Below are 67,773 nucleotides of genomic sequence, written 5' to 3'. Positions count from 1 at the left end.
AAAACGTTTGACAGGGATGAAATGAGGATGTTTGTAAAGCTAAACTCTCTTTGAGGGAAAAAGTATTCACCATTGAACTGACGATTTCTCATAGTAGGAGACACATTGCTTTTCAGCAAAACAGGGTCATTCATTACAATCAGGGAACCTCCTAGGAGAGCCAGACACTGACATCCAAAATTAAATATCTCTACTTTGCAAGTGGAGCAGTTTCCAGGGATCCAAACTCTTGTTAGTTGTAAATAGCAAATTTGGACTGAAAAACACAAAAACACAGGAATGACCTACTGATCAGACAGTGGAAGCTTTGAATTTAACTTCAGGAATTCTGTTTGGCTTGAGTTTCATTGATTAAAGATTTAACTCGTTCAATTTTTTTCGAGATAGTTTCTTGAAGTGACAGGAAATGAAACAAAGATTTGCTGTTAAGCAGTGAAGCACATTTTGTACATTCATGCCTCATTACTCACACAGTTAAACGGTGGAATGCACTCCGATGTGAGTGTTAGTTTCCTGCCAGATCGCATTACGTAGTGGGTGATGTTGAGCCATTTGTGACTAGAGAGTGAGTCATGTAACCTGCTCTCAATCACAGCCGCTGCAGTATCACTGTGTCGGATGGCTGGAGCAGACAGGGGAGGAGACCAGGGAATAATGCCGTTGAGAGAACAATGTGTGGTATGTCTCCAAACCTGTGTTGATGCTCAGTATGTTGTCAATTTTTGTGAAACACAAACACATGTTAACTAGTGTGAGCCTCAGTGAAGTTGTATCTCAGCTTAGTCCAGATCCAGTTTAGGATCTGGATCTGGATTTGGATCCAATTGCACAGAGTAGTGGAGCCCTTTGAGTTGTCCATGCCTGGGTTTTCATTTTTTAACTTGTCTATTACAGCGTGGAAGAGTTAGAAAGGTGAATTCTTTCAATGTGTACTGCAGTAGATCAAAATTGAAATTTACTGATGAAAATTCATTTTGACTCCATACTTGCACATGAACACATCTTCCCAAAAATCAGTTTGCATAAAAACACTAATTGCACAAAACGGTTTGATTTATTAACAAGAGATATTTCTTTTTGTGCAGAGCTGACCCATTTCAATATTTTATTATTATTATTATTATTATTGTTTTTTTAAAAAAGAACAGCTCGTGGGTCGAGTGAGACAATGCACAAAAAATTAAATGTATAGGTGCTCATCCCCTCTACCGCTACTCAACCAATTTCTCCAGATTTTCCCTTCATATTCTTCATAATCTCTTCAATTAAAATGCATAATGCTATTTCAGGCGTCCATCTAGAGGAAAGAGGCGGTGCATGCATTTGATGATAGTGTTAAAGTCAATTCAATGGGTTATCTTTGGTTCTGTGGTGATGGTAAAACAAAGAGCCATTTCTTGTGTGGAGTGGTCCATATTTATTGGACAGGTTCTTTTGGTAAATCAGTCTTTTTTGTTTTCATAATATCCTTAATGGCTTTAAGTAACATGGGAATTATAAGAAAAGGATGCATTGGCTGAGACAAAATCACACTTTTGTACCTCCGGCGTCCTGAAAATGTTGGTTTTTTTCGATCGATCGATCTATCTATCTATCTATCTATCTATCTATCTATCTATCTATCTATCTATCTATCTATCTATCTATCTATCTATCTATCTATCTATCTATCTATCTATCTATCTATCTATCTATCTATCTATCTATCTATCTATCTATCTATCTATCTATCTATCTATCTATCTATCTATCTATCTATCTATCTTTTTGTTTGTGATTATATCTCATCAGGTTTCCGAAATGTGTACTTAAAAAGGTATGAAAGTTAAAATTTGACCTTGACCTAGTTTTTCCTAGATTGTGATCTAATATTCTTCCCCTTGCCTCCCCCAATATAACGCCTTTTGTTTCGTCTTTCTATCTTATCCGGTTCCTGAGATATGTGCAAAAAATGTACAAAAGTTTAAATTTGACCTCAACTTGGTTTTCTCAAGGTCAAGGTCATCATCTCATTTTCATTAGAGACTGCAACATCCCGCAACACCCCTGAATTCAAAATTTTATCCTGACCTACTTTCATAGATCAGGGTCATTTGATAAAAGACCCATGATCCAACTGGTGCATTCTATTTGTCATGAAGTTCAGAGATGTGTACCTAAAAAGGTATAAAAGTGACAATGTGACCTTGACCTAGTTTTTCAAGGTCAAGGTTGTGATGTAATTTTCATCCCCTTGCCTCCCTGAATATAATGGCTTTTGTTTTGTTTTTCTACCTTAAAAAAATGCTGGTTGAGCTATAACTTAAGTAATAAGAGACGTAAATACCTTGTATTACACTTTCATTTCATGTCATACACAGTGCACAGGATTGAAAAAGACACGCAAGACCTACGAGGGTTGAAGTCTTTGCACGGTTTGGGTAAAATTGCAATCAGAGCTTCTAGTAATCTTCTTGTTAGAAAGGTTCTGTCAATATTGACCAAAATGCCTTTAAAGATCCATCCATCCATCCATCCATCCATCTTCCATCGCTTATCTGGAATCGGGTCGTGGGGGCAGCAGCTTCAACAGGGAGCCCCAAACTTCCCTTTCCCGGGTCACATCCAAGAGAAATTTAAAAAAGGCAGGATTTTCCTGAATCGACTCTTTTAACACTTCTTCCTTTACAATACTGCCCCCCAGTGTCTTCTTCATGCAGTCTGACAATGGAGGGAAAAAATTTCTCCAGAAAATGATTTGCGTTCCCACAGTTACAATTCTGTGATGATTAATGGTAACTTGATGAATCTCAGTGGTAACTGATCATCTATTTGGATCATAAATGTTGCCAAGGTCGTCTCCTTCCTCTTTAATCTGCAGGCTAAAAGCTCCTCTGGTGGTTTGTCTGCTTGTTCATCATATATATAATGTGTGTGCGTATGTGTGTGTGTGTGTGTGTGTATATATATATATATATATATATATATATATATATATATATATATATATATATATAAAATATATACTCCATATAGTATATATACCTTTACAGTATATATACAGTAAATATACAGTATACATTATATATACTGTGTGTGTGTGTGTTTATGTGTGAGAGAGAGAAAGAGAGCAAAACTCAGTACAAGAAATTCACATCTAATGGACGCGTTACGAGATACAGAGACAGCAAGCACAGAGGGAACAAAGGGCATTGGAAGTCAGTCATAAAATCCTGAAGTATATCCTGAAGATCCCGAGCGCCAAACTGACTAAAACCAGTTCAGTTCCAGTTGATTGATTCTGGTCATCCTGGAGTTCATCAACATATTTTTAAGTTTGAGTTTGATTATTGTGTTTCCTTTTCATTCTGAGTTGTTGTTCGTGTCCTGTGCTTTCCATTCCCTGTGTTGATTTCTTATCTATTTGCTTCCCCAGGTTTAGTCTATGATTCCTGCTCACATCATTCTGTCTCCTTCTGCCCTCATGGACTCGCCCTAAATGTCAGTTTATTGCTGTGTCTTCCATTTGTACTTTTTTGTCTTGCTTTTTACGTCCACTGTTTTCACTTGTCTCTGATGTCTCTGATGTCTCTGATGTCTCCTCGCCTCCGTGTCACCTGTTTACCATTGTCTCATCTTCCAGTGTATTTACCCTTTTTAATATGACTTTTGTGGTTGTTTCATGTAATGTCTTGTGACACATTCCAGCCCTTCTTCATTATGATATTCATCTTAGCAGTTTTTAAGCCACTCACAATAGATAATAACATTTGTTTCATTTATCTGTATGGGAAAGGTTTCTTGAATGACGCTGGTTCACTTGCTGCATGTGAAAAACCGTGTGCAATTCTTTGTAAACTAGTAACATCTAGTGGCAGCAGTTGAAAGCTACAATAGGTTCTCCACTCTTCTGTGACATGTGTGTAAATACGGAACACATGCAACCAACATGTTTCATTGTGAAACATGCATGCACTATAAGTGACTCTGAGCTCTTGAAGAACTAAATACTTTCAAAGACTTTTTTTCAATTTGCGTTCTCACAGCTGATGGGAACTGAAATTGGTTCAGAAGGCCAACAGAGTCACTTCCAAGTCATAAACAAAAAATAAAAATTCAGCAGAAACCACTTTCAGCTGTTGGCTGTGAACAATGGAGGTTGACGGTGCTTCATTTTTTCTGTCAACAGACACTTACATCACCAACGACTCCCCTTGTGCTAAGAGAGTATCTAATCTGAACGGACTTCTAAGAAATACAAATATACTTAGATGTTGTGGTGCAGATACAGCTAGAAAGCCCTCAGGTAACTCATACCTCTGTCTTGTCACCACAGCCTGAACAGACAACATGTTTCATCAAAGCGGCCCCCTAATGCTGAAGAACAGAATGCATGGATCCACGCCTTTCATCTGGATCTACTCTAACATTCAGTAGTTCCTTCGTAAATGCATCATATATTTTATTTGTAATATTATCGGAATCTTCACACATACTCAACAGTAAACGTTGCTTAGAGATTATTGTTGGCTTATTAATGGATAATAATCATTGAGTTGAGGCTTTTTTGAGTTATTCCTTAGCTGAAAATAGTCATTATGTTACAGAAGCCGAGACATGCTGTTCACTCTTAGACGAATGAGTCTCTCTTTCCAATATGTCTGGGAGCCTGTGGAGAAGGAAATGGTTTGGGAGGAGACCACACACATTAACCTCGTTTCACTTTTTGCACATTGGCACTGCATGCCATTATTGTGAATAAGATTAAAATATACTTCTTCTTTTTTTAGAACCAATTTTTCATCTTTTCTGGAGCGAATTTATCCAATTTGTTTTCGAAGAGGTAAAAGTTTCATTTTCCTGTAAGTGAAAAATAATTCTCTCTAAATCAGCCTCAGCAACCAAAGCAGACAATGTCAAAAGCAGACTTGATCATGTAGAACGGTGATCTCCCACATAAGTGGCAATGCAAAACTATGAGTATATAATCAAGCTTTAACAACAAGCATGTATATGTCATGCATATCAATAATGACTAAAAACTCAGTAGAAATCAGAAAAAGTTTTTCTTGACTTGTTTCAGAAAAGGATGTAAGTATATAAGTTCTAACTAGTAATGGCTCAATTCCATGTTGATGCAGTTCTGGTTTCTGCTGATTCATTGTGTTGCTAAGATTTCTGGAGGAGAGCCATTGTTAATGTTAACAGAACTTTTCCTATTGAGAAATGCCGACGTGTCTGCTGTGAAGCGGATCAGTCTGAACAGAGAGTCATTTATTCAGTTAACTGCTCACTCCAGCTGGTCAACACATTCTCTGCTCAGACTAACAGGTTCCATTATTTCTTAACTGAGGTGAAATGTGAGTGGGTGGAGTCGGGAATAAACTTAAATGTTTTATTAGCTTCAGATATTTCCTGCAATGTCTGTAGCAATATTACCAAGTTATTTTCATTTGGTTGGCACAGTAAAATGAACAGTTGCTGTTAACATTAAAGTTGTTACATAAATCAGTGACTATTTATAGTATATACTGCACATTTATATATTTGCAGACTTGGAACAGCAAAGGCTTTATCATTATAAGTTAAAAAAAAAATCAAATGTACGTAAAGTTTAAGAGATTCTCCCTACAAATTAACTGCATAATTTTTCAAGGCCAATTCAAACACCAAAACATGGACCGGAAATGAAAAAAATAGGACCCAAACGAATATACTCATCTCTGTATGCATACAACATGTCAAAGACAGAATTTTTTGACACAGAAGTTGTGCATCCAAAATATGTTGTTACCATGGAAATGAAAGAGAGTGTAGATGTGTTTTGCACATATATGATACAATTTGAAGTTGTGCCCTGGAGAAATACTTCACAGTAAATACAAAGCATCCCCCCCCCCCCAAAAGTCATTTCTCTAGCACATGCTAATTGTATTTCATGAAAAAAATGCAGTCTTGAATTATTTGTTATTTGTTTGGGTAAAAGAAACAAATACTAAATAATACATAAGTGAATAATAGAGTCAGTCTTTTTACCTGAATCCTGGTAGTATGTAGAGGGTATTGAAACAATATTTAGACATAAACTGGTAAAATATAGTGAGGTAAACATAGTTTAATTTAATGCAGAGGAATTGAAGGCAGACAGAATCACTATTTTATATTATTATATATGTGTATTATATTGTTAAAATTTTAATGGCCATTTTGGCAAAAGATTTGCTTTTTTGTCCTCCCAACCTCCTTCCAACAATACTTGATAAAATAATAAAACAAGTATCGTAATGCTGCTTTATATATCCAGTTTTGCATGTCTGTTCAAATGGAAACTCTCTAAGATCACCCTCAGTCATACATTTATCCAGAATTTATGAGAGAGGCAGCTTAAGAGCTATTTGAAGTCTCATTTTCCTTCTCGGTTAACCAAAAGCACTGATTTACCGTAACACTAAGTTTACTTGTTGCCAGGACTGTGGATGCAGCTAACTCCAGTGCCAGACAACAAAGACGATATGTCACAGATAATGTAATTGCGTCAATATTTCGCAGCGCCTTTCAAAACCCTAATTTCTGGTCTTTGCAGCAGCTTCATGCAGAAAGCATGGGAAGCTTTTGGTTTTGGCTGGTGAATGCAGCAGTTTTCCCAGATTTGTCCGCCCTGAGTCTCTCCTTTGCATCCTGGAGGGAATAAAAGCTGCCAGTCAGCGGAAAGAAGCTTTTGAGGTTTTGCTTTTATTTGAAAGAAAAGTGATTCAAAGACTGGACCTCAATCCTGTTGCTGTATGAGTGTGTTAAGGATTCAAGCTGGGTCTGAATAAGGTGAGACGCAACACTAGTGAAGTGGAACCTCAAAAGAATACCTGGTGGAACATTTTTTTGCTTTTTTCTTCCCATTCACACTTGCAGATGTTAATGTCTTTCTCAACTTTTACATGGTAAGGGGTAGGAAGAATGCCTGAAACTGGCATTTATACTTTGTGGTAACCTGACAGCAGGTCTGGTAACTCAGTTAAATGGAACCACTGAACATGACTCAAGCAGAATAATGACAGCATGCAATTAGAATTCAGCCTCTGCAGTTCAGCTGAGTCACATTTTACCTCTCCTCCACATAAGTTAATGAATACCACCTGATGGTGGCTGCACACATCCTCCATTCCTTTGCTAGCTGAGAGCAGAGTCTAGTCCAGAGCACCTAGTGAGCAGCAGCTCAGTTTGTTCATGTGCTCTCTAGGTGCCATCTTTCTCTACATTCTCTACATTTATCTACATTACTTGTATGTTTTCTGAGCAGATATGCATAGAAATGTAATAATAAAGACTTCAGATAATCATGGCTACTCATGGGAACATCTGAATACACTTTAAATCTAAATTTGAGTGTTCCTCTCAACTCACTTGCCGAACTAAACCCAGCTACAATATAATGATAGCATCTAATTACAGGCTGGTTGTTTGAAGATTGGTGGAAAATGTAATACTAGCTTGTATGCAGGTCGGAGGCATAGCTTGCATGCATGTTTAGCTGTGTTTGATCCACTTTAGTTGCTCTCAGTGAATTCTTGACTATGATCTCAATATGTTATGAACTACAGAGGAAGGTCTGCTCAGACTTTTCCCTTTATACTTTATTTCCTTCACCCAAACCTGATTTAGTGGTTTTATGTGCATTTTAATTAATTCTGTTAAATTTAGATCACAGAAAAAAAAAGCTAAAATTCTCATTGCAGTGGTGGTGAAAAGAATAATCCCTGTACTTGAGTAAAAGCATCCAAATAGTGATATGAAAATCATCCTTTATGAGTTGTGCATTCAGATATTACTTATGTAAAAGTTCAAAAGATAAGTACATTACCAATAAAATATAAAACAGAACGAGTCTCCTGAGGACTGGCTCATTTAAATACATCAGACTATTAACGGTACAAGAAGCACTTTTATCATGTCCCTGATCGACAGTAAGTGCAGCCATTTTTCATTATGTTCAATGCTGTGAGGAAGATTACTTTGAACCATTACTTCATATTGTGGAGTAATCAAAGTAAAACAACTGCAGATTTCAGTTAAGTGAAGTAAAAGGCATAGTTTTTTTTTTTGCTTTAAGCACAAGACTTCATGAAAATCTGTTGAGATATCCAGTGTCAAAACAAGCAAACGCACAATCATAAAATCACACTGTGATGTTTGAAGGATTCCTCAAACTGGTGCTGTTGCTGTAGCTGTGGTCTGCAGGTTCTAATTGATGGTGCTACAAAGTTCATTAAAAGGTTTTGTCACTGACATGATTGTGGAGGACATACCGCCAGCTCACCCCACTTAGAAATCAGGGCTGCACCATCAGAAGAAGCAAAACCGTAAAATATTATAAAGGCGGACCATGTAGCACCTTCTGCCAACACCCCAACACAAAGTATCTGTTCAATTTCATGTCACCCTCCCTTTCCTTTGTGTTCAAGTGTGTAAAATGATCTTTCTGCTTCTCTATAACCATCTTTTTTTTATTATTATGAACTTCTTTGGTTATTATATTTTAGTATTTAGATGTAAATGTGATTTTTAATATGAGTCATTGTCTTGTCCAGAGCAGATTTAATAAACTACCAGCTTCACCAAACTTATTAATTAATAGAAGTATTGCTTTCCCCCGTGTTCAGGTGACTCTGAAGGCTGATCATCGTGAATGTAACTCCGGGGACTCTTGTATAAATAAAATATGACGTTTGATCAGTCGTCTGGGGCCCCCAAGAGTCTGGGACTGCCACTGACTGCAGCAATAACACCTGCAGCAGCATCAGCGCCTTCTCCTGTGTGTCTCCATAGCGCTGACTCAACTCAAGTGTTTTTCCTCCACATGACGCTCGTTGCATCTGTAGTGCAGGTACACCTAAAATTAAAATGATCTCTTGAATGCGGGCTTCAGAAACAGCATGCAAAAATGACCCAGTCCTCCCTACTTATACATGCGCCATCTCATTCCGATTGTGGGTGAAAAAGTGGGCAGTTCAGTTCATGATGTTGGTGTCCAGGATTTTACATCAGTCTTCACTTTCTGTCAACTCCCTCCTTTCTGTCCCAGCCTCGGAGCCGGTCGGACGGGCAGCAGCTCCCTCTCACCTGCGCAGAGCCTCCGGAGCAGGACAGACGCACTGCAGCAAGCTGAGAGAAGGCGACGGAAAAATAGTTTTCTCAGCCAAGACAGAAATCCATCCTCCATCAGCTGAGATGCCTCAGAGAATAACCCGGTAGGTTTTTATGTGTTTGGGATGTTGGTGATGAATTGTGTAATTTTTGCGGTTCACCCGCATTTTCATGATAAATGGTCAAATCCTTGAAGTTAAATTCCCTTACCAGTTAATTATCTTATTGCTGCCATCAAAGGAGGTCTTCAGCTTGTGATGAATCATTTTTACCAGAAACATTCGTTTTTAAGAACTTACGCACTTTGTTTTGTCGGGTTTAACTTTTTTGTGGAGGTTTTTTTTGCTTTTCTTGCACAGTTGAAACTCACCCGCTGGGTTTCAGAGGATTAGGTTGCGGCTCATCTCTTTCTAGATGATTGTGGGTTGATGTGTGTGTGTGTGTGTGTGTGTGTGTGTGTGTGTGTGTGTGTGTGTGTGTGTGTGTGTGTGTGTGTGTGTGTGTGTGTTTTATACAGATGATTACAAACTGGCCCACATCTTCTATTTTACCATTCCTTCCATTAAAGCATGGATGCTGCTGAATGTAAGATTGCTCTTTTGACCAGGAGATACAAGAAGCCTTTTTTTTTTGCCATCAGTGTGCACTTAAGCACACAAGATGGTGTGTGTGTGTGTGTGTGTGTGTGTGTGTGCGTGTGTGTGTGTGTGTGTGCGTGTGCGTGTGTGTCTGTAAAAGACAGAAAGTAGCAGGTAGAGGGTCTGAGGTTTGAGAGGATGTTAAAAACACAAGTGCAACATGTGTTGGTGATGTTTCTTCTAGATAAGTCCCTGCATCATTATGCAATATGAGATAATATGTTCCAGAAGGCACCTCGATGAAAATTAAAAAAAAAAAAAAATTCAAATGGTTTATGAAAAAAATTTGTACTGTAATTGCAATTGTATTACATTAAACAAACAGCACAAAGGTCTAAAAATACAGCTCTGCTTCATCTTTGCTGCTCAATTTTTAATGCAGTGGCCTCACTTTAAACTAAAGTAAATCTGTAATGGGGCTCACCTCTACGAGAGTCCGGTCCCCTCTGCTGGTGAGGAATGGTGGGAACTGAAGAGGAACTAAAATGAGGGATAATGCATTCACTGTACTCGCTCTAGTCTTCACTGAGCGGGACTGGCATCTTCTGTGTTTGGTAGAAGTATTTTATGGTGGACTGTTATTCATGCCAGTGATGAATTCTGCAGCATAAGTTTTTGCTTGCTGATTATCTCTTCCGATACAAAGTGTGGTCATGAGAAAGGTGTCATCAGCGTAGATACAATTTTGGGATTATTTTTTCTTTTAAACCTTTGGTGGTATTACAAATACAGATATAATGAGACAGTTATTTGATATAAAGAAAAACATTTTTAAAAAATCAAATTAGCTTCAAGAAACTGTAATGTTGAGGAGAGGAATCTCTGAAAATATATGTCAAGACTGAGTCGCCAAACCCATAATTTACTAAATCATTATTAACTAACTTAAATACTGAGGATGTGTTAGTTCTGTCATTTGTGGTTTCTCTACAAAACAGTACATTAACATAGTTTATTGTCTGAATTAAAGAAAAAGGGAATCAGTCTGTTGGTTTCGATAAACTGTCACTCCTGGCAGTTATGTGTGAAAATTATTTCCATTCTCTTTTTCACACATGCCTCTGTGCTACAATCTTCTACTTCCTATTTTTATGAAACAATATGAAAAGGACTTGGCCGAGTTTGCAGTGATGAATCGTTGCTGTGAATAGGTTTAAAACTTGTCCGTTCCTTCAGAAACATCTGGTAGTCTAAATATTACATTTGAAAGTCTTTGATTTGGATAAGAAGGTGTGAAATACCAATTGAATGAATAAGAAGCGTGATGGACTGACAGATTAGTCAATGAAAGTTCACCTGACACCTCCACCAGATGTGTGAAAGGAAAAGCTGCTTTTATCTCTTAAAATTTTAGATACATTTAAAAAAAAAATAAAAAAATTAGACTCTTCATTTGTGTCAAAGCAGCTCCAGCTCATCTCTGCCGTATTTGTTTGACCTGGCTAAACTGGGACTAGCAGTCGTTTTCCAGCTTGTTGATAGAAATGGGTTTTGTCTGAGCCACCCACCAGATGTAGTCAAGTTGTAGCGGGGCTCTAATACTAACATTCACCTTTGCCTGCAGCTGCTTACTGTAGTTACTGAAGAGATCAGACTTAGTTTTGCATGTAATTAGCTGCAGTGTCTAGAGCTGTAAATGCAGTGGGTGGCATTGATTTTGGCTCAACTTGTATTCATAGTTACTCTCATTAAGGAAAAGAGTGCCTCTTGACAGTAAGGCCAAAGAAAAATGTGATGTAAATAAGATGCAATATAATCAGTTGCAATTAGGATTTTCTCCCTTGTCATCAAACTGAATGCACAAAGTCATACAAACGCACACTCTCACAACCAGCGTTTAAAACAGCCTGCGCCGTCTCAATACGGCCGTTACTTCCACACAAAGCCTGCTCCAGAGCCATTCCAAGTCTCTCCATCTTTGAAATGGAAGGAGAAAGAAAAGACAAAAAATCGAGCAAGTGTGCCAGTGTCCCGTCTTTTAATTTCTTCCAAGGCCTTTGTGTGGAAGTCGGTATGAAGTGAAAGCGCAGTGTGCAGCTGTCCTCCTGGCCCCCGCTTCGCTTTCTGTGAGGCGTTTTCTTGTCAAGAATACCAATAGTGATGCCAGCCCAGTGGAGTCCTCCCAGCTGGCGGAGGAAACAGACATCAATTATTCTACCATCAAAGAAGGCCATTTAATTTGACACGAGTTAGTGAGCTGCGTTTCTGCTGACTCATGCAAAAGATGTGTTTGTTATACAGAGAATTTGACAGCTGTGTGGCTCCAACTTTGGGCATATGAATTAGTTTCTGTTCATTCAGTTTATAAGCATAAATGACCAAGAAAACATGCAAATGATTAAGTGATGGACTGATTCCTGACCAATTATTTCATATTTAGAGTCATCATAATCTGTGAATTTTAACTGGATAAATTACAAATGTTATAATATTGATATTAATAAGTCTTTTAAGAAAAGTTTATACAATACCATATATATTATAGCGGTGTTAGATCAATTCCTTGATGTTAGAACACAAAAAAAACTTTTAGTTTTAGGTGCAAGAAGTCATGATATTCTTGCAAGTTTGGATGGCAACAATAAGTTGTTCCAAATCTACATTATTCAGTGATAGAGTTGGTATTAATCACTATATTGCACTTGTGTGGTACTTGGGTAATCTAAAATATTGATTAAATAACCTGAAACGAAAACCGTCAGCACAAAACTGTGTCACATTTGTGAATTTCACAGAACGACCCTGAGGAGTAATGTGGAACTGAAAGGCTGCTCTTTGTAAAGAACGATCCTTCACAGATCCATAACGGCTTCCTCAGAAGGTCGGGTGAGGTCATTGTGAGTCTGCCTGCCATGACTGTGGGGTTAATAACAGGGCCAGACTGGTGATGGAGAGCTGGCCGCTGTGCTGAAATGCCACGTCATTAACTCCCGGAGGTGATGAATAGCTTGTGGTTAGGAGTCTGTGTTCCCAGCCTGCATTTGAAAACTAGACAAGCTGCTCTTTCATGTTTCCTAGTTGAGCTTTGAGATTTCAATGACGTATAAGATTTGTGTTTTCATTGTTTTCTTATTGAGATTGTACTTCATGTGCTAGAATGTTTTCAGGATAAAGACCATTTCTGCCAGTAGTAGCAGGTTGCCACTTATGCAATCAACTTCACCACATTTGCCAGTAAATGTTTTGACTTTAATCTATGAGATGTAAAGCTTCATTCTGTTTATTTGTTTCCTTTTAAAAATCTAAATACATCTAAAACTTCTCTCTTAGCATGATTCTAATGCTGTTTCCTATTATATCTTATAATTTTGTGAATTTCCCAGCTTGGGATCAGTAGAATATATTTTTCTGTCTGCCTGCTCGCCTGTTCGTCTGTCCGCCTACCCAGTTTACATGTCAGGTATAATTCTGGGACGGATTGCTTTTCAAATTTGTGCGGACAACCTTGCTCCTTAGTAGATTCACATTGTGTATATCTACACAATAAAACATTTGTTACTTTTGTTTTTTTTATGCATTTCAAGTACCAGTTATGTTAGAATAGAGATACAAACAATATAACTCAAAAATATAATCAATTTGTTTGAAAACCAGACAATAAAAGGCTAAATGTTAGAACACCACAGTGTAACCTCGAGCCTGTCTTTTGAATATGTTGAAACGTTCAGACTAATGGATGCTCTGATGTAACACAAATTTGTGCAGGTTTGTTAACTTTAATATTGTAACAGGTCAGCGCCATTCATCTCCAGTCAAGCTGAACCAACACATGACACAACACATGACAAATCATATTAAAGATTAAACATGCATGAAATTAAAAAACTGGAATTACTGGTTAATAGAAATGATTTGTGTTATTCTTGTGCCCTTTCTATTTCCCTATACACTTATTTTGGGACTGCTTTATTAATTGTTATCTCTGTCATAATTTATTGAAGCTTACTTTTTACTGTGTCCTCTTTCTCTCCATAGACATGTCCAAATACTTCCACTTCTCAGTGCAGTCTGCCACCTCAGTCTGGCCTTCCCCACCCAAAGGCCATCTACATTTGGTACGTCCATGTCCATTTCACAGCTATCTCTAGTATTCATTTCTAGTATTCAGTCACTATCAGTTAGAACTAAAGAAGATAAGGGTGAATTTATTAAAAATAAGTTTTGGATCCATTCTTTTAAGGATAACTTAAAGTTCTGCTCTTTCTTCTGGTCTTTTCTTCTGCAGATAATGCCCAACAGCTTCACGTGAACATCCCCCAGTCAGGTCCAATCGCCGCCCCCCTGGGCGGCTCCGTCTCCATTCCCTGCCTGGTTTCTCTCTCTTCCACTCCTACCTACTCTTCCTCCTCCCCTGTTGCGCCCCGCGTCAAGTGGTCTGTGGTGTCCAATGGGGTGGAGACACAGATCTTGGTGGCACGTGGTGAAAGGGTGAAGGTGAATGAAGCGTACAAGGATCGCGTTGCCTGGCTCAACGATACATCATCCCCTGATGATCTGTCACTGTGGTTGGGAGACTTGCGCTCCAGTGACTCGGGTCACTATCGCTGTGAGGTGCAGAAGGGCCTTGAAGATGCCAGTGACCTTGTGCAGCTCAAGGTTAAAGGTAACACAATGAAATTTTTTTTCTAAAATTTCATTAGATTTCAGAATTATTTAACCAATGTGCAGGTGCAAAAATGTTGTAACAGATATTATGAGTATATTCCTGTTCCATAACATTGATTAATTTTATCATACGGATGGGCACGTTTGACATACGCAGCACAAATAGCTCTAATTTATTTTTTACAAATATTTCACAAATATTTTTCCAAAATGTATTATACTGTATATGCATTACGTATTTTAAGGAATTTTTTGGTCTATATTTTGTAGTGTGACACGCATTTATTCCAGGAGATCATTGTACAGTCTTAATATGAATGTGCATGTGTTTGTTTAGGGGTTGTATTCCATTATAGAGATGCTTCGGGCCGCTATGCGTTCTCCTTCCATCAGGCCCAGAGGGCTTGTGAAGCCATTGGGGCGCAAGTTGCCACTCCTGACCAACTCCTGGCGGCTTATTATGACGGCTATGAGCAGTGTGATGCTGGCTGGCTGGCAGACCAGTCTGTTAGGTATCTCATCACTCAAGTTAAATATGAGGGGGTATAACTTCAAGAATTTAGAGGGCATTGTAAATAGTCTCAACCAGTTGTAAAGATTAATACAGTGCAATATTCTAAGCCTATTTCAATATTTTTATGCCCAAGTTACATTTTTGTCCCTTGAAAAGAATCAGATATTTAGAATTTATTTTTATTTTAAAGTCAAATATTCTCTGTTCCCACTGATTATTATTATTCTTTTTACAGGTATCCAATCCAAGTGCCCCGTCATGGATGTTATGGAGACATGGATGGCCAACCGGGACTGAGAAACTATGGCACAATGGATCCACATGATCAATACGATGTTTATTGTTATGTGGAACAAATGAATGGTATGAATAATGTTAGTAATCTCTACAACTAAAGCCAAAATCATGCTAGATTTTGCAGGTCAGTGACTAAGAGCAGATTAGCTAGTCTGATTTAAACAGCACTCTGTAGATTAAACCTCTCCTGACAATTCTACACATTTATTTCACTCTCCTAACCCCTGCCTCGCCCCTCACTAAGTTTCATGTAAATCAGCTCAGTGATTTTAGAATATTTGGATAAAAAGCCATCTAACAATGTCAAAGAAAACAGAAAACAATGTCTCGATCTGTCCTTTTATCTCGAGCCATGCTCCACACAAAATCCATACTCCATACTGATGCATGGAAATCAATTCAGTAGATTTTTTTGTAATCCTGTGATCCTTCTGGTGATCTCCTGATAGCCAGACAAATGTCATGTGCAGTCCAACATATAATGTATGCCCTCAAAGAAGAAGAAGTTAAAAGCTAAAATTGGTCAGTTCTATCTGTGAAGAAAATCTGCCACTTGAGATTTTTATACGCACAAAAAAAATAAAAATAAAAAGTATATATATATATATATATATATATATATATAATAAATAAATAGATAAATAAATAAATAAATAAGTAAATAAAAACTTCAGTTCAGTGCTATAAGATAAAATAAAAATATTCTTTGTTTTGTAGGGGAGGTGTTTCATGACTCTGTTCCACAGCAGTTGTCGTTTGCTGAAGCTCAGTCGTACTGCAGAGCAGCAGGAGCAGAGCTGGCTACAACTGCACAGCTATACTTGGCATGGAGTGAAGGTGTGGACTATTGCAGCCCTGGCTGGCTGTCTGATGGAAGTGTTCGCTACCCCATCACAAACCCCAGAGACCGTTGTGGAGGTCCTCTGCCAGGCGTCAAAACCATGTACCGCTTTGTTAACCAAACTGGCTTCCCGGATCCATCCAGCCTTCATGATGTTTACTGCTTCAAAGGTGAGGGTGCCTCAAAACGTTCTTGTGCATAAAACAGTTTTTAATTTGTAAAAATAGAATTTTTAATTACTTATTTGTCCCTTGCAGACGATACAAATATTCATGCCGACTCTATCATGAACCATGCGGCCACAGAAAACAAGGAAATTGGGCAGGATGTTGTTATTCTAACAGAAACAGATGAAGAACTGCAACTGAACGAACATGAAGAACATGTAGAGCTCAAAGCTCAAAGAGTGGTTGAATCATTTCCTCTGTTTCTCGGCCTTTATACAGAGGAAAGCCTGGTTGAAACACACCCAACAGCTACATCAGGCACAACAGAGTCTTCCCTCACCATTACACCTCAAGCAGACCTCCCTCAGCCACTGGATGAACTTTCACCTCATACAGAAATGACTTTTGACTCACAGCAACCCACAGAGCTGATGGACATCATCAGCACCACAGAAACCCACGAACACTTGGCGTTTCTGCCAAGTGGCAACAATAAGACAGATTCCCACTACAATAACGTGACAATTAGCCATTCTGAGCCTGAAAGCACCACAGGGTTACTCGAGTCATTACATGAACCAAATAACCAGACAGTTACAGACATAAACACACACCCATCTGAGAGGCCAGAGAATTCCCAAGAAATACGAGAAACAAACTGGAATTCTATCACACCTCCAGCCAATTACAGCGAAACAGACAGCAATCATACTCATGACAAAAGTTTCTGGGATATGGTCCCAATAACTCGTGACTCCTTGAATCATGAGAGCCAGGAGGAGACAGTAGTGGAAGATCATGTGCAGATGTTTCTGTCAACTCAGGCTTCAAATGTAGAAGAACCTGTTACAAAACCAGCACAAACTACAACATGGACGAAGTTGACTCCTGTGGATAATTTGGGAGATATTTCTGCAGGTATGTCAAATGTGATTTTGAATTTGAAGTATTTGAAGTATTCCAAACAATATGTGAAAATTACTGTAGATTCTTTTCTGTCAAGTCAAGAAGTAGATGGGAAGGTAGAAGTATAATTTTTATGCTCCAAGTCTTACTGATTCTCATCCTACTCTCAGCAAAGAAGCATTAACTTTAGTGAATGTTTTAACTACTTGAAATCTCTTTGATGCTGTTTTCCAGAGAGTGACCGTGATGCAGTCAGCTTCATCCCCACGTCAGAGGTCTCAATTTCTAACTTCACTACTCATCCCTCACCTTCTGCTTCAGCATTTAGCATTCCTGCTGAGACTCATACTGCACTACCAAATCTGGTGTCCTCGTTTGGGTCAAGCCAGTCTGACAAAGAGGACCTGAATATCTTTTCCACGGTGTCACAGTTGTGGGAGCCCTCTGTCTGGAGACAAGAAGGAAGCACAAGCTTAGAAATGGAAGAAAGTGAAGAAAATCAGCAGCACCAGATAAAGTCTGAAGACAGCCTTGTCCCTGGAGTAACTTTAGGCACCCCTGAATCTCCAGAGGAATTGAACACATCTCAGTTTCCCACTGATGCAACCACAGCCCAGTATGAAACGGCAGACTACAGAGTATACTTGGGCATTGCAACAGTTGATTATGAAGAGGCAAGTGGACATGAATCAGGTGCAACTGTGATCTCTGTAGAAGACATGACTGTTATTACAACTACTGAAGCAGACACTACATTCAACCAAATCACTGAAGAGGCAATTAAAGTTAACCTAACCCTTGAAGAAGCAGGGGGAGCTGAAGTTTCATTTTCCTTGGAAGATGGCGATAATGTTGTCCCAACCCTTGCCCTTGATGAAGAAGCTTATGCTGTCTCAACACTTGGGGTAGAAGCTAATATTACCCAAAGTATTACAGAAGAAACTAAAACTGTTGCTGGTGATAAAACCGTAAACGTTTCCCCAAGTCATGAGGAAAGAACAACCATTTCCCCTGATATTACTTTTAAAGATGATGCTAAAGGTGCAACAACTAATATTGTCCAAACAGTTGCCCAAATGAAAACAAGTATTGCCCCAAATATTGAAAAGGAAGCTGGCATTACACCGGCCCTTGAAAAAGAAGCCGGTGTTACCTTGGTCCTTGAAGAAAAAGCTGGATCTGTCTCAGCTACTGAGGAGGACTTTCACATCTTTCCTGTCAGTTCGCAAACATCGAACTGGACTTTGATGACAACCACAGCTGAACCCCTAGAGTCTGTAAATTATCTTGAGTACAGCAGAAGAATTTCCCCCATCACTTCCACATCAGCTCCCAAATCCTCCTCAAGCACAAAACCCTCTCCTGCTGCCACGGAGACAACAACTTCTCCCAGTACAACTGCAAAGCCCTGGTCTGAACGCACCTGGAGCCCGATCACCTCAATATCTACGGTTTCTCACAAGACGACCGAGCCACAGAGGGTGACAGCCTTCATACCACCAGTGGATCAAGGTCTGGTAGATGTTGAGTTTAGTGTCACCCAGCCGCCCACCCTGCTTAACCTGCCTAATGAGAGGGCAGCTGTAGGCGGTACAGGGAAAGCTTCAGGTAATGTTAAAGCCACTCTCATCAGCCTAACCGTCCTCCTCTTGCAACTCGATGCAATGACACACTAAAATAAAATCCATGGTCTGTCTTCTGCCCCAGACTGCCTTTGTTCCATTTTCCGTAAAATGTCTCCCCTCCTTTTCCAATGACTTCCCACGTTTGCCTCACCTCAAAAATCCCTCTCACCCTTCTGACTCCTCCCACTTCACCTTAAAACTCTCCTCACTTTTTCCCTTGTGACCTCACATCCCTTCTGGAGAAGTTGTCATTTGACATTTGTCAACGGTCCAGTCTTGTTTTGCATGTTATTTTCTGTCTCATCATGATTGACCACTGTGAAGTAATGGAATTTAGAGGTTTGACTTCAAACAGGGGTTTCCGTACATTTCCTACAATGATTTTCTGCCATGGTGATGGTCTTTTTGGATTTATTTGCACATAATATATCGCCTCACTGCACAGCTACTGTCACTTTCATTTTCTCCCCATAACTTGTTGTTGCACATATTTTAACATTGATTAGACAAAGGAATCCTTTTCTGAAATAGAGTTTATGATATTTAATGTTCGCATCTGTTTCAAAAATTTAACTTATCTCATTGACTGTCAGATCCATATTACTATGAACAAAGTAACATAGTGATTTAGGCCATTAGTTGGCTCTGCTGGTAGGGCACATTACTAGACACGGCTCTTCTTTGGGTGACTTATTGTAAACATTGTGACATGAGTTACAGCTTGCAGCATTTATTGCTAGCTTCTCTAATTTTGTAAAAGCACAAGAGTGTTTGTACATTAATAAGCACAAACTCTTTAAATTGTTGTTGATTTTTTTTTAATGTTTCATGAATGGATGGATTGATGTTTTATATTCTAATGTTTAATCATAATGTTACAAAATGTGTATCAGTTTTGTATATTCAGGTGTAAGAATGATAAATCACTAATCTGTTTATTTCTTGTCTCACCGTTAAATCTTTATTTTTTTCTTAATTGCACTCTATGTCTTATCGTATGATTTTTACTAAAGATCTTATCATTTTAATTTATAACAAGTCTTATTATTTGAAGTCAGGGATGGATAGAGGAATGGGTCATGTTTTGCTTCCGGAGCACAAATCAAGAAGGGTAAAATATTACTTTACAAAACTTTCTGAAGTTGTCTTTTTTTTTGGTTTATTTAGGAGCTTTTATCAGTTTAATTTCTACTGTTACAAGAGTTACTAATTAGACTGAGGCCCATTCTGTGGGATCTATCACATGTGGGTTACTGGTACATTTTTCCACAGAGATTTATGGACACATCTTCCATGAACTGGAGAGATACATTTGCTAGCCTTCTTCTCACCTCATTGACAGCTATGATAATGGACACTGTGTGTCTAATGGTTTAACTCACCAACTATGTTTTGACATTTAAGACATTATATCTCGAAATATATTAGTTTCTTTAAATAAGGTTTTAGGCAACATTATAGAACAGGCAAATTTAAAAGGGTATTGCTTATGAAGACAGTCAATGAAGCACACACAACCTTCAATATGTACATTCACAATCTCTAATGTATATAAACTTCCCAACAGATACCTTTTTTCATCAGCCAGATAATGCATGCAGAGGCCTTTTGCTATTCTTTTGCAATCAATCTTGACTAGAGCTTCTCAATCAAAGCTTAATTTGATGCGCATATATAGAGGAAAGAGATAAATGGCAATTTATTATGTTCTGCTGTGTGAATGACACAATAAAACAAGAAACTATGCAGAGTGTTTGGACAAATGAATGAGTACGTAATTGTTGTGGTTGAATTTGAAAACATAAAAAACAAAATCCTTGATTATTGTAGAGATGGCAACACAAAATAAAAGGTTACAAAGTTACACTTTTACAGTATATGATTTTCATTCCACTTTTGTGAAGCAGGATTGAGCTTCCATACATGTACTCTGACAAATGAGAGAGGTTTGTATGTCGTATAATGATAGACACCACAGGGTTCTTGTTAGCAGGATGACAGGAGAAACAAATCCATTCATTTATCCATTCTGTATAGTGTTTTGCTTCGGTTTGGAAATACGTACCGATAATGAATCTTACTTTACCAATTACAAAAGAACAGCAGCAACTCTTTTTATTCAAGAAACTAGAGTACAGTACTACACTCTAGAACAGACACTTTATTCAAAGTCAACAAATATTTCTTTGTGCATCATTACTATCGATAAAATTACTAACTTTTTGACAAAATCATACCCCAATCTTGAGTCATATGAAAAAGTAATGTAGTATGAATACATGAGGGAACATTACATTACCAATTACTTTACTGAAAACAAATGTGCATACAATTTTTTAGAGAATTAGTAGTCTGTTTGAATACAGGCTGAGACACAGATCAGATATTATCTGAAACAGATTTCATAAGTACAGGATTTTTCCAATATTTAGCACATCGACCTAAATTGTATGAGTAAAGTATAGATCCTGTTAAATAGTTATAAAGGAAACTTATTAGAGTCTCTTAGGTTTTTCTGTCTTTTTAAAGCTCTTTGGGAGCCATATAAACTAGTCACACAGAGTTATTGAGACTTGCACATTTGAAAGTTATAATATGAAGAAAGTACAAGAAGACAGAAAGAAAGGAGCGCTGCAAACAAGATATACATTTTCATGACAAAGACAGAAAACAACCTGAAGAGTTTGACCTCATGTGACCTTCTGAAGTTTGTCCTCTGCTGCCATCTACCGGATCAAATGCATCCTGATGCTTCAACATAGCATCTGGAGACATGTCTCTCTTTTTTTTTTAATTTAAAAGAAATGTGTGAAATGACTTCCATTATTACAAATACAGAGATTCATCCAATGTTTATCAGTGTATGCAGTTCACTAATACACACACATTGTTTTGAAAATCTTTTTAATGCAGCAAAGATGTTTTTTGTTTATATTCATACAGAAACAACTCTATAATAAAATATAGACTGTGGATCCTTCTTACAGGAAGTTTCCACAGCATAATAATTTTGCTGCTCCTTTTGTTTCAGACGCCTGTGTTGAGGACCCCTGCCTCAATGGTGGCACTTGCACCGACCAAGAGGGATTGATTAAATGTCTATGTTTGCCAACATATGGAGGAGAGTATTGTCAGACTGGTGAGTGCTTTTCCTTTCTTGCACTGGAAATAGCTTTTGGGTTTTCAATCAAGCTGCTAGCTCTTTTAGATAAAGAAGAATTGTCTGCAGTTGTCTGCAGTTGTCTGCAGCACTGTGAGCTCTGGAGAGGCATCCAACGTTTTTTGATTGTGTTTGTTTTCAGACATGGAGGAATGTGAACCAGGTTGGGATAAGTTCCAGGGGTTCTGTTACCGACACTTCAGCCAGCGTCTGAGCTGGGAAGTCGCAGAGCAGCACTGTCGTATGCTGGGAGCTCATCTGGTATCCATCATGACCCCTGAGGAGCAGGGTTACCTGAACAGTAGGCTTTGTGGTTTATCCCCAATGAGTGATTTATTTGTTCCTGAAAGACTGCATATAATTCCTGACTGTCCTCACCAGGCAACTACAAGGAATACCAGTGGACCGGTTTGAATGATAAGACCATCGAGGATGATTTCCGCTGGTCTGATGGCAACCCACTGGTGAGCAATCAAAACAAACACAGTTGACTGTAGGTTTTCAGTTCGAAGAAACATGAATGAAAAAAGGTTCCAAATTTGATCTCCTTGCTGTACCTTTATGATAGTTGTCTGATCCCTATAATGGTAAGGTGCTGATAGACCTTCCTGTTACTAACATCACATCTTGTTAACATCATATCAGATACGATACATGAGGAAAGAATTGTCTCGAAATATTAACCTTTTTGTTTAGAGAAATGTAATTCACTACAAAAAAGTGTCTTTTTATAAATATTTGGTTGGTTTACCCATGTCTGTTGTCTCTATGCCTTCAGCTGTATGAGAACTGGTACAGGGGGCAACCAGACAGCTATTTTCTATCTGGTGAAGATTGTGTGGTGATGGTGTGGCATGATGACGGGCGCTGGAGTGACGTACCGTGCAACTACAATCTTCCATATACCTGCAAGAAAAGCACCTGTGAGTAAAAGGAAGTGTCTTTGGTTTCAGCTCCTCTGTTTAGTCGTTTTGGGGTGATGCATTTTCATATTTCTTAAACAGTGGCGATTTAAAGTATCTTAAATTTCCAACAGCCTCATGTGGTCCGCCACCCAAAGTTCGACATGCCTCCATATTTGGAAAAGTTCGACAAAGATATGAAACCAATGCAGTTGTGCGTTATCACTGCATTCTGGGCTTCCGTCAGAGAAGATATCCTCTCATTAAGTGTCTGCCTGGAGGCAGGTGGGAGACGCCTCAGATCCTCTGCATCTCCGGTAAGAGAAAAGGTCTTTGTTGCTTCAAAACCACATGGAGTTCAATTAATGTTAGTCCCACAAAGCAGACATTCTTAATCATTCAACAATATTTTGTGTTTCTTTTCCAAAATGATATATGCTGTAATACAGGGGTGCTCAATGTGTTGAGCAACAAGTTAGTTAGTGAGTTACCTGCAATTTTTAGCCCTGTCTTAGTATAAAAATGAGTGAGGGAGCTGGACCAAGTAAGAACACAAAAAACCTGTGACCACCTGGAAAAACAGCTGTAGACGTGACGATTACGGTCATCTCGTTTACAAGAAAATGGATGGAAATAGAGGATCATAAAAACACTATTTGCAATTTGTACCCTTTATTTCCTCAATTCAAGGAGAGAGAAGAGTCTGGGAGATAAGAAATAGCAAAGCAGTGAGGCAGATCCAGAAGACTTAGAGAGAGAGCAGCACTCAGGCCACCAAACCAGAATGGTTTAGATGGAGAGAGATAGAGAGACAGAGAGAGAGGGACAGAAAGACAGGGACGATAAATCGAAATCTTTTCTGAAAGCAAATGCACTGATCCGCTGTCCCAGGACTGTGGATATCATCCATTGTCCCTCGTTTGTAGCTCTTACCTAATTTTTGGCCGCCACTCCTGGCTGAAAATCACAAATGCCTTTGGTGGCCTTTTCACACAAGTCTAACTTACGGCCTTTTGGTCTTATGTTTCCTCTTCCTTTCATTCATTCATTGATTTTCTATACCCGCGTCTTCTGACTTTCTCTTCCTATAAAAAAGAAAAGAAAAGAAAAGACAAAAGATAGTGGAAGGAACTAATGAAATAAGAATACAAGAGGAGTAATTCTCCCTTCCTTGTGCTGTGTTGTCCACTTACACCTCTTGACATACATTTATAAGAATAACATATTCTCTGACATCTTAGAAGAAAAATAAGCAAATTATGGTCTTCCAGTTTTTGCCACGACCACAGAAGTCAGATTTTATAGGGCCTGTGTGTTATGTCCAAACAACTAGCTCATGCGATTTGCTATTTACAAAGCTAACATTAATATTGGTTTAGGCTGGCATATGGCTACATGGCTTATTTATACCTAGTTTTATAAACATGCTGCCAGGTGATTTCCACACATTGGTCTGTGATCTTTGCCTTGTTGCATAATAGAATAGCTCTGTTGATGTCACAGTAAGGTTTCTGTGACATCTGCTAGGCAAATAATAAATGAAATCATAATAAGTGCAATAAAGAAATGATTGTTTAATTGCGTAATTCTCTGCAATGTCAGATTCTAGCTTACCTCATGAAGTCATGGCAACATACAAACCCCCTCAAGATCTGACTCTAGACAGTCCCTGTTAAAAACTATTCCATTACTGCATTAAACAAAATAATAAAAGGGGAGGCTGAGAGTTATAAACTGACAGGAGTGATGTACTGTCTGATATTAATAATAAACTTTATGCAAAATCTGTTATGCTGGTTCCAACCCATTGATAGCCTTCTAAACACATAAAGAACCTTGATCTAATCCTTAAATCTGTTCTAGGAGATCCCTGAAGAGATTTAAGGATTAGATCAACACTAGTGGCTTTCCCCTCCTTGTTTTAGTAAAACATCTAGCAGCCCACTCAGTAAATCAAAGCCTATAATTACCTCCACTGGGATGCCAGTTACAGCAAAAATCATTCCACTAATCAAATCTGTTTGAATGTTTTTTAAAAAGTCTATGGGATATTATAAATCATCATATGTATTTCTCATTTTTTATTTTTACCTCTGGAATCTTGAAAATTGTTTTTGTAAACCTTTCAGAAGCTGGAGCTCAACCTCAACTCTCTGAAGTGGCATCACAGACCGGCTCTGAGTTTGATGCCACTGAAGATGATCTTGAAGCCACTAAGGAGACACTGCAGTACTGGGATATCAGGTTTTAGATCCCCCCTGCTTTCTCTGTCTTTTTCTGTTAAACTTTGCTGTTGTAATATGACGAGAGGATGTAAGAAATGCTTTTGCCAATGACAAGATGAACTGCAGTCATGTCAACACAGTTTTGCTCTGAGTGCACAGATGACTTCATTTTCGAAAGAGTTCAATGTTGTTGTGCTTGATTTTCTTTTAATTTTGGTCATAATATTTTTAAGAATTTAAAAATGTTGAGAACTGCAGGATGAAAAAGATGTTGAAGTGATTGCTGATGAGTCACTTTCACGAAAACACACCATAAATTCCTGACCAATTCTGTGTGACCTACCTGAGAGGTAGTTTTTATAAAATGGTGCTAATATGTCTCAAAGAACTTTGTACGAGATATCTTTCTTCAAACAATCTAAAACGGCACAAAGTGGATCTGAACAATAGTTAACAAATACTGTACATATCTTAGTTTCCACCTGTGATTTTAAGCCACTTTTTCCTGGGAGAAACATTATGTTCTCCAGACACAGTTTTGTTCATCAGCTTTATGTTATAATAAAGTTTTGTAGAACAAAACAATGAATAAAATTTCTCTTGTTTTACCTTTATACTAAGTGTATGCCCTTTACATGACTGATACTGACCACACTAGCATTTATACTGTTTTGAAAAAAAACAAAAAAACGTAACCAACACCACTTTTACAGATCGTGTCAGATTTGTCAGTCTTTTTGAGAGTGAACATGTGAAGAAGATGAAGCTCACACAATAATACACAGTAATATTACAATAGGGGATAATGATGGAAAGTGGTTTGTTGTGAGACAAGAGGATGCAGAAGACAGGGTTAGATGAAGGCAACTGATTCGCTGTGGCGACCCCTGAAGGGAAAAGCCAAAAGGAGAAGAAGAAGATTGGAAAGTGGTTTTGCCATAAAAATGAAATAAAATCATCAATAATAATCATCATTCTAATCTGATGAATTAAGAAGTCTACGTATTTTTGATTAGCCTGAGTCACAAAATACAATCAGAAATGAGTCACATGACCTGAAGCTGTAGCTGAAGCTGCAGCTTCAGCTCATGTACACCAGAGGGGAGCACTGCCTAAGTTCTCAACATGTTTGAGCTCTGCTGCAGTGTCACGTACTGTATGAACACTGAATGTTTCATTTGAGCCCACAAAGAAAAATAAGTCGGTACGACACAAGATGATCAAAAGTATGTTTTTTTAAAATAACTTCATGACAAAATGAGGTCACTTATTGGCCATAAATAACTAGTGATAACTGAGAATCTGCTGTGTACAGTAAATGATCTTTATCAAATCGAACAATGATTGATTTACTGCATAACCTCCAAAATGTCATCCTGTCAAAAATGAAAAAAGAAAACAAACCAAAATGAGGACATGACGTGTGCTGTAAGAGACTCTCAAGTGTCTTCATTGTCAGATGACTCTCAAAGGGGCTAACGATCACTTCAAAATCTCAGATGACACTCTGAAAGCATTTTTCAGTCCCTCCAGCACCTCTCTCCAGCTCATCTTGAGGTGTGGTGTGGTGCTTTAGATTAGATGAGTTATCTCAACCAGAAAATCACTAAAGTGAGAGGCATCCTACCAATCAACTAATGCTTTTCATTCAAAGGAGCTGGAGTTCTTCTCCAATGTCATCCTCGTGCTATCTCAAATGGAAGAAGGTCATTTCTTGTATTCTTGATGTTTTTTTTTGTCATATCCACAGCTCGTGACCACAGGTGAGGGTTGGAAGCTTTTGGCCAAACCCATTTCCTCCTATATCCGTAGATCTCCTTTTTAAGCGCTTATCTCTTTGTGACTTAACTGTCTTCAGAGAGCCACAGGGGTAACGGTTACTTGTACTAGTCTAATTAGAAAATGGGATGCCACTTTTCACATCATCAGTTGATATACAGTAGTTCAGAAAATTATCACATTTACATATTGGCAAATGAATCCAGGTAACTCACTGCCACAGTAGTTGGGCAGAAAATTTCTTTTCTGCTGAAAATCAGTTCCAATGCCTGGTTTGGAAAGCACCCCTTGAATTCACAAAAGTATAAGAGCACTAGACATGCCTGCTGCTGCTGCCATTATTATTTAGTGACCTAACTTGGAGGCAGTGATGTGCAGTGAGGTTCATGGCTGGTGAGGCACTGATTTCATCATAGATTTACAAAAATATGAACCTACAGTGTAGCTTATTAACCATTGAATCAGCAACAGTGAGTCTCAGAGCAGAGTTATTTACACATACAAACTGTAACACACAATAAGCACATTTTATTAAAAAAACATTGTTATCTTATTACCTACATGTTTGTTTATGTCACATTTACTTAAAAATGAAATCCATGCGCCGCTCCTTCTGAACAAAAGCATCAAAAAAATTTCGAGTTGAGATATTTAATCCTCCATTTTTATAAGGCAAGACGAGCGGAACCCCCCCCCCCAAAAAAATGAATGGCTGCACTTGACTCGCTGACTATCGATTGTAGTTTGCTGTCACGTCTTCTGCGATCTTCCGCCGAATCCCTGGGATCACCAGCGCCCCCTACCATGAGGTAGGACAACTGCGTGCCTCACTTCATGACTTCTCCCAGCTGTTTCAGGACCGCTCAACTCAAGAAAGACGTTATGCACAGGTAGTTGTTGACAAAAACCCCCAAACAAAAACGCTGTATATATCATACAAATTATGGGAATTTAGTTCATAGAGCAAACGTGTTTGAACATTTTAATAGCGACATATAGAGAGAGCATTACAGTCTCACTGTATAGCAATGTAAAATGGAAATAATTTTATAATACGTGTCACTGGATAAGTATAACCATTTAATTTATTCCATTTTTCTTTTTTTTTTTCATGATGGCCGAACCTGCTCCTGATGGGTGGAGAACTTGCGTTCACCTCCGTGTTTCCCTGCCAGCCTCCATCTTCTTCAGACAGGGTGTACTCCAACACTTGGAGGCGACATTGAAGTCACGGCATCTTAGTCCTTTTCCTTACAGATTCCATGTCTTGTCAAGTTTTACATTTGTGTGAATGTTTTTCTGGTCCTCTTGTGTTTCACCTGTGTCTGATTGTGTATTCAGAATGTGTTTCCCTTCCTCATGTGTTAGATCACTCTTATCTCTTGTTTGAATACTCCTGTATGATCGTCCTCATTGATTATTCTCTTTGCCTATTGTCTTTGATACCTTTGCCTGATCTGACTGTGGTCCAACGAATATTTTTGCATTAAAATGAACGAACTTTGACTCTTCATCTGGTCTGAGGGGGTAACAACTGAAGAAGACATCAACTTTTCATGCGTGAGTCAATCATGACACAATTTTCATTTTGAGTGAACGACTTTTAAAAAGCTGCAATTGAGTCAATGTCACAAAAAACAGAGAGAAGGCAGGAGAGAGAGGGTGAGAGAGAGAGAGAGAGAGAAAGAGAGAGAGAGAGAGAGATAGAAAGGGAAGCCAACTTTGGCTCTCTTCCAGAAGCTTTTAGAGGATTAACAATCAAAATGGAAAATCCCTCCATCGTTTGTTCAGACTGCTGGCCTACACTTCCTCCTCCATCAGCTTCTGATTATTCATGCAACCAGAACCAAACCGAGCCCCTCTGACAATCACACTGACCTCTTCATTCAACTGACAGGGTGTCTTTCTTTGACTCCATTTTGACCTCTTTGAAAATACAGCTCTGTTCGTTTCATTCCTTGAAAGCCGATTTCCATTTTATTATTCTTTCCTTGATCTTTTCTTCCCCCGCCTTTAATGTGGTCTTTGATAAAACCTTCACCACCATAATTTTTTTCCTTATCTCTCTCGACGTTTCTGCCTTCAATAAGGTCTTCATCTTGCTGCCTTCTCCTCATTTGCTTCGGCTCCGTGTTGGTTGCTCTGCCAACAGCTTCAGGCCTGTTTTCTTTTGAGGTTTTCTGTCTAACAGAGGATCTGAAAGAAAGGAGGAGAACTTCAAACCGGCAAACTTTGAAGTCGCCAAAAAGAGGAACGTTCTGGTTTTAAAGGAAGATGTAGGCAGAGCTTGTGGGAAGCAGTTGCAATACTAATATATTCAAATTGAGGATGTTTGATTATAAGGAATGGAAGATGCAGACATGATGTGCGGATGCAGATGCTTTCATCTGAGGTCATTTCTAATGCAGTGTGTTTTCAGCTGCAGCTGCAAGAAGAACATGTCTGACAGTGCAGAAACAAAGGCTGGCAGCAGTGGAGCATTCAAACACACTGAACCGGCGGGGACTCAGATCTTATCTCTCTCCTTCACTCTATTATCTCCAAGAAGGGTTACTCGGCTTCAACCGCTGCTGCTCTGACTGGACAGGAAATTACACCGAGTTTACAACAGGCTAGAAAATGCTGATGTGATGCTGAGTGGTGCGAACAGAAAGCTTTCCAGTTTTTTCATCTCTTCCTGAGGTGTTGGGGGTTACATCAGGAATGATAACTAGTGAACCTGGTTGATCAGACACAGGATGGGGTGGATTTATGTGTTTTGTACATCGGGTTGTGTGTTAAGACTTAAAAATCAGGATCATAGCTACTTCATGCTTTTACCTTGAACTTTTTTTTTTAATGCTTTAAAAAATATCTAATTTTATTTCACTCACAATTATCTCAGACATAATCTATTAAATAAATATTTTAGTTCAGTGTCACCTTCACTGACAACCACAGAATTGTTTTTAGATGAAGGTTCCTCCTTCTTTTCCTCCTCCTCTCATATTCATCAGCTCAGTGTTTTTGCTCCTATCATTACAAGACATGCACCTTTGATGCAGACTAATATTAGGTGGACAGAATGACTAAGACACTGTGCTTTTTCCATTGCTCATGAGTGCACACATTGGAGCGGCTGTTTTTCGTAGTTCATATTTCAAAGATATATGTATCTTGAATCTACTGCAGTAAAGGTCACACATTGACTTGTAAATAAAACACATTGAATCATTGTCAGGATAAATTTTCCATGATGAAAAGATTTCTCATTAAAATAAATGAAAATGTTGTCCTAAATGATTTTATTGACTGCTTTCCAACACAGTGTCATTTGTTGCCTGGGTATGTTCAGTGGTGATGTTTTATGCTGTCCATTAAATATTGTGTTGCTGAACTGCTTGGAGGTCAGATACCAGTGTCTGCAGATGCACTGCTACGGTGAACTGTTTGATCCTGCCCTTAAAACAGTCATCGTTCAGTCAGATGCATACCCACAAGGAAGACTGGCACTTGTAACACCCCAGTGGTGCAAGGTTACTCGCTTACATCCATATTTTCCAAAACAGATTTAGATTTAGAGGCTTTCATTTTCGATTTAGAGGCTCACGCTGTCACGGGTGTTTCTCCACAACACGACTGGTGTCTCAGACTCAGCAGCAGGATGACTGGAAGGAGTAGAGGAACACAGAGTGATGATGAACATCATATAGGCATGCTTGGAGGCTTTAAAAATTAAAGTTAAGCTGCAGTTTATGTGTAGATGGCCCTGATGTGGCGACATAATTTTCACTGTTGGGGATCAGTATGGGTAATATAATATTTTCCCTTAATGGTATGTCATTTTGCTTGGCTGCATCCATCCGCTGTTAATCATCACGAGTCTTTTTATGACCTGGTCGGCCTGACTGCCATTTAGCACATCAGTCTCCCACCTCCCCCGTCGCTGTCGTCCTCCTCCTCCTTGCACATAGAGTATGCAGTTAAAGGGGTTTGTTGCTCAGGCAAAGGATTGGGGGATGGTGCACATTTATTTTAGAGAGTATCTGGTATTTCAAATTATCAATGTGCTTTCCTGGATAAGAGAATGGATCCAAAGATCCAGAGGCCTTCAGATGTTATTGAGGGAGTTTTTATTTCACTCTTCACTGGAGGGAGTCCAGGTTAAAGCCTGTTCACTACAATACACCATGATCCTGAGGACTGAATGAGCAAATCTAAAGGTTTTGTAGAGATTTGAGGAGAAAAGAGAATGTCAGTCTGGATTTGGAGCAGAAGAACAATGTTCAGACACAGAGATTAACCGACAGATAAATATTGACCAGTTGTTATATTCTCTTAATCTGTTTTGATTTGCAGGAATTATGAAATGAAACATTTTGTTCCTGAGGCAAAGCCAAAAGGAAGATGCAGATAATTACAGACGACATTTCAATTAAACTTTCAGCTTACAGTTCTTCTCTGCAGAGAATGAACTCCCCATGGGAGTTTTTAGGCAGCAATCACATATTTCTATTTTCCCCAATGGTGTATACAGTATATCGGCAAGCTGAGAAAAAGAAAGGAGTTCTGCAGAGGGTTGGGGCTGAATAAAATGGAGCTTCTTGTTTCATTTTTTTAACATTCTCTTGAGTGTTTTGCTGCAGAGGAGCTGCAGAAAGAATTTGGTCATTTCAAGGTTATTGAACACTGCAGGAGGAGATCCACTGGTGGAAGTGAACTGCCAGCTCCGCACACACAGGATGGGTGGGAGGTGGGGGTATGCTTACAAACCCAAATGGTGTGGCATGTGTCTGCATCACAGTACAGATTGTTGTTACACATAACCATGTGTGTGCTAAAATGAAATGGAAGAGTTGGCCAATCTGTGAATGGCCATCTGCTTCACTGATGGTAACCTCACACTCACACTGAGAAAGAGAGAGAAAGGCTGAAGGTGGATAATGTGATGACTAGATGTATGAATGAATAAATGAATGAATGGATTGATGGATGGATGGATGGATGGATGGATTGATGGATCAATAGATGGCTGATGGATGTATGGATGGATGGATGACTAAACATGTGAAGGGATAATTATGCAGAAAAGGCTTGAACAAGCGGACACAGTTGCTATTTTATGCAGATTTGATGGGGGTCTGGTTTTTCTAAATCTCCTTGGAAACCGCTGGACAGAATTAAATTCAATTTCACACTTGCTTTGTAAAGCATTCATCTCATAATCTATCTTAACTTGGCTTATTTTTAGGCATAACTTCTCTCCTCTACTATTCTTCTATCATGTGGGAATAGTCAATACCAATATAAGTCAATACCTTTCAAAAGTGGTTGTGCATAAAGATGAAGATCATGGTTTATCCACATCTTAAATGGACCCCCCCCCCCATCTTCTGTGTGTCAGTCATGACACTATTAAACTCAACAAGAAAACATTTTGCATTAAAATCAACCAAATTCTACCAAGACATCAGACATTTACTACCTACAGATAACAAATACACTTAAATGTTTTGAACGTATGAGTAAAATACAACAAAAATGGGTTTTTAGTGGAAAATCCACTTGAATACGGACTGTAAGTAACCTGCTGCACACTTCTGTAGCATATTTACTGGACAAACAAACCAATATTTTTCAACAAACTGGACAATATATGCCTGGCCAAGCAATGTAATTATTTGGTTAAAGTTGCTGCCGTTGCTTTCTGGTGGTCTATTCCCAACAGATAATGGATTTAGAATCCTGGTTTTTGAAGAAAGCTACCCAGGAGACAGCAGTTGAGGTGAGCTCAAGATGGTTGTGTCTGACAAGACTGTGACGTTGGGATTTAGCCTTCACTTCGCTACTTAGTAGATGAGAACAGGTTTAGAGGTGAAATACTCCTGACCAGGAGATCCTGACCAAGCATAAAGCTTCCTAACATAAAAATACTGTGACCAGTCAGTTACACACACACATACACACACACGCACGCACGCACGCACGCACACACACACACACACACACACACACAGTATATAGTATTTATCTTCATGGAATTCTTATCACTAGTTTTTACAGAACTCTGCTAAGAATCCAACAACCAGCTGGACAAGACTGAGAATATAACCTTCCTGGGAAAGGTGAGAAAAATGTTCTTTGAATGTAGCATGAAGGGGACTACAAATGTCATAAAATATTTTACAGGAGAAAATAAATTACCTCAATTATTACTTCAGCCCAGGGGTCACCTTAACCATATATTTTCATTCATTCATTCATTCATTCATTCATTCATTCATTCATTCATTCATTCATTCATTCATTCATTCATTCATTCATTCATTCATTCATTCATTCATTCATCCATTCATTCATCAATCATTCATTTTCTGCAACAGTGAAAGCATGTAACACCTGGAAACCCACAGGAAAAAAAAAACAGGACTCAAAAGCATGACCCAGACTTAATGCAGACACATTTGTCAGAACCAGGTTTCATACATGGGAAGGCAGCCAGTTGAAGGCAAAAATCCAAGAAGAAGGCAGACAACCTGGTCAAAATCAGATAGGTTACAGTTACTAAATATACACATAAGATAAAGATGGAATGCTTGGAACAAAAGACAAACTGGCATGGAGCAAAAGGGAACATGCAGACTAAATACAAAAGGGAGATGGGAACAGTGAGACACAGGTTAGAAGATCAAAAATGCAGCTGAGCATTATAAAGGCTGCCAAAGCAGATGGCTAGAATGAAAGGATGAAGGCTTTCTCCTCTTCCTCGATTAATTTTTAAAAAAAAAACAAGGAAAGCTCATTATGGACGCAACATCAACTCCATTATAGATTTAATAAATCCTTCAGCCTAACCTGGCCATCAATCATCCTTACCACTGATGCTTTATTTAAAGCAGCTTCAGAGCCTAAGGAGCAGTTTTTAAAGGTTGATTGGATTTTATTTATTAACTCCATCAGGGAAGGCTGTCAGCCTTGTGCCTAAATCTAATTGACTGTAAGGTTAGTCTGGTAATTAACAGCTTTTCTTAAAATATCTTGTTTTGGTCTTTAAGTTCAAGACCATTAACTGTAATGCTTCAATACCACTGCTTGGTGTAGCTCAGATACTGCCTCATTAATTTAAGGGTTTCCATTGCAAGCGCTGTGGATAGTCGTGACTACATTTTTCAGTGTCACCTTGGTTGAAGGTCCGGGTTGAGCTAAACGGTGAGGTTGAAAACACAGCAGATCACTGATTGGCACCAGAGATAATTTAAACACACAATTCCTCAGTAGCCAAATCACTATTAATGAAGACATTTGGTTCTCCTCACCCAGTTTGGCAAACCACAAAACCATAACATGGCCGAGTGATTGGGTGCTGATGTTCCTCTGTCTGTTAGTCATCACAGGAGTTGGAAGGAGACAGCTGGATAACTCCACTGATTATCTCCAGTGAAAGCTGGAGGAGGCTGAGAGATCAGTCATGTGTGGTTGCTTACTGCACTGTACAAATACCTCAAAAATAATTTTGACAATATTATGGAAAACAAGTGTCAAATCTACCACCTTGGGTCTCATTTCATTGTAGAAAGACATGGAGATTTTGTTAAGTTGTACATTGTGATTGTTGTTTAGTGTATCAGAGAGTTGATGCAGGAGTCTTTCCATGGAAAAAAAGACAAAAATAGTAAAAAATAGGAAAATTCATTACAGTACATCATGAAACAATATTAACAATATTAACAATATTAACCATTTTTAATGAAACCAGATGGGACACATTCCTCTTAGTGTTCATGGTGGCAGAATTAAAAGTGATTAATGAGTCAAATACATGGACTTATACATACTGTGTGTATGAAAATGTCACCCCCCCCCCTCCCAGGTTGCAGCTGGGTCTAAGTCTACAGACGGTACATCATTCCCCCACCTGCTAGATAAAGAATCTACTACGGCTGAAGGAGGGTGGAGATGGTGCTCAAATTTTAAAGGGTTGATAATAGAGGGTTCTTAAATCATTACAGATCAAGCGTTGCGCTCATTCATATATGAACTTGCAGATCACTGGACAGCTGGTGTTATTGATAAGGCATCGATTGCAAATTCAGCTCAATGCATCCAAATTAAACTACAGTGTGACTGAGATTAAATTCAAGACAGTTGGAGATGATCTCTTTGTAGTTTAGAACAGACACAACCCACTGTTAAGAATAAAGCTAATTTTTGTATTAAGCATTGTATAAAGAAGCATTGAACAGAACAACAGATTTTATTTTCCATATGACATGAAACAGGAAGTCCTTCCTGCTCTGAGTTATTAGCAATCTGCACCAAAAAGGTAATAATGTAGTTACAAGGGTGTGATGATGATGTGGGACCACCGCTGAAACATCAGCTCAAGTTCTGATTCACACTGAGATTCTTCTGCTGTCACTGCTTTTATATGTGGAGAGGAACAATAAAAAAAAAAAGAACTTTGTTTTTGAAGCTGCACATGACTGTCTTTGGCCAGCCATGGAATTTGCTTGACCTGCACAGGCATGGCAGTTTCCCCTTTGAAGATAGTCTTTGTATTAAAATCAGAAGGTGCGGCGACAACATCATTACTCAACACAGATAAAAGCTGTGTGACGAGGTTTAATCTTGTTCCTTTGGTTCCACATGAAAATACAGTCGTCTGGGCACTTTCTATGTTAAGAAAGGGAAAAGAGCTTGAGGCTCAGTGACTCAGAAAGAAATGTATCACAGACAGGAAAGTTTTTAACCATCCTGCTCTGAGATCATTTGTTCAAATTCAAACAATCTTTGTTTTGCTTCCATATAGACGTGACTTAAAACAGCTGAATGGTCAGTTTCTGTTTTTTTAATTTTTATAATTATTTGTAAGTATTTTGATTCTAAAGCTAAAGCACAATAATTAAAGTGAACTGGAGTGTTGTGCAGTGTGTTTGTGTGTGTGTTATTTTCATTCATTCATTTTCTCTAACTGCTTCATCCGCTGTCATGGGTCACGGGGAGCTGGAGCCTATCTCAGCTTTCTCAAGGCATGAGGCAGGGGAAACTCTGGGCGCGATGCCAGTGCACTGTAGAGCCACACACAGAGATGCAGACAACCACGCATGCACACACTCATATCTACGTACAATTTGGGACTGGCCAATTAACCTGAAGCACACGTTTTTGGAGTTTTTAGTTAACTTAAAATGCGCATACGCGTACACTCAAAGCTCACATAATAAAGTTCATTTAATGAATTTATCTTAACAGAAAACTTTGAAAACATCCAGAAATCAACTTTCCTGATATAATATTAAAAATCCCCAAAATACACCTTAACATTTTCTTTCTCTCCACCTCCTGTGTGGTTTGGCTGCTTTTGGAATAGTATGATTGTTTCACTTGAATCTTTTCTTTATGTATGTTGGGGATGAGAGGCTCCCTCAGTTCTGATAAAGCTCTGTCTATTAACTTACCTGAATACAAATAACATGCTGTGTGTGTATAAATATTCTGATGCAATCACAGATCTCTCGGTGAATGGTAATGAGCTGAATCGATGATATTATTCCCTATTTTCCTAACACACCATTCATATGATATGCGTGGATGCATATCTACAAGCTAGGATGAACACACATATGAATGAAATAGATTAAAAAAAAATCTACTGCAGGTTGTTTGTTTTGAATTTGACTCATACAATTTGTTTGATTTAGGAAACCAAACCAGTTTTAAAGCTAGAAAAAATCCCACCTAAATAGAACACATAATACTGAGAAAGCAAGCAACTGGACATGGTAGGTGAGCATTAAAAATCTTTTATATAGCTGTTCCAGCTGATAAACAGAATATGGATACCATTGAAATCATTCAGACTATCCTTGACTCATTAACAACACTGGAGTAATAGTGGAATTCACAGAGGCATCAGCAGATGGAAGGATGGAAGGAAATGAACTTGCAGACAAATAAGCCAAATCTGTAAAAGAATAAACTGGAATGTTCTAATTATAATGATGACGTACAAAGCAGAATCAAGTCAGACATGTCAAAGAAATGGCAATGACCTAAAACAAGTGGAAGATGGAGATTTGGACTTGTGCAGGTGTGGCATATACTGTATTTGTGAGTTAAAGACGGTTCACCTCTGAATATCCACAAGCTTTTCCTACAAGTTCAGTTGACATTATTGTATACAAAGGTGAGTATTAAAACATAGACAAAAATAAAAAGAACTTGAAAAACATTCATTGTCACTGATACCAACAGGACAGACAGACACTGAAGAGTAAACAGGAAAATAATGTTTGAAACTGAAGGTGACAACAATTTTACAACGGAACTCAACAAAAAAAGAATGGAATATGGGACTGATGATGTATACTTGTAGAGATCATGTGACTTTAGTTTGAAGCAATAAGCGTGGATAAAAACTTTGACTTTGTAATGTAAAGTTTCATTAGCTGGCTGCTCTGCTATAAATGTAATAAAGCATATTTTTGTTGGCTCCATATTATTGTGAATTGAAAGCTCAGCATTCAAATCAAAGTTGTTGGAAACACACAGGGAATGGGATGAGCTGAGGAACTCATAAATGTAAAGTTACAGTAAATGATGACTGAATGAATTTCAAATTCTTTCAAATTCTTTTATAGAACAATGAAACGTTTCATGAGAATATTCTTCAACCTAAACTAGTGGACCACATATTGGCTTTAAAATAACCCAGTCATTAAACTCCAGAAGTCTACAGAAAACTGGGTGATATATAAATAATTTTAAGTAAACCTTCACTAATTACATCTTTTCATGTAATGTTACAAACTCTGTTTTTAGCCATGAGAACAAGAGACTGGCAATGTTCTCTTTAAATCCATGGTAGGCCATGTCAGACCACAGTATTTTTCTCTGTTGTAATGGGTTTCTGTGTGAATGCAGAATGACACTCAGTCATTATCCTTATTTAGCACAAATAAGGAGAAAAGAAAAAGAAGGCTTCCAAAGTCACACTCCAAAGTCTGTATGCCCCTCTCCTAACATGTCTCCCAGTTGATGTCTTTTCAAACGTTCCTTTCAAACATTTCAAACATTATTGCTTCTATTTATTGATATTCTTTATTTTTCCATTGCTGTGAGCTTATTCTTTTTTATTGGACAATGCATTTTCTTGTACTCCGGTACTTTTTTCCTGCCACATAGACTGTGTATATACCGTATCTACAGTATTATCTATATATTTTTATCCATATACTGAATACACTCTAATTGTCTGTTAGCTTGGATTGTAATTATGTTCAATAATCTCTGTTCATTAAACCACTAAGGTGCAACCACTGAGTCATTCAGATCCTCACTTTAAGCCTGATGAATCTTGAGGAATATGGGCAATAACATCCATCCATACATCCATTTTCTTTCACTGCTTTATCCGGTATTGCGGGTGACGGGGAGCTGGAGTCTGTCCCAGCTGGCTTAGGGTATAAGGCGGGGAAAACTCTGGGAGCAACACCAGTGCACTGCAGAGCCACACAGAGACACAGACAACCACGAACGTACACACTCATACCTACGATCAATTCGGAACCGTCAATTAACTTGACGTGCATGTTTTTGGAGGTGGAACCCGGAGAGAACCCACGCAGACACAGGGAGAACATGCAAACTCCGCACAGATTGGGACGTGGACCTGGCTATTTTATGTTTTCTGTTGGGTCATGTCAAAATCCAGCATTCAACCGTCACAACACTGCAGGCTTTGAAACTATTATGTGTTTCTTTGTTCAGTGCCCATTAACTTGCTTTACTAGTATGTGTGTGTGCATGTTGTATGTGTGTGTTATGCAGCTGCTTGTCGATTCCAATATTCTATGACAGCCTGTGACCTAGTGCAGCTGTAAACGTCACTCCCTCCTGTGCTTCATTGAATTTGTGACATGTTTGTCATTGCCTTTAAACTCTCACACTGGATGTACTTGAAGAGGTCAAGGGTCAGGGTTGCCTACAGAGAAGTACCAATGCAATCTGGAGATTTAGTGTGGCCTTATCGAGCACTTCAGCAGGTACATTAGGCTTGAATGATACAAGGCTGTATCATTAACGTGTGTCTGGGTCAGCATTTTTCCAACAGAGTAGTTGTATGTTTGTTTATTGTGCAATGAAGACCTACATTGTTTTGTTTCTAACTAAGTGTCAATTGAATATATAAACATTTTAAAAATGGAGACTGATGGAATGAAGACATGAAAACATTAAAATACAGCTTGATAATATGAGTCATATGGGTGTGAAATGTTAAATATGTTTATGGATGAATCTGACAGCAGTCTTATTCCAGTGTTGCTGAATTTAACCGAGGCCTCTTGTCCTTCTATAATGTAGTGGAGTCAGTAATATTTTCTTCTATGTTAAGCTTTTGTGTCAGTTGTGATTTAAAATAATCAGGAACGTAACTCATAAGGGCGAGGGAGGTTAGGATAGTGTAAATCATTACAATAAATAAATATTGTTTCCTAATTTAGTCAGTGTATGGGGACTTTCTTTTTTTTCCAACAAATCATGTTACAATTCCTTTCATCCAGTGTGTACTGTGCTGTGTGTGTACGGGTAGGTGCGTGTGAAAATGTGGCTATCGTGCACTCATATTCTGCTGAAGAAAGCCTGTGTGATGTGCAAATTTAAGAAAATATTATTTTGTGTTATTAAAAAACTTTTATCCCGAAAAATAGGAGGGTCATGCATTTCCCTGTTTCACGTGAAGAAAACGCTAGCACTGCTGAGGAGAACCAAAAAAGAAATGGCATGCCCATGTTTTCAGGCTTGTACCTGCAGGTTGGTGATTCTCCTCTGCAGCCTCCTGCTATGCTCAGCTCTTTATTGCAGCTTTTGGCAGCCTGCCTCATTCCGTACCTATGTATCCATACAAAGCTCCACTGTTGACCATGTGTTGTTCCCAGCCTGTGTCCAGCCTGCCCTCTGCTCAGTCATTAGTTTAGTATTTTGCTGTAACTGTGTTAATGAGTTCTTTTCTCAGCACTACTCTACAAGCCTCCAATGGTAGATAAGAGGTAGGTGATCAGATAGGAGGTGGGGAAGCGAGTGGAAGTCTCATTTTATCACATAGAAGCTGGTGGTCTGGCTGACCTCTGCCACCATAAGGGATTTTCATCAGAGCAGGACATGCTCACTTTGACTTTGACAGGGTTACATAGACTGTGAGGCTTACTGTTTAAGCTTCAGTTAATCCTGCCATGGAGCTCCACTGGAATGAAGTCTGCACTGAAAAAACCCCCCCTAATTTTATCATCCTGACACAAAATAAAAGTCTGTGCAGATACACTTGTCTCTAAATATACCCAGGTACCAGGATCTAGGCTTTGCTGAAATCTCCAGAGGGTGTTTTTTGTTTTGTTTTGTTTTTTTCAGAAAAGATTTTAGATCAAACAATTTGGAGAGGGTTTTGCTTTAATATCATCACATACAGTATTATGAAGGGCCCAAAACATTGGGATAACTGCTAAAAAGTGGGCAAGTCAACTTGACTTGCTATTTAGCAATATTGACCTTCAATTCACCTTTCAAAGAAGCTGTTTGTGATGTGATGCCAAGGCTCACAATTAATGTGCTTATACTTGTTCAACTACGCCCTGACTCGTCTTACTTATACCTGATATTGGTAATAGATTTTAGTACCTGCTTCATGCTAGTTCAAAGTAAGTCAAGGAGGTCCTAAAAAGGTCACATGAACATCTACAAACCACTGGTCTAAGGGCCAACATTCAGAGTAACCTTATGTAGCACAAATCATAAATCAAAAAGGTGTCCACATTTGGACAAACAGCGAAGCTGCTTCAGTTCCTGTGACTTTATTTGTTACAGTAAACTGCTGCTGCTGTAAGGTGAACACATTTTTCAGTATGTATTGAACATTGTCAGTCTAATAACGCAAATTGGCAAGTTGGAACATGAATATGGTGACAGAAAATATTGAATTTGTGATGGGCTTTCGAGGACATGTAGATTCACCATGCCCTGTTTCGTATGGAACCTTACATGTCCCGTCTTTAGTAGAGACATGAAAAACAGAAATGAAGTCTGGGGAACAGTTTTGTGGCTGTAGTTCAACAACAGCAAACCTAAATTGGGGACAAGTCAGGAATGAATTCCATTGTCTGATGTTGGTATGGTACAGAACACCTGATTGCTCTTGCTCTCCCTTTACACTGTGCAACAAAAATGACCAGCAGAAATGTTAATATTTTCTTCACATCTTCAGCTCTGTTAACATATCTTGCACCTGCTGGTCTTTTATCCTCTCTCTCTAGTGACCTTGATTTAAGTCCTTTACTTTTTGCCATTTAGCTCTGGGTTCATTTCCAAAGAGTTCATAGCTCAGCACAGAAGAGAATAATGTGTAGCTGAAACCTTGCCTGGAATGCATTAAGTGTAGATGTTAGTCACTCCTGGGCTTTGGGCCCAGCTCTTCTGAAGTTAGGAGTTGAAAGTTTTATGAAAAAGACTGGATAAAACCAGACTCACATGGAAATTATTCATCGTAAGTCTCAGCTACCTTTTTAGCTATTTCTGAGGCTGTTGAAATATTATAATTTTGCTAGCTGTTATTTGAGGACACATGGTGATGCATATGGGACCAAATAACCTTCCTTGCCTGGGCAGGAGACCAAAAATGTTCAGGTTGTATCTCTGATGTGATAACAGTCTGTAGTGTTTTCTGTAGTTCCATTAGTTGTAGATTGATGGAAGCTCCAAACTTCCTGTTATTTAATCTCAGCTGGCTATGGACCAGTAATGACAGCTTGTTGAGACTTTCATTGTTACACAAACCAGCTGAACATGCTCCGCTATTAAAGACTGTTTCATTTTCAGCGGTTCTCTTTGTTTTATATGCCTTTTAAAATGTACAGTATTGCTTTACAAGTTAAGGTGTTGCATTTAAAATGCTCCAAAAAAAACCAACAACCCAACAATAATAAAAAGACAAGCATTTAAAGCATCAACCAACATTTAAAGACTACAGAAAAGAAGTGCAAAAACAAGGATGAAAATAGAATAAATGAACAATGAATGTAGAATAGAAACAAAACAGCATTTTGACACCATCTAACTAAATGTAACATCTCACACTTATTTGCACCTCTAAACAAAATAAACTCTTGTGTAAACTCTTGTGTATACCTGTTAACTCACTCAGAAGATTTATTTATAATGTTCATTATCCAAAAACCTCTATTACTTTGATCTAAGTCCATAAAACAATAAACATACTAACAATTATCTTCTACGTCAGCCCTGACATCATCTTCTCAATCATTTGTTCCCCACATCTCATTGCCCTTCTGTTGTTGACTTTCAAATATTTTAGTGTCTGATTTCTGATCATGAACAAATGTCATGTGACGGAGTTGACAATGTCACCTCAGTGAATTTTCTCTTATTGCCTTAAACTGGCAATGCTCTTCAATTCCATGAACTGCCTTGTGTTACAGGGGATTTAACTGGCTGTTGTTAGCCTAATGGGTAATAGTGATGACTTGCTAGTCAGCTAATTTAACAAACCATTGCAATATGAGGATATTGCCAGCCAACCCCCCCTCCCCCCACCCACCCACCCAAGCTCCAAGGGCTAATCTAGTTGGTAGACTGGCTAGTTTACCATTTGTCCAAATGTATATTTTCAAGGAACACACATGGTACAGGATAAAGAGTTTTTATTAAGCCTCAAATTCAGCAATCTGCCAATGGATGCTAAATGAGCATGCTACCATTTTAGTGTATTTCTCATGCGAATAAATGACAGGTGCAAAATTATAGCATCTCATATGGCTCATGAAAATAAATGATGCAGTATGACAACCAATTTAGATTTTTGCTATGATTAAAAAAAAGTATAAAAAGTATATTTTATATATATATATATATAAATATATATATATATATAATATATATATATATTATATATATATATTATATATATATATATATATATATATATATATATATATATATATATATATATATATATATATATATATATATATATATATATATATATATATATATATATATATATATATATATATATATATATATATATATATATATATATATATATATATATATAGCACCCTGAGGCTGTACACTAAGCGGAAAGAGGGAGGCCGAGGACTAGTGAGCATCAGGGTCACTGTCCAGGATGAGACATCAAAAATCCAAGAGTACATCAGGAAGATGGACCCAACAGATGAACTGCTCAGTGAATTCCTTAGACAGCAGAAACCTGAGGAGGAAGAGGAGGAGGAGGAGACAACATGGAGGGACAGGCCCCTACACGGCATGTACCACCGTCAGATAGAGGAAGTGGCTGATATCAAGAAGACCTACCAATGGCTGAATAAAGCTGGACTGACAGACAGCACAGAGGCACTGATCATGGCAGCACAAGAACAGGCCCTAAGTACTAGAGCAATAGAGGCCAATATCTACCACAGTAGATCTGACCCAAGGTGCAGGCTATGTGAAGAAGCCCCAGAGTCAGTCCAGCATGTGATAGCAGGGTGTAAGATGCTCGCCAGCTCAGCATACATGGAAAGGCACAACCAAGTAGCTGTGATAGTGTACAGGAACATCTGTACCCGGTATGGACTAGAAGTACCCAAATCCCAATGGGACATACCACCAAAGGTGGTTGAGAACGACAAGGCTAAGATCCTGTGGGACTTCAGCTTCCAGACCGACAAACAGCTACTGGCTAACAAACCGGACATTGTGGTGATGGACAAAGAGCAGAAGAGAGCAGTGGTGATAGATGTGGCGATTCCAGCTGACGCCAACATCAGGAAGAAGGAACACGAAAAGATTTAGAAGTACCAAGGGTTGAAAGAACAGCTGGAACAGATGTGGAAGGTCAAGGTTAATGTGGTCCCCGTGGTAGTAGGAGCACTTGGGGCAGTGACCCCCAAACTGGAAGAGTGGCTCCAGCAGATTCCTGGAACAACATCTGAAGCCTCAGTCCAGAAGAGCGCAGTCCTAGGAACAGCTAAGATACTGCGCAGAACCCTCAGACTCCCAGGCCTCTGGTAGAGGACCCGAGCTTGAGGATGACACACAGATACCACCCCACAAGGGTGAGAGGGACATTTTATATATATACACAATAACATAAAAAGAAGAATAAAAGATAATTACACACGAAAAAAGGTATAAGACTAGCCATACTTCACAGGATTAATGCAAGGCAGGATAGACTGAATGGGGTTAGTTGGCAGTGGCTCGATTGTTGCTCACTGGCACTAGATGATGAGTGACTTCCATACAGGTAATAAAATATTGGAATATCGCAGACTGTAATTCAGCCTTGACGGGGATGATTTCCCAGCACTCAAATCTGACTGTCAGTTGCTGATTAATTGCTGGCATCATGTATTCCATCCATCCACTTTCTTACAGACAAGATGATCACAATCATTTCATCCACAGCCGCTTATCAGCCTTTCGGGACACGGGTCTGCTGGAGTATATCTCAGCTGGCTATGGGTGAAAGGAAGGGAACGTCCCAGATAAGATGCCAGCTCATAGCGGGACTGCATAAAAGACAAAGATCCACACACTTACACCTACGGACAATTTGGTGTGACCAATTCACCTAAGCTGCATGTTTGCATGTTTTTGGATGTGGGAAGAAGCTGGAGAATCCAGACAGAACTGACACAGACATGGGTAGAACATACAAACTCTGCACAGAAAGGAACTGAACCCTGAATTTTCTTGCTGTGAGGCGACAGCACTGCCCACTGTGCAACTGTGCCGCCTTGTCATCATGTAACTTTTCTGAAAGTTAGACATAGATCGAAAAATATTTATCGGGCAGACACATCGTATTTTTTAACAAAATATTGAAAAAATTATAATTCTTATCAGGTCATTAGTGGCCTACATGCTAAATTTGAAAAAAACTAAGAATTAATTCAATCATTATTTTGCTTATTATCAAAAACATCCAACAATAGATACAACATGGACCAATCAAAGCAGGTCTCCATTTTTTTTAAAAATCAATGTGAAAATGATCTTAAGGAGTTCAGATGGGAAACACTTCATCCTATTTCCCAAAAGAATGGTGACATATTCTTTCACATTAATGTCCATATTTGAATACACATCAATAATGAATTGTGACTATACTTGTGGTTCAACATGAAAATAAAAACTGTTCTGAATGGAAATACACAATTGTTAGTGTGTGTTTGTAGTGTAATTATTTGATGGGCACACCGCCTGGGTAAGGCTTGGCTGTCATCATCTCAACAGTTTGTTGTATGTGGCTCAGCCACAGATTTAGGCCAAGACGGAGTCTATTTGGTGCTTCTCCAGACCAGCTGGTGCACAGGATCAAGCTGTTAACTGCAAATTATCATCCTGCTAATCTTTGTGAATGCTGGGTCTTTATCAAAAAGCTGCTCTGTGAAAAATATCACAGGTTCAAACATTAAATAGTGAGCCTCCACCTTATGTCTAGGTGGAGGTTCACCGCTTCACAGCAGGATGAAGTTTTTCATCCCTGCCTGAGATCAGGGAGTGTGAAAACATGATGGATTGTATTTCTCTTTGGTTGTGATTCGTGGTTTCCATTTGTCATGACAGGCAGGATTAGAACCCAAATGCAGGACACGGGGGGAGAAGCTTTCTTTCATGTTTTAATGGGAAAACCAAAAACTCCAAACTCAGGCAAGGATCAAAACAACACATATGCAGGGGTACAAAAAACAATGTGGCCAAGAACCAAAAGAGAGTCAGGCTTAAAAAGCCTCAGGCTAATCAGCCCGATCAAGTCAAGGTGATGGGAAGAGGGATAGGTGTGGAGACGAGACTCTGCCCAAAAGTTTGGCCTCTCCTCCTGCCACACCCCAGCACAGCAGCAACACTGAACCGTGGCACTAATAATAACTGAACTCAAAACATATTTAAGATTTTATATATTTTTTCAACCAAATGATTTTAGTGATGATTTGAAGTTTTTTCTCACATATAAGGCAAAACTTAAAATTCTAATGTGCAACTCTTTACATCTGAAAAAAAAGAAAAGTCCATGAAAGTATTAGCATTTAGCCTAATTGGTCTCCAGATACTGACATCTTCAGGTCACGCATTTATGATTTTGTTGTCTCTGTATTATACTTTTTGACAATAAAAGATCAATTACTCAACACCTTTGTCACAAAAGCAAACACTCCATCAAACAATGGTCTATCAACAAAAGCACAGAATGTATATAAAGTCCTTTTTTACTAAAAACTGATAATAATATATTGACTTGGTGACATTTTGAAATGAATACCAATAGCAGGAACCTACAGTATAGGGTTGCTCCTTTCTCCCACCTGTCCATTCTCTCTATCTTCCCGTTTCACCAGATGCCCTTGGACTTTCATTTTATTCCAGGTTTTGCTCATCAATCACCATGTTCCCTTCACCTGAGGTCCTCCACCCACCTCCCCACCTGCGTCACATTTCTTCATGTGCCCTGCAGCTCATAAACTAGCCCATTTTTCTCCAATCAGTTGTTGCGTTGTGGTAGTATTTCTGTTTTCAAGCCACCAACAGATTGGGAAGGTAAGGATGCAGGAGTAGGTTCACTCTGGGTGGGATTCTGGTTACAACAACTCAAAAACGTTAAAATATATCAAGTGTGCTATTTGATGGTTGGGATTTATTTATTGTTTTATCTTTTATGCATTTAACAGGGGCATCTTAAGTGAACCTGTGGCAGGTGATTTTGAGAATTTCATTTTGGTGTCTGTCTGCAACACCTGAACACTCCTCTTCCTGTACAAAATGATTTAGCCTTGGTTTTGAAAAATAGCCGAGGCTAGTACTCGGCTACGTAGTCAAACTTTTTTGCTCGGGGGGCTGTTGCAAATCTGATTGTTGAGTTCAAGGTATCCGTGCTGAATCTGTAGGAATGTTGAAATATCTGAAATCCAATACTATAAGAACATAAACTGTCATCTTGGAAGAATAGATTAAATATCTTAACTGCAATTGATATATTGGATCAATTACATGCAGTCCTTGATCCAAGCTGCTGTAATCAATGAGCCTCTAGACAGTAAACACAAATATTAACAGCACAGATGGGTGAAGGGCGGAGGTTGATCTTTTTCACCAGTCACAGTAAGAGAATTGAAATGTCTGAATCGCCTAAATTGAAAGAGCTGCGGTTCAGCCCGTAGGAGAAAAATGGAGCTTGAAGGGCTATTATGTGATGGGATGACACAGCCGTAAAGATTCATCCAATTTTATGGCCACATACAGCTGAGACATTAACTCTGTTGCTCCATTCATCCAGCAGACAGCTCTGTGTGTGTGTGTGTGTGTGTGTGTGTGTGTGTGTGTGTGTGTGTGTGTGTGTGTGTGTGTGTGTGTGTGTGTGTGTGTGTGTGTGTGTCTGTATTTGTGTGTGCTAAGAGGCTCAAATTTGCTTATATAAATTGAATTATCTTCAGTCATGTATCTAAATAACTCTGTATTAAATGACTTAATGTTCAACCCTGTCAGAGGCAGCATTCTGTCATGGCTCTCCTCTGCAGTTCTATTTAAACACTGTAATGTGTTGGAAAGTTAATCTGTACACTCATAAAAGAACATACCACCACATGCACAGTCTCATTACAAGAATAAATGGTAGCATTACACATTTATGCAAATATGTTTAAGCTTTACTATGGATCAATGACTCAAGTTCTGTAGTTTAAGTTTAATTTTTATGATGTAACATATGATACTTTGTTATGATTAGTTAGTAGGTCAGGGTTTGTTGCCATAGACACATTTGAAAAACAATAATAAAAGTCAACATTTTGTTATTGCAATAGGGTGGAGATTCATGCAGTAAATTTTGACTTTGAGAGATGAGGTGGGTTTAAAATTGATTTTGAGGTAAAAAAGCAGGGTTTTTTTTTAATCCATGCCCATTTGTTTAATGCTTGGTTTGCTCTCAGAATAACATAGATGACTGCTTCTAAGATCTCAGTGAAACCGGGAGGTTGGGGAGAGCACTTTTCAACATTGTCCTTTGTTAAACATGTAGAGGGTTCTGGCAAGGTAAGCAGACATATACAGTAGTTTTGGCAGAGATGCAGTATGTGATCTCCTCAGAATCAGTACAATCATACTGTATATAACTAACTGTTGAAACCATCTTCTTAGAACCCCTATGATTTAAAATTTAATTTTAAATCGCAACTTAATTTAAAATTAGTCTTGGTGTAACTTAAGGTAAAAGCCGGTGCATTCATTTTGTGTTCTTAGTTAAGATAACCATTAGGGATGAGCGAGTACATTATTATCTGTATCTGTATCTGTTCAACCAACTAGATTATCTGTATCTGTATCTGTACTCGGAAAGGGCAGGGATTAAACCGGAAGTGTGTGTGGTTTGACTGGAAATGGGTGGGGCTTAAATCGCTACATTATTTTAAGTCTAAAGTTGATCACAAGTTGCTATATTTATTGTTTATTTTAAAAGTATTTACAGAACAGCCTCAAAATTGAGATTCAAATCAAAAAAACTTTTAAAATGCTTTTCTTCTTTTTCATTCAAATCTTGTTTATATCAAACTATTTTTTCCCCCAATTATTTATTTTTAGCAGCTAATGTTCTTGCCATTTTTTTTCACATAAAGTTAAACAATGTTGATTACGGTGTGTGAGTGTGTTTGTGTGTGTGTGTGTGCGTGCGCGCGCTACGTCTAAGTTAAAATATTTATAAAATATAAAAATTATTAACATATTAATATATATAGTATTCATTCATTCATTCATCTTCCCACCCGCTTAATCCGCTAACGCAGGTCGCGGTGTAGCCAGTGCCTATCCTGGCAGTCTCAGGGTGTGAGGCGGGGGACACTCCGGGCACGACGCCAGTGCACCGCGGAGCCACATAGAAACAAACAACCACTCACACACACACTCACTCCTATGGTCAATTTGGGACCAGCCAATCAACCTGAAGCACATGCTTTTGGTGGTGGGAGGAAGCCGGAGAACCCGGAGAGAACCCACGCAGACACGGGGAGAGATATATAATATTTAATATATATAATATTAAATTATATTATAATATTAAATTATTAACCAAACACCGAAATAGAGGCAAGCTGAAGAAAACCTAAGAAGAAAGACGTGAACTACAGTGAAGCCACCAACAGAGAGATCAGTAAATGTCTGCGTGTGCCGGAGTGGGACAGGGACAAGCACCGCTCTAGCTGCACTCTGTAGGGACGGCCGGGAAGTATGTGTGACTGGCCAATCACAGAGCGTGAAAAAACTCAGAATGATTTTTCTTCAGTCCGAGCACGAGTATTAACGGGTTTTATTTGTATCATACTCGTACTCGTCAAAAATGTGTTATCCGTACCGGATACTCGTATGAAACAAGTACCCGGCTCAACCCTAATAACCATCCCTGCTGATACTGATATGTACGAAAGTCATAAATAACTCAGGGTCATTTCTTTTTTTACCTCTGTTTCTTCTTCTGCTTACTTTGTTTCTTCTTGACTTTTAGACATTTTAATTTTATTTGGAACAAACTGCATGTATGAAACTTCAGCTGAATTGAAATCTGAATATACCTTCCTAATTATGGTCTTCCAAAAATCGGTGGTCATTGTCAGGATCAAATCTGAACCACAGTTGGCTTATTTGCAGTTTGAACACATTAAAAATTCTCAGGTTTGGATGGATGTTAGAGCAGAGTTATCTGTGAATGATAGGAGGACATTGAGAAAGATCCAAAATAACACATGGGGAGGGTAAGAGGCGAGGTATTTAATATAGATGTCGTGCAAAAAAAAAAAAAGTGTCACCTGAAAAAAACTGCATTGAAATGTTAAAACTTTTACATTCACCTTCACAATCTAGGATGAAAGAAAAAGAATACGTAAAGCACCGACACTGGAACGGCAGAAGTATATGAAGGAACACAATAACCTTCACAGAAAATAGTGCCTTTACAAATTAAAAGACGAATTTTCATTTTCCTGATGACTTGTACAGAATTCTGGACAATCAGTCAAATAGAGGGACCATCCATGAAAATGATGATGACAGAGGAAGATATCTTATTAAAACTTCTTAGTGGACACTACGTGAAACCAAAACTAACCAGAGGAAATTCCACAACAAACCCCAAACCTTGGTTTAGCATTTCAGGAGCAAAAGTGCCTATAGATAAAGGCCAGTCCCAACTTAGTTGAGCGGCACAATAGTGCGGTCACTAGCGCTGTTGCCTCACAGCAAGAAGGTTCCAGGTAAAGGTCCTTTCTGTGCAGAGTGTGTATGTTTTGTCTGTGTGGGTTCTCAAGCTTCCTCTCACCTCCAAAAAATGCAGCTTAGGTGAATTGATCACTTCAAATTGACTGTGGTATGAGTTTGTGCGTGAGTGGTTGTTTGTCTTACATGTGGCTCTGCGTTGTGCTGTGGATGCATCTGGGGCATACCCTGCCTCTTGCTTAGGGGTTATTTCTTATTTTCATGAATTATGTAGAATAATAAGGTGTCCCTTTTTTCTGCAGTAAAAAAAAGGATCCAGGCCTCCAGCTGTAATGCATCTCTCCTACACTTGATTTTATTGGCAGTGTATTAAACTAAGGACATTTATCAGAGAAGTCTGGCTTGACATAATTTCTTTGTCACTTTCTTTTTATTGCACCATGTCAAATTTACACTCTCTGATTGTTTTTTCTTTGAGAAATACTCATGTCTCTTTAATTGAAAAAAATCAGGCGTAATTTATGCACTGAGAAATCATTGCTTTTATTGTCCTTATATTTTATTTCAGATTACACAGTATAATTCATTACTGTCCTATAGAAACTTGGATGAGCTTTGAAGTGTCTGCTTCTATCAAACTCCCAACAATATCCTCAAAGCATTAAAAAAAGAGGTGTTTTAATGCGTTTGTTCTCGACCAGACGCATGGTGACATTTTCCAGAACCTGTGTGTTGTCATGAGGATGGGGGTGCTTTTACTTCACTTATGTGTAAGAAGAAGAGCGCTTGCGATGTGAAATCAGACATGAAAGGCAGCACAATAATGCGTTCTACAAGGACACGAAGCATCCCAGATGCACTACTGGGATTAGAACTGTCTGTTGCCATGCCAGCGGAATCTTTCTTCCCAGAGACAAGTTTGACCAATTGAGATAAATCCTGCAGAATCTTCTGTCAGGTGAAAATCACCATAAAGTCAGTGTGAAGGATTCAGAGGGATAAAAACACTGGTGTAAACTGAAGCGTTATTAAAGACAAGTTGTTATGTACAGTTAGCAGAGATCTCTGGCCAACAAATGCGTGCCACACTCTGGTGTATCCATCCATTCCATTCCATTCCATTCATTCATTCATCTGTCTCGGGCTGCGCTGAGTGGGCTTGGAAAATCCTTATAGGGAAGCTGACACAAGTTATCCTGGCAGTATTTTCCATTCTTTTATTCCTCCTCCTTTGCATTAATTGATAATCTTTGTAGGTTTATTTTGAACAGTTGTTATGCTGAGTGAGGCTACATTCAAAGTAGAATAAGCTACTGCATGTATGTTCAAACACTATGTTTGGTTTTAAAAGTCATGTCTTTGTAGAAATGGTGCAAGTTTTAGTCAATAAATCAATCAATCAATCAATAAAACTTTATTTATAAAGCGCTTTTCATACAAAGGGAGTAGACCAAAGTGCTTTACATAAAAGCAATATAAAAACAGTTTACACAGGAACCCCCCCCATCCCCAACACACACACAAGGTAGACCAAAAGGTTAGAAGTATTACTTTAAAGAAAAAAACCCCAAAAAAACAAAAAAAGATAAGTACATTTTCAGTCAAAAGCCAAGTTAAGAAGGTGGGTCTTGAGTTTGCTTTTAAAAATGTCAACAGACTCTGTTTTCCTCAGGTCATCAGGCAAACTGTTCCACAAATGTGGGCTGTAGTGGTAAAAGGACATGGGGAGGCAAAACATATGGCGAAAAATGTCGCCAAATGTTTTGATTAAAACTTTTGGAGTAATTAAAAGGGCAATGCCTGAAGACCTGAGAGATCTAGAGGGTGTATATGTTAAAAGCAAATCAGTTAAATAATTAGGACCAAGACCATTAAGAGATTTAGAAAACAATTAAAAGGATCTTAAAATCGATTCTGAAGCGTATAGGTAACCAGTGCAGAGACTTTAAAATTGGTGTAGTGTGAGCTCTCTTCCTGGTCCTTGTCAGAACTCGTGCAGCTGAGTTTTGGAGATGTTGTCATGGAGTAGTGCTTTTTTTGGAGAGACCAGAAAGAAGAGCGTTGCAGTAATCAATTCTACAAGTAATGCATGATATTCAAAAGATGGATATTTATCAAATGTGCAGTCTTTAAAATCTATTGCTGTTAAGAGGATGGTTGCTGTTCCCCCACCTTTTCTATCAGTCCTGGAAGAGTATAAAAATCTATAGTTGGGTGGGGATGCTTCCGCACGTGTTGCTGGACCATCTGTGCCGAGTCATGTCTCAGTTAAAAACATGCATTGGATGTTGTTATCTAAAATCAGGTCATTAATAAGAAATTATTTGTTTAAAAGAGAACGGACATTAAGAAGTGCCATGTGCAGGGTGGTGTTAAGGGGTGGGTTCCTTGTTGGTGGTCTATGTCTGTGTACAGTCTTGATATTATTACGATGTATTCTAGGAGTCTGTTTGACGGTGTGTCTACTGGTGATTAAAACAGGGATTTGATGAGCATGAGGTGTCCAAGTACTTACAATAAGGGATGCGGGTCAGCAGAGGGGTGCATGATGGGGGCAGAGTAGAAGAGATGCATCCAGAGGTGCATCCAGGTGTACTTCTGGAATGATTTGTCATGTACTACTGTTTTGACATTTAGTAGTAACAGCATGGAAGATATGTGCTGCCATGGCACGGGAACCAAGTTGACTGGGGTGAATTATATCTCTGCTAAAAAATGACCCGCGGTTCCAGAAGAGGTTAAAATTATCAATTAAAACTGTGTTGTGAGAGGAACGGGCTGCCTGTAACCAGGTGTTGAGACTCAGTAACCCGCTAAAACGGCCTATGCCTCGATGGAAGGAGGGGAGGGATCCAGAAATAAAAACGGATTTGTTATAGTTCCTGAGAAGGTTAAACAGACTGATAAAATACTGTTTTAAAATTTCACTCTCACAATCCGCGGTGTTGTTGAATCCAATGTGAATCACTACGTTTCTTGCGCTGGGATGGTCACTCAGGAGAGCGGGGATAGTGTGAGCTTCTGGTACGATCTTAAATTATATTTGAACTCATCTCTGCCACTGTGAGGTGTTGCTGGCGGGCTGTTACAGCTCACACACATGTCAAAGTGAGAATGAGAAAAAAATGTGAAACAGCAGTGCGACACCGACATGATGTTCTTATTACATCTACTGTCCAGGGAATGTGTGTGACTAAAATCATTTCAGTTGTAAGTAAATTTTTTAGTATTTCCAAGATAGAAGGCACCTCTCCAGTATATGCTACATTTTCTTAAACAGTTGATTGCTTAATCAATCAGTTAATAATTTTTTTTTCTTGGAAACAAAACTAATAAAATAGATAATAGTGACTAAATATCCAGATATACCACTTCAGGACCTTAGTTGTTAGTTTCATGAAATAAATCATAGGAAACAAAATCCACTCCCAAAACAACCTCAAGTCCAACTTGTTACCATGGAAGCCAAAGGGCTTAAAGTGAGAAAAACACCAAAATAGAAAAAGACATCTCTTCCATTTATGATCGGTGTGTGTACTATGAGTCATGATCCAGAGACAAAGCGTAATGGTTATTTGGATGGAACATGCATCCCCTCCACTCACTGATGAAATGGGTTCCAATGAGATGTGAACTTTGTTTAATGCTCAGTTCCCAAACTGCATATAAACAAACTGAGAAATGCAAGATTGCTTGAGGCAAAAAAAATACAACCACCCCCCCCACAAAAAAGCCCCACAGATACAAAAAACAAAACAACAACAACAGAGTGCTGACAACCCCTCTGGTAGAGACGATCACCTGAGGTAGTGGATGACAGGTGTCTGAGGGCCTCAGCGCTGATATAAGGGATCCTATTTTTAGGTCATTAAATGTCATTTTGTCCACCCTACATAAGAGAATTTGAAGTAGTTATGTGGTGAGCATTAGCTAATATACCTCTCTGAGCACGACATCCACAAAAAGGATTTAAGGTAAATTATAGTTTAAAGAAATGATAAAAAGATTGTGTCAGGTTCAAAACTGTAAAGGAAATACGAACTTATAAACACAGATGCAACACTGTTTGATTTCCGTCCAAGAATTTGTAGGATTTATGATATACTCCAAACTGTTGACTCAGTGTCTTTTTAATAGGAACAGGCATTAGTTTTTATAGCAGGAGACAAGCTGCCAAGGCTAAATGGTGTCATATTGCTTCCATCCTGCCAGGCGCTCATTACAAGCACTTGGAATCAGAGGAGTGACGTCAGGCCCTGCAGAGGAAAAGGACGACGTCACAAATCCTGAAGCTGAACCATAGCATCTAGAGGTGTTTGGATGGATTCACATAATAACTGCTTTCAATTTTTACAATATTAAATGTTTTTTATTTGTTTGGTGTAGGCAACTACATTATCAGTTACAAGACTGTATGAATAATGCACTCCAATTTGTACACCATCAAACAAATAAATGCACTGATTGAAACAAAAGTAAAAAGACAATGGCGGCTGTCAGCTCTGTTCCGGTAAAGGAAATGGTACCGAACAAGAGGAGATGGTAATGAAGATGATGTGAGGGATGATTCGAGCACAGTTTTGCTCTCTGTGATGAGGATAGGATGAGCATTATGTCTGAAAATTGTACTGATTACATTTAAATGGTAAGAATGACCAAACCCTGCATAAATATAGTCATGATAAAGTGTTATGGTTTAAATGCATGATCACATCACTTATGTGTATGTACTGACGTATGTAATTAATGGTTAAATTCACAGATTTAATCAACCTACAGCTCTAATATTTGGCAATGATTAGATGTCAGTGGTTTCTGTAGTGGGAATTTAATTTTATATTAACAATCTGTCTGAGCATTAATTTAATTTAAAATGTTTTACAATTACTTGTGCCTCTGATTTCCAGAATACCCTCTGACTCATTCGCAGCAACATTTACTGGATTCTTATGCATTACTGCTTAATGGATTATTATGATAATGTCCACAAAAGCTATTGTTATAATTCATTTTTGCCCTCCAAATGCCTCGGAATGCAGATAAGGGAAATCACAAGTTTAAAAGGGTGATCATCCAACCCAAGCAAACCCTGTTCTGTATGTCTAAAACCCTGCGAATGGCCATGTTGGATGGAAAAGTCTCATTGATGTAATCAGAGCTTCACGGTCAGAGCGGCATCTGTTATTATTTGTCTCATTTGTTTATGGGATAATCTGAAGTGGATTTAATTAAAGTAAAATTAAACTTTTTATTAAACCCTCGTTGTCTCCTGAGGGCCCTCGGAGGCCCTTAAACCTCCTTCAGAAGACGCTGATCTAATCAGCCTGTCAGATGATGATTAATCACATTAATAATATGATAAATGACTGTTTGGTCAGCGAGTATCCGATGACCTGTGGTTTAATTCACGATCTTACATGACCTGGACTTCATCCGGAGACCTTTCATGCTGCAATCTGTTTCATGATTCTGTTTGGATCATCCTCATTAAGAATCACCCTGCATCTTTTTGCCTCAAATCTGCTGCTTGATTATTAGTATATTTTGTCTCGGTGAGAAGCCCTGGTAATAAATGACTGCCAGTGTTCATGGGTGTGTGAATTATGCAGTGTAGAGATGAGGCCTACAGTTGTGCAGTCTAGCTGAGAGAGATTTGTGCGACAGCAGTGGCAGAGAGGGAGGCAAACTCGATTAATCGTAGCTGGTAGTATTCCTGAGGGGGAGCTGAGGCTAAAAAGAGGCGACAGATGAAGGGAGGAACTATTTAACCCCCAGCTGATTCCTGTCAGCTCCTGTCCACAATGTGTCACAGATGGTGTGGTTGCAGTGTAAGAAAAAAAAAAACTGCTCAAGGTTCTCATCAAAGATCTTGGGTTTTGTTCAGACATGCGATCTGAATGACCGACTGTGAGTGATGCGAAAACAAACTTCCCAGATTTCCCAGGTGTGTTTGTTGTCATAAATATAGATTTTTCTTTTGACAGCTAAATATAGATTTGTAAGTTATTACACCAACAATAACAAAGTAAACTCACAACTGCAATGTGCGTGTGGCTGCAAGCGCTAGACCAGTAATCAATAACAACTTTCAGACAGGCGTTGCACAATAATACCAAAAAGAATCCCCTTCTCTCAAGAGTTCAGTGGATGCATTTGTATGAAGACTCGTGACGTACAATGAAAAAGCAAGTTGATGAATTTCAGTTTCCCCAGTGTAGTGCTCATCTTCTGCGCTTTTTTTTTTCAAGTAACAGACTTCCTATTGCTACCCTACACTTAAATCCCTCGTGAAAGCTTGTACCCCTGAATATATGACTACAATATCACACCTGTTCAAAAACACCGGGACACGTCATTCAGATAGACATTTGGTGCTGTATTTGCATCCCGAGGTGTCAGAGAACTGGACCGAACCATCACTGTATTACATCTTTGTTGTGTTCAGAGAGACATTAATTATAAAAAGAAGGCGTAATGAAGGCGTAGCAGGAATGGCTGTTACTATTATCCACAAAGAGCAAATGCTGATTGGACTGTTTAGGTTTACTGTTGTTTGGCTATACACCATGGTATTGAAAATCTAACCTCATGATGGTGCCAGATTAGCTTGAGGTACAGGCTTTGAGGTCACATTTGTGGCAGGTATGTCCTCTCATACAGACATATTAATCTTCATCCCAAATAAATCACAAAAATGAATCTGATAACACCGGTTCTAATAAGGTTTGAGGAGCTTGGCTGGTCAGGATATTACAGGCTTTGCTGATCTAAATGGTTCCAGTCCTTTCCAATTATCAGTGTAATTAAAGCATTTTGGAAACACATTTTAGAGTATTGTTCAGGTTTTATTTATTTTTGACTAAGTCACCATTTATTTTGCTACTTGTAAATAGATCTGGAGTCCTGCTAACCGTTCCATGCAGGTGTATGTTCAACGCATTTTTTTTAATATGTCCTCAATGATAACGCTCCGCTGAAACAAAAATTGAAAATGAATGGAGATGTTCCAGACTAATATGCATTTATGAATTAGTCGGGCATGCTAGACCAACTTATAAATTAAACAGCAGCTTAATAAAATAGCACACAGTAATGCTGTGGGTGTTAGTGTTTTGTTAAATGATGTTAAATGTGTTTATCCAGGGACACGTGACCCTCCTCTCTCACAGTCAACTATAATCAGGCAGCTGATTATAGTTTGTTACAGCAGAACACTCGGGCACATGTGCTGCTGCTTTGCCAGGATTAAAGTTTAGTAAGATTCATCATGGCTGAGACATGAACACAAACACACATGCACTAAAGCAGTGGTCCCCAACCTTTTTTGCGCCACGGACCAGTTTCATCTAAGACAATATTTTCACGGACCGGTCTTCATTTGCTCGATAATCGTTAATGACACCAGGATAGCTGTAGTCTAATAATAAATCGTCCGCAGTGGTTTTATGTAAAATGTAGACATCAACAGACAATAAACAAACTTTTTTTCATAAATTGATAATCAACATCTCTATTTAGTCTCTATGAAAGAAATAATTATAAGAAATAATTACATTAAAAACTCGGTTCAAGTGACTGCACTGATGAGGTTTATTTTGAAATTTCGCGACTTACAATCAGTGCATTCAACGCAGGAAAAATATTGATCATTTCCAACAGAAAAGTGAACAAGTCAATCAAATAATAGTAATTACAATAATGAGAATTGGTGGATGGGGACCGCTGATCTAGGGGTAACGGGAGACAATGACCCCTGAAGTGTGTATCATATGTCTGGTCTACTCCGCAGTTTGGTTTGGTTTTCGGTCACAGCAGAAAATCGCGTCACAAAAGATAGGAGGTTGGAAATGGAAGCAGGGTTTTCGATACTTTTTGGGCGATCTCAGAATAATCTGCCACGACTTTAATCCAGAACACTGGTGCATTTATGGGCGCTTCATTGTGTGTGTGTTGATAACCTGTCACGTGACTGAGACCCGTCAAGCAGGACAGACTCATGAATTTGTCAGTTTGTCATTCCACACAGACGTCACTTTTCAAATTTAACGTCCTTCAGACTCCGAAATAAATAAAACGGAAGTAATGTAAATAAGTTCTTCTTTCTGAGCGGCCCGGTACCAAATGACCCACGAACCGGTACCGGTCCACGGCCCGGGGGTTGGGGACCACTGCACTAAAGCACAGATGGTTTTATGTGTCTTGACAAATTAAATGCAAAGCTCTACAAAATTCAGACCACTCTCCAGTGTTAATGCTCATTCATGACTTTAAATAATACATTGACTAAGCAGATTTCATTCCAATGAAAAGAGTTTGTTGTTTGTCTCCCCCCACCTGGAATGTAATTGTCAATGAAACAGGGCATGAATATGGAGAACACAACATGATGTGTTACACTTTAAGCACGACACTTCATAAGAAAATAGCCACAGATTTTTACTCTCCATTCTGTGATGGTTGGAATAACCTGGCAGAACTGTCTGAAACTGTGAGGCAGAGCTCAAGAGGCAGAGTGTCATCTGGAATATCCTGATTAGCCTGCTGCCACTGTGACAAGACCCCTTCCACAGTTAGGGAGTCATGAAAAAGATTTTCTTTTTCAACATTGTTTTGGGTTTTTCCTTATCTGAAGAGGTTAGAGTTACAGAATTTAGTATGCTTTTAGAAAAATAAAATCCTCACGTTATCCTCCAGAAAGTCCTCAAAAGTGAAGATTTTTCTGTGCAGTGAAGTTGTGTTATGATGAAAAAAATATGAAACCTAAAACTGAAGTAAATTCTCTTTAGATAATTTTCAACCATTCATTCTCTTGCATACAAGATGACCATAATTGCCTAGCAGAATTTTCCAATTTTTGGGTCATGGGTGCGCTGTAGTCAATCACAGCTAGCTAAGGGCAAGAGGTGGGGTACGTTCTGGATGCTTCGGCAATGGCCACATGAAAGACCAACAACCACTCATGCACACACTCACAATTTCGGGTTAGGGTTAGGGTTATTCCACTAAGGGTCATTAGGGTCATTCCACTAAGTTGCATGTTTTTGGAGGTGGGAGGAAGCTAGACAACCAGGAGGGAACCCATACACACTCCAGAGACAAAATCCAAACTCTGGAGAGAGTTTGGGTACAAAAACTGCTAACCAAGATGAATCTGCTGAGCTGGTCACTTAATGCGATCGACAGAATTTTTTCTACCAGACCTGTAGGAACTGGTGAGCGTCAATGTCCAGATGGGACTTTTTTGGCTGGCTACATGCTGGACAGCTGGGATACTTTCAAAACTGTGTGTCTGGCCCCACTGGATGTGGAGGACGTCGAGGATGTGTACATCTTCACCACCATGACAATCGGGATCACAGCACTGGGGTTTGGTGTTTTTATGCTGCACCGCAAGCTGAGAAAAATGGGATTACAACAGGCCAAAGCACAAGAGGATTCTGATCGAGCAGCAGAGGCAACGGCCAGGGTGTATAAGGAGGCTATGGCCATCATGCTGAATGAAGCCATAGCCAGGATGAATGACCGGCATGAGGAGTCCAATGCTTGGCTCAAAGAGGATATCACCCAAAAGCTGGAGAAGCTGGAGAAATGGGGAAAACGTTTGGATGTGAAGGCCAGAAACCGTGATGCTGACGCCAGTGATTAGGTGTGTGGAAGGCACAGAAAGCAACAACAACTACTCAACCACACAAAGCAAGTCTTTCCAACGGTGATTAATAAATAATTTGACCAGAAACAACCCTTGAAAAGAATAACAAAATGAACATTAACAAAATTAGGACTCTTCTCAAGAACTGATAAAGAGGTGTGCAAAGACGCACGCCTATTGGACTAAATGGATGGATCAAAACAACAGCGTATCAGAATAAAATAATTGAATTTGAATTGGGACATGCAAAGTATGTATTAATTGACAATGTGCTGTAATGAGAGAGATCTTGATCTGGGGGACGGGAACTTCACAAGCCAATGGCTTCTACCCGTCAACCCTTTTCTTTTCTTTTCGGGTGATGTTGCTGATGTTTCAACAATGATGAATGTAAAATCTGTTGTAATAACATGCCTGGAAAGAAGAAAATAAAAAAAATAAAAAAAAATTAAAAAAAGGACTCAAAACTGCCTCTTGCTGTGGGGTGACAGTGCTACCCACGAGGCCGACGTGTCACCCTCTTTGGAGAATTTAGAAAATGAAAAGGTCCTAAGATATATTTGTGTCCAGATTTTTATATCTTGAGGAGAACTGTTGTGTATGTACATGCATAACCTTCCTATTTTAGATGAATACGATGAATTCACACAGCTTTGGGTAAACTGTCAGCTGGCCAGTTGTACAAATTTTCACAAAAGAAGTTTTAAGATTGTACAAAAATGGTGTAATCTCCATTATAAATCTTTATGTATTTCAAACTCAAAGGTATAGTCAGTGCCTGATTTACAAACACAATAGTTTCAGAGAGGCTGTTTGTAAGCTGTATTGTTCATAAACTGTTATACCTGTATATGTTGTTCCCCTTCCTGCTGCAACCCCCGCCAAGCAGCAGTCTTCCACACGCACATCTCCAACACTCATCACCCTTGTCTCGCCCAATTGTTCTTGCAATTTTAGATTGAAATTTAATGCATCACAACTTGCGAACAACTCAGCTTATGAACAGCCTCTCAGAACCTAATGCGTTTGTAAGTTGAGCACTGTCTGTACGTTAAATTTCAACTTTGCTCTGAGGACGCAGGACTTTTGGTAATCTGTCAGGTCTGTAACAGTCCAACAGAAAGCAGATGTTTTAGCTATCTGGCTCCTTTACTCTGGAATGATGTCTCGGCCTCGGTCCGGGGGACGGAAACCATTAGCTTATTTAATAAATAAACTCAAAATCTGTTCCTAATTTTGATTAAGCTTAAAATTAGGGACAACAGACAAGCTTCTATTGGCCTAGACTGTTTAGGATATTTTCTCTCCCCCCCTTTAAATGGAGTTACATTAATTACTTTAGGAGCTTCTGTTATTTCTCTTTCTTTGTTTTTCTTGCTCATACAACATTGAACTTTTTGCATGCTTGCAAGATACTGCCACTGTCCATGTGCGTCTAATTGACAGGTGGGTAACAAGTACAGAAGACAAGAACCCAGGAGTCAGTCAACACAGTCTCAAAATCCCGTGCCCACTTCAGTGGCTGGATCTAAACTTTAGACAGTGAGTCTTTAAAGCCTATCGGCCACTCTGTCTCTCTCTCTCTCTTTTTCTTTCCCTTTCCCTGTCCCTATCACCATTGTATTTCTTTTCCACCCAACTGGTCAAGGCAGATGACTGCCCTCCAGAGTCTGGGTCCTGCCCGAAGATTCTTCTTCAATGAGGGAGTTTTTCCCCACCACTGTCACTTATGCTTACTCTGGAGGGTCCTTTTGGGTTTCTCTGTGTGTTAAAGAGCTTTGAAATGTCTGCTGATGTGATGAAAAACTTTATAAATAAATGTTTATTGAATCTATAATTGCAAGAATGAACTGGGCAAGACGAGGAAGATGAGTGAAGGAAATTAGAATATAGAGCAGTACTGCTTGGTGGGGGTTGCAGCAGAAAGGGTAACATATGGATGCGCCCGTAGATACGATCATCAAACCGTTGATAAGTCAGATGTTCGTTTTTACTGTTTGTAAGTCTGATGTTTGTATCTTGGGGAACTGCTGTATGCTGGACAATTTGCTCAAGAGATTTGTTTGTTGAATGGTTTATTAGTCAGCAGATTATGTAAACATTATTGAAACTTTTTATATATCCTTTTTGTATTATTCAGGTTAAAGATCAGGATGGTTCTCATTTAGAATTATTCTGTGTTTTTTTCTCCTGATAGGTAGATATCAAGAAAATACCTTTAAATATTTTTTTGAGCACCCCAATCAATAAATCCGGATTTGTCAGCTTTAGTGGGTTTAAATGATGGTCTTCAGCTTAGCAGCTATCTCATTCAAAATTAAGACATGCAAATATCAAATGGCAAAACCTGACAGTATTGGGTTTGGTTACAACAAAGACTCATCCTTGTTTTCATAATTGCCTTTTTGATTCTGGTGAATATGCTGCATTTGTTGCATGATGAGCAAAGTAGGATTCAGGATTTTGGATATTTTGATCAGTCCATTTTTTAAAATTGTCCCTCAACTTAATGAGAACGCACATAACTGATTGCTCTTTAATCACAGAGTAACGGCCAAAAGTCCTTAAGCAAAGATTAGCGAGTGCGGACGCCTCAAGGTTAAAATCTTTATTTTTATCTTCTTGCTTTTTGAATATCATCTCTCTCCTTTGTCATTACCATCCTATCCTTAATTATTGCTTTATTCAAGAAGATGTTTGTTTTTCCTGTTTTTTTGTAATCCAATATCCAACATCCAACACTCAGCTCAGTGAAGGCCAAAACAAATATGTAACGGTTATAGTGGTGAGTGGAGCAAAACAACCTGCATTAAAGGCCCTGTGCACTCTTTTATCTCATACTAAATTCAATTTTGCAGTTGAATTGTGATCGCTGTTTCACAACATTACATTTGCATTACACTGTAGCCTGGTGACTGATCCTGATATCAAGAGTTTCTGTATAATCCCAGACACTTTAACAATGTATGATTTATGCTTACCAGGACTGGATAAAGCAGTGGGACATATTGAAGCCATATTTCATCGTTTGCCACAGCTTTTAAGCCCTGGAGAGCTGCTGTATTTCAACACAAGGTTGACAGCAGGCGTAAAGAAAAATATCTATTTTAATTAAATTAAGTGTAATATGCAAATATACACACAAACTGTGAAGAGTTATATAGTCCTTAAGCTGCACGTACATACTATATATATATATATATATATATATATATATATATGTGTGTGTGTGTGTGTGTGTGTGTGTGTGTGTGTACATATATACACACATATATATACAGTATATATATATAAACAGTATATATACTGTATATATACAGTATATATATATAGTATATATATATATATTGGTGGTCTTAAATAAAACGAATATGTTCATTAAATTTTAATATTTAAACTATATTTTATTACATCTTTCTTGTTGTTCATATGTGGTATTGTTAATTCAGATTCCTGGTTGGTGGTATTTATGGTCCAGTGCATTGATGGATTACTGAATCCAACAGACATGATTGTGCAGGGACATCGTTCTTTAATTATAAAGTTGAAAATTATATGAACAACTGGTCTGCTATTATATTCTACATTAACATGTCAAATGTTGATCAATTGAACTGATAACTGAATATTTTTGAAAACAAGAAAGAATATATTCTTCATCACAACGTTCTATTAATAGAATCTCAAAATAGCAGTCCGTGATGAGTTTTTCAACAGGATGGACCCCCCCTCCCTTGGAGCCCTGTAAAGACACATTGTAAGGGATCAAGGAGTTACATTTAAGTTATACAAATAAGTTAAAGTTATTATTAAGAAAACAACTAGCAATTTTTGCAAAATCAACTTTGACTAAAATTGATGAATTAAATAGCAAAGTTGATTGTCTACTGGACTGTTCAATAAAGAAAATTCACTAGACTTTGAATTAGATGGGGCCAAGAATACTAAAGATACATGTTTAGGTAAAATTGTTTAAGATATGAGCATCAACACCATCAACTGTTCGGCCAATCAAATAATCTGTATATCTACATTAGGAATGTGATTCCCCACAAGCAGTACTTCACCTGGATTTTGAGGTATGAACTCATATAGGTTGACCTGGTGATATACTTATTATTTATTGTAAATATATCATAAATGGATCATAATTATAATTATGATTTATTTATTCATTACACAATTACTTAAAATAAAATAAAATAAAATAAAAAATTAAAATTCATTTTTTTTGGACATTTTGCACTGTTAAGTACTTTAAGTATCCGTCAAGACAAATAAAGAAAGGCCACATAATTACAATACACAAATATGGTCTATACGTGTGTGTGTATGTGTGTGTGTGTGTGTGTGTGTGTGTGTGTGTGTGTGTGTGTGTGTGTGTGTGTGTGTGTGTGTGTGTGTGTGTGTGTGTGTGTGTGTGTGTGTGTGTGTGTGTTTGTAACCTTCTCCTTTCCTGAAATTCTCATCACAACTTGGCACATGGGATTTTCACCTCATAATTTTAGTATTAATTTTGTTTTTAGTGTTTTTACAAATCCTGTATAAATATAATGTAAGGTTAGGAAAACAGTGTTGAATTTTGTGAGAATTAGTTTATTAGTTCAACATTGGCACGTTGTACCTACTCAAACACAATGGCATGACTACACGCAAAGTTAATTGAAAAACGTGTGACTAGAAAATCTTACAACTGGTGCAGACATTTACATGCATGCCAGCCAAGTATTAACCTTGGTAAATCCTAAGTAAATACATTTGAGTCAATATCAGATGATCCCAACAAATGCACAAGTCCTGATAAGAGTGGTGCTCTGGGTCGAGACCTTGGAGTTTGTGTACAGCGTAAAACCAAACACCACTGATCTTTTCTTGAACCTTACTCCTTAGGCTGTGTGTCTAAACATAGCCAAAGGGCTGTTTCATGTTGAACATGGGTTACGAAGGCTTTGCACGTCCCCTGTAGGAGCTCAAGGGTGCCTGGTTAATCTGGATGACGTGTATAGTGATTAATAAAACAATGGTATCCTGCACCCTGGGATGAGAAAGAGCATCCCAGTGATTTATGGATGTGCTTAACATACAGAAAGGAGAGGAAAAAAGGAGACAGAAGAAGGGAAAAACCAAAAAAATAATGTTTCTCCTGAGATCTGTTGTCAGATACAAAAAGACCTGGCAAATCTGTACATGATCAGTTAGCGTACATGTGAAGTTCTCACAGCTAACATACACACAGTGTTAAATAGCATCATTTATGTATTGGACTGCAGTAACAATTTAACTACACTTTATCACTGACAGCCAACAGTCTATACCAGTGGTGCTCACACTTTTTCAACATGCGAGCTACTTATAAAATGACCAAGTCAAAAAGATCTACCAACTACAAAAATACAATACACATTTATTTACAGATACATGAAGAGTATACACTATGTACAATGTACATTGATGTACCTTACATAAAAGCATGACCCATACTGTGTAACAGCACATTTTTTTTGGTCATGTTCTGATTCTCTTTATTTTAGGTTCTGGCATTTAATGTAATCTTTCAGTACCCATCTATCCATCCCTCCATCTTAAACTGGGGTAGACTCTAAAATATGGCCACTGAGTGGTGGGGCTATAAGTTAGCCCACACCAGCCCGCAGCGTCTCACCCCAGAGAACCCCAGAGAAGGGGAGAGTCCAGCCCCTCCCAAGGGGTTGGCATCCAGAGGGTGGAGGTGAGCCAACCTATATCTACTCGTTTACCCCCAGCAATGTGACATTCTATGTCCCAAAAGCAGTCTTTTTGTCCAGGGATTAGTTCATTGAGCCCCACATTGTCGACTGCCACCCAATCCACATTGCACCATCCCCTATGGTCGACTGGAGGTTGGGCTCATGTTGTCCTTTCAAGCTCAGGCCTTGCGGGCCATGTTTGCAGAGGTCCGGCCACCAGGTGGTCAAATTTCCATTAAACTTGCGGTAAAGGACAAAGGATTTATTGAATTGTGGAGAAGATTTTGATAAAGCGGTGAAACCATGATTCTGTCCACCTTCAGCAATTTTGATGGCGTTAATGTTTTGTTGGAATTATTTATTTATTATCTTATCTACTTTAGCACAGTAACGGGGTTTTACACAGTGCTCCTCTGGCTATCACATACAACTAATCCTCATATCGAGACATCAAAGGCATTATATTTAAATGTTTGAAGGTATAAGAAACAATATTAAATTCTGGTCTGGAGACCAGTAAAAAACAAAACTTTTGTCTGACTTCATTTCTTCTCATATAACTTTTAAACATAATTATACCTATATTTGTGATTATGGTTTCAGAGCTAACACCAAGCACTAAACACCTGCGTAAAGTTGAACTCATGCTATGAAATTAAAAATAGAATAAATATATTCATTTCCATCTCACTCTCCTTCACCTTTACCCCCTTCCCTCTTTTCTTGTTCTCCATCTTCCTTACCAAATTTTTCATTTTGGTGAATGGATCCTTGTCCTTCCTCTCTCATCTTCCGTTCATTTCCAGTCTCTCTCATCACTTGAGTAGTACTCTCCTTCTCTTTCTCTTTGCCTGTGATTCATTCTCTATTCATTTCCTTCTGTTGCTCTTTCTCTTCTCGGTCACTGTCCTGCCGATTCACTCACTCATTCATTGAGAGTGGCGGCGAGGTGACCGGAATGCTGAGAAGCTACTCTTTATGCTGGCAGCAAGCAGCAGGAGTTGGGCTGGAGTGTCAGTTCACTTCTCTTTCTCCGCACTTCTTTCAGTCCCTCAGTTTATCTATAGTTAATCCATCTACAATAATGCTCGATGATGAAAACAATAAATACATTTATCGTCTTTGGATTCTTTGTGTGTAATCTAATATTAGTATTTCCCCCTTCATATTATCTGCTCTACCAAGATAATATTTTATACCAACATTGGTTTGTTTGATTGTTTTCCTGCAGGATTACTCATAAAGTTATAATCAGAATTTAATGAAATGCTTTGGAGAGTCAGGATAAGGCTTAAGGAAAAATCATTAGATTTAGGTGGTATTTCGGATCTTCTTCTGGGTCCAGAATGTTATTATTCTTATATTTCATTGAGACAAGATCTTATCTTATAACTTCATGGATAACACCTTTGATGACTGGACAAAAATGACAGATTAACATCATAAAAAAGATCTAGCACACATCAGAGTCTGATCTGAACCCAAGTAGATAATGATAAAGCTGAAATAAAATTATCTTCAGAAGTTATTGATCTAGATCCCATGGGAATGTGCCATCAGTGAAATATAGTTACTGTAGCATAACCATCAAATTACTAATTCCAATGTGATTGTAGATTCTAGATTTTCATGACCCAGTAGTCACAAGATCAGAGTCCGACTAGAATGGGACTAGCCAATATTTACATAGAATTTTCCTTGTGGAAATAAACTCCTTATATAATTATATTGACTGGAGCAGGTTAAATATGTCTTGTGTTATAATTGATAAGAAATAATGATCTTGTTTCCATAGTATAATAACCACCAGGGTGGATTAAAATTTACTTTTACTCCTCCTTTTTAAATACACAATCTAACAGATGTCTTAACTTTGCTACTTACATCTATTAAATGTTTTGTTTTACATTTAAAAGAAAGATATATTGAAATTAAGCAATTCATACTCCAGCAACCCCGCAACACGCGACAGCATAAGAAGTGGGTACTGAAGATGAATGACTGAATGTTGATGCAGATATCCTGCTTCAGTTTTGATAAATGTCTTTTCTGTACTGAAGTATCTAGATGCCACACAGAGGTTGATTTTATGAAATAGTGTTAGTAGAATCAATTTTATTTTTTAGTCTAAAAAAAGGTGATGTATTCTGCGACAGCCAGCCTCTCTGTCCCCTCGTCACACCTCATCACCCTCCTCCCAACTATTATTGATCCCATTTTTAACAGCTCAATTCGATTTGTTTCCATTAATTTGGCCTATGGTCTTTTTTTCAAACTCCCGTTAGATTCATCCTTGTTCTTCAGCTGCTCCTTATTATGAGACAAGTCTTGTCTGTAAGCTGCACAAGTAATTCTGAAGAGTTTTAGCT

At 38.5% G+C, this 67,773-nt stretch overlaps 1 protein-coding gene across 1 annotated transcript; it reads left to right on the top strand.

Annotated features, from left to right (window-relative positions):
- The first annotated feature begins 9,057 nt into the window (after window positions 1–9,057).
- LOC137607535 (brevican core protein-like) lies at window positions 9,058–25,611 on the top strand. The gene is made up of 14 exons (XM_068333368.1): window positions 9,058–9,221; window positions 13,731–13,810; window positions 13,981–14,358; window positions 14,698–14,872; window positions 15,110–15,237; window positions 15,889–16,182; window positions 16,270–17,097; window positions 17,320–18,693; window positions 21,742–21,849; window positions 22,013–22,171; window positions 22,252–22,334; window positions 22,649–22,793; window positions 22,907–23,089; window positions 24,902–25,611. The coding sequence occupies exons 1-14, from the start codon at window positions 9,202–9,204 to the stop codon at window positions 25,021–25,023; spliced, it is 4,077 nt and encodes a 1,358-aa protein (XP_068189469.1). The 5' UTR covers window positions 9,058–9,201; the 3' UTR covers window positions 25,024–25,611.
- Window positions 25,612–67,773: the final 42,162 nt, after the last annotated feature.

The sequence above is a fragment of the Antennarius striatus genome, chromosome 14 (assembly GCF_040054535.1).
Source record: "Antennarius striatus isolate MH-2024 chromosome 14, ASM4005453v1, whole genome shotgun sequence".
Taxonomy (NCBI): Eukaryota; Metazoa; Chordata; class Actinopteri; order Lophiiformes; family Antennariidae; genus Antennarius; species Antennarius striatus.
This window is presented reverse-complemented; position numbering and strand designations above follow the sequence as displayed.

What these genes read in the sequence shown, in the direction of transcription:
- LOC137607535 (XM_068333368.1), top strand. Translation starts at nt 9,202, where the DNA reads ATGCCTCAGAGAATAACCCG. An exon ending in CCAAAGGCCATCTACATTTG is followed by an intron (nt 13,811 to 13,980) that starts GTACGTCCATGT and finishes TTTCTTCTGCAG; the next exon opens with ATAATGCCCAACAGCTTCAC. An exon ending in CGGTACAGGGAAAGCTTCAG is followed by an intron (nt 18,694 to 21,741) that starts GTAATGTTAAAG and finishes CTTTTGTTTCAG; the next exon opens with ACGCCTGTGTTGAGGACCCC.